Here is a 72,089-nt window from a genome sequence, read left to right as displayed (position 1 = left end):
TAATTTGTATGTCTACTGCAAGAATAAATGAATTTCCTAAAAATTTATTTCATTTCAAAAGAAGATATATTTTTTTCTTCACACAGGTACACACCAGCAAAAAATGCAACAACAAGGTAAGTCTTTTGATTAATAATTGATAATTAATTGATAATTTTGATACATTAAAAGTTAAAAGAAATATTTGTTAAGTAGTAATCAATAAACCTCTAGTATTACTCATCTACATTTTATATGAGTAAAAAAATAATATAGATGGATCTGCTGCACTCTTTCTCAATTTCAATTGATTTCTGTTGATATTATGTATATTAGTAGAATTTAATTTACTTTTTTCTTTGAATTACCTATTTAGGCTGTTTGAAAGTCGGGTGCCGATCACGCAGCGCCTCTAGCGGGCCGCCAAAACATGCGGAAAGTAACTGGCGTCAACACTTTACGTACAGCGCATACACAGTCGCTTCTCCTAAAATTCTATCCTCCTAGCCGCTTACTATGGAAATCAAATGCTTTAGGACAGATAGTTTTGAGGCCGGCCGCAGCTCTTATCTGATTGGTTCTCCTTCTTAGCTCAGTCCACATCATAGATCAACCTGCACGTGCGTTTTGCATTTTGCAGTGTGCATAAATTTTAAATTTCAGTCGTTGTCGTTAACAAGTTCGATACTTGGTTAACTAGTGGATTGTGGATACTCCGATTAATTTTATTTGTAATTAAATAATAATGACCATGGAAGTAGGCCCATCTGATACTCAGGTAATCTCCACTGTTCGAAATACAAGTGACATTGTTAAAGCAAAGCGAACGTCCATGTCCAGATCTAAGTTTAACATTAATTCAAAGAGAAAAACAAAAAACAGGGCGTCCAGTCTCAATTGGTATACAAAATATGATTGGCTTGTGGAGAATCGGTTTGGTGGAAAACTGGATATGCAAATTTGAAAAATTTGTCGCATCGACTTATCGACGTCAAACAAAAGGGAAACAACGACTAAAGAATGAACTAGACCGATTTCGTCATTTAGAATAATAGAACAACAATAGTGTGACTATTACAAATTGACACTGTAGGAACAACCGTTCCCACAAAATCATCTGATCGACCTAAGCGCATTCATAAATAATAATTTATGAATGCACTTAGGTCGATCAGATGTTTATAATTTATAATCTCTGTACAAATGTAAATACGTCCTATCGTCTACCTGCCCTATGCTCCTTTCTCTCGCAGTTTCTAGAATTTTCTAAACTCTTTCTTCACCGGCTTCCACCTCTCCACGACCGAACCTATCTGTCGAACATTCAAACACCCTTATTAAGTAGCATTCACAATGAGATAATTTGTACACATAATTTCAACACAAAATTAAAGCGTTGCGGTAACCAAATTTGAACATTCGCAATACGTGAAATTTGTAGCCAAAATTAACACGTATTGGGCAGTCCCGTCATTTTTGAGCATGCGCAATGCAATAAAAACAACGTCTGTTGACGAGCTGTCGAACGTCATCGTGTTTTCTCAAATTGCGAAGTGTGGTAGATAGATCTAATAAAAGTAAATTCATTTTCTAACAACATTGCAAAAAAATGTCAAAAACCACGAACTAAAAAAAAAAAAGAATCAAATAGGAGCTCAGTTTGGTATTTCTGGTGAGTTATTTCAACTATTAATTAAATACATTTTTAACGTATTAATTTTGTTAACAGGTGATGACGCACAACAGCTATTCAAAAGTATGCGTGAAAAATATTTTCGCATTAAAAAAACATGGCAAAACTGGAAAAAAGTGGTGCCAGAGCAAAGTACGTACAAAAGTGGCCCTTATTTGACGTTCTCCGATTTTTAGAAGAAGTCTCACGGCCCAGAAAAACTATTTCGTATGTGCTGTCAGTAAACCAACAAAGTGAAGAAGGTAGCCAGGAAGTGAGCCAGGAGATGACTGCTTCACAATGGCTGCAAATTGAAATTGACGATTCAATTTCAGACCAGGAATGGTCAGATGCCGGCCTGGTGTCACCATCTACTACAACTAACATAGGTTCTCCTTCACCTACATTTGTGGCACTACCAATGCCTCAAACATCATCAGCCCGAGACGAAGAATTGCCAGACGTTGGTGTTGTGTCACCAATTTCTGTGACCACTGAAGGTTCAGGTCCCTCGACAAGTTCTTCGTTATCATCTTCACAGGTGGGACGTCCACATTCACAAAAACTACTACCGTCTTCAAGACTATCAGTTAAAAAAAGGAAAGTCGACGACAGAGTGTGTAACTCTTTGGAAAACATTAGTAGGTTGTTGTCTGAACCAGAGAAGGGGACTATGCGACCTGACATAGACGCTTTTTGCCGATTTGTGGCAACGGAAATGGAGAAGCTTCCTGAAGCCGTTTTCCAGGATTTTAAGGACAATGTGCCACTTAATAATTCACGCTAAACAGCATTATGTATCCTCGAATTTTAAAGCTAAAATTTGTCTTTTTTCAATGGCAAGCAAAATAGACATTTGAATATCACGCCAGAATAAACCCTTGTCACGTGGTAACATCTTGACTTCAATGCTTATTAACGCTCGAATGCGAAATGCTCCATCCAGTAGTTATAAGATCTATGATTTCACTATGTCCAGGTACTTTGCTATGCGCCGAATTAATTTTATTCTAGTTCTTTTAACATTTATTAGCCGTAAGCCGTAATGCCATCCCAGTACCGGCAGAAATTTAGAACTGCGTGGACAAAATTACCCCAGTATGCCAATTGGCTACTACCGGTCGATGGGGATCCAACAAGAGCATGGTGCATATATTGTAAAAATGGTTTAAATGCAAAATTAACGGTCATCAACAATCATTTGAAAATTGGGAAATATGCCAAAGCAGCAGCTCCGTTTGCTCAATCATTTCGCCAAACAAAGCTGGATTTCAAAAAAGCCTCTTGAAAAACAGCATTTGCAGAAGGTAAATTGGCAAGGTATGTTGCAGTCCATTCTGCCATTCTATCCATTGACCATCTGGGAACACTATGTAAGAACACTTTTGATGATGCAGAGGCAGCGCGAGGACTTAAAATTCATCGTACTAAATGTAGTAATATAATCAAATGTGTCTTCGATCCTCATTATCAGAACAATATACTCCGGAGCGACCGGACCTTGGAATTTTACATCGCGACCGTTACGTCTGTTGTATATGACTATCGTGTAATCCGTCAAAAACGCTTGAAACCGTCGAATTTCGTCATCGGTAGCACCGCTCGTTAAATCCACGCCCGTTCTCTGGTACCTTTTGGATTACGAAATTACAGAGCCGCACAGTGGGACGAATAACGTAAAAACCGCGACATGGGTCAAAATTTTAAGCATTCACCATGGCTTTGCAATGCATTTAACTTGGTTGGAGATCACTATAAAAACAATGTTTAAGTGTCAAATATACGTAGTTCTTCCGTTAGAAAAAATCGGTAGCCAAAACTACGTCAAAATTGGCTGTTTTGAGTATCATGTTGGTACAAAATGTACAGCTTTCTTTTTGTGGATTATTTCTTCCAGTGTTGGAGTAAATTATGTGTGATAAAAAAATGTAAAAAAAAATATTGGAACACTTAGTAGCCGGTATGCTGCTTTATTCCAAAAAAAAATGTACTAGAAAAAAGCTCCAGAGTTCTCCAAAAAACGGGATTCACAGGTCTTACCATTAATATGTATTGAGAGAAATACAGTCCACTCAGTCCCATTTCGTCTGTTCTTCATGTTTGAAGAAGTCGCTTCGAGCGTCAGAGATTAGTTAGGTATTAAAAACCATGATAAAAACGATGGTTTAAACATCTAGTTAAATTCCGTTCTTGGCCGTGAAAAGTTCTATTATCGTTCCTACGAATACCTACCTACTTACAATGATCAAAACGAACCGCGAGTTGTTCTTAATCTTAGAAAGTCCCACTGAACCAAAGAACCCGTAAATTTTGAGGAATGAAACTGCTGAACTTTATGTTGAGCACTATGGGTGGTATTACATGCCTCCCTACTGTACATAAAGTGCTGATACATGGGGAAAAAATATTAGAACATTTCATCCTTCCGATTGGGAAATTCTCCGAGAAGGTCCAACAAGCTCTAAACAAAGTTTTCCGTCATTCCAGAGAGTTCATAGCAAGAAAAATGTCACGAACAGCAACGAACGAGGATATTCGGAATAATCTTATTAGCTCTGATCCTAGAATTTCAACCCTGAGGTCACACCTCAGTCCGTTTCAAAATTCAATGGCCAACGTTTTGTTCCCTGAAGCCCAAATATCGTTGCTTATTGCTAATACCCCTACGGAAGATGAACCTGACCCATAGTATTTGGACGTTTGGGAATCATTTGAAAACATGGAAACACAAGATCCAGTGATGGACTATTTTGAAGATAATGAATTCCTAGAAGATGCGAATAATACTCATATGGTGGATGTTGTCTGAAGAGGGAATTATATTTTGTATTCATTGTTGCTAATTATTTGTATTAGGTATGTATGTCAGTGTTTACCTGTTAATTAAATTCGAAGTTACATACATTGTTAAATATAGTTTTAATTTAAATAATTGTTTCTTATTTGTATCTAAAAAAGCATTATTTCATATTACGATAATAAATCGTTCAAAGATGGTATTTTATGGATTTAAACTTCTTCCCCATAACTTCCATCTCCATACTAACTATACCAATAATACATGCTTTAGTCAACCGATGGAATGTCAAGTGAAGAACGTATGTGTGCTTTAGGCATCGGACGGAATATTAAAATTAGCGTCTGCGTGTTGTAGATGTCTGTTGGTGGCTATAGAAAACTTAATCTGTTGTAGAGTTAGGGGGTAATTTCAAGTTGGATTTGCGAAATCGCAAGTGCCGTTGCTATAGTAATTTCGATGACAGTTGTTGTGATTCGCGATATGATTCGTCCTCGCGACTGCTGTCACTGCATCTTCCATGGCAACGAGGACTTGCGAAATTGTAAATCCAACTTGAAACTGGCCCGTTAGGAGGGCAAATTCGAGAGCGAAGTTCCCGTCAGGATGGACGTGTTAGATATTAGCGAATGTATGTTGGGCTGCCTACCCACCAATGCCTTGCCGCCACCTGTCAGCTGCTGAAGAGACATTCATGCAGAGATCGTCGCGGCTACCTGGTCGAGTTGGACTACAAGTTATTCATCAGTTCTGATTCTATTTTATATTGTAAAACAATCTTTACATTATCGACAAATAAACTAATAATACATTCTGCAGAAATGCTTTTCAGAAACTCAGCTATTAAACAGATGTACGAAGATTTGCGAGCACGATTTGAAATATATACATATTAATATACAGGTTAAACCAAGATGTGCTCGAAAACTTCTTTTCAGCAATACGGGCTCAGGGAGGAGTACATGATCATCCCGACCCATTAGAGTTGAAATATAGGCTACGGAATTCTATTGTAGGTTGAAATGAAGGGTATCTTTCAGAAAATGGGAACACTGAAAAAGACAATACACCAGCTCATCCAGTAAAGAATATTGCGAAGCGACTTCTTACTGAAACATGTTTTTCTCCATTAGCAGGGCCGGCAGAACCCACTGTACAAGACGAGGTCAATGAAGAAATAGAAGACCTCAAATACGATGCGTTAGAACATCTTGCAGATTATATTTGTCATAAGTTAAATCTTCAAGAGTATACAACAAATGCCAGTGAAAGATTCACTTAGACCGACCACTTGTCCGACGGTGGACTTATAAAAACCTTTGCAAGAACTTTTAGCGCATACTAATGAGCCAGAACAAATTTTTAATTTTGCGAATGGAGAAACACTCAAAATTACCAACAATTATATAACACAGTTGTTGCAAAAATCTACGATGATCTAATGTAGCGAGAATATAAAAATAGTATATTAAAATACAAGTTGCAGAAGACATTTATTCAAGCATAAATGTGAAAGTTCGAAACGAGCCGCAAAGCGGCAAGTTGAGGAACAAATGAGTGCTTAAAGGACCTTCTGTAACGAGTGTTTTATACTATTTTTCCTATTTTCCCACTTTGTACTATTTATATCGATTAAAAAATAAAAATTTTAAATCTGTGGAATTTTACCGTGGTTGGTGACATTTCTGTGGAATATAATTTTAGGCGGCTGTAAACAAAATTAAAACGTCATTATTGTGTTTGATTGTCACGTATAATGCTGAACTATGAATAGTGAAGAAAGTTTATCAGTAACGCCACCAAAAATTAGGCAAATTGCACAAAAAACGTTAGAAAATTTACTGCCGGATAAGTCGAAATCCCAGTATGAAAAATAATTTGAGAACAAAAATAAAACAACAAATAAGGTTACTAATACTGAAAAGGTTTGTTGTTATAAAATTGGGTTGTACTCAAATGAAGTGTGCTCTTATATTGATTAGGATGCAGCATGGAACCGTATTGTGCAGGGACACAACTCAGCAACGTTACAAGCTCGTATTGTGGACCAACTGAGGACCAAATATGACAATCTTAAGACGAAGACTCGAAAGATGTTTGCAGAGCAACGTAACTATAAAAAGGGAACTGATGGTGACAGTTCTTGCCAAGATAAATTTGATCCAGTTATTGAATGTATACTAAAAATTATTAATTCAAAAACTGTAAAAAGGTTTGATGGTGTAATGGACGGTGATAATGTGAAATACCTACATCCCATCATTGACTAGTAAGGCCCGTTATTTCAATCGCTTGTGAACCTCTAGTTTTGAAAACTACTAGTTAATTCTAACCACAAGTTAACTAGTGGTTAAAAAACAAATCGCGATTTCAATGAAAATGTTACTACTGTTAGTTTAGTTACCATGAGTTTAATAAAAGTTGGAAAGGCAACGCTGTAATTTCTACATCAGGATTGTCACAAAAGACATCAAATAATCAAACACCCAACTTTGCACGAACAGAGGAGCAATTTATTAGTTAGTTTAATCGAAAAAACGAACGTAACTGAAATAAGTGAAGCGGGGCTGTCCTATGGCGTGGCAAGAAATAGAAGCGGAATTTAATTCTAGGAATACATCAACAAATTTTCGTAGTTTTGAAATTTTAAAACAAAAATATAACAACTTAAAAAATGGATGAAAGCCAAGTTTTCACACAATGAAAAAGAAAAACTGGTGGAGGTAAAGCAGAATTTCAGGAAATTTCTGAGGTTGATAATACTGTCAAAGGACTATTGGGAGAAGTGATTTCTAGCTCAACACAGCTTTTTGATAGTGAAAATGAGGAGCTGATAGTAATGTATTTAGTTATCTTTTAAAGCTGTGATAATAATAAGGTCGACCCCCGCAGAATCAAGTACTTGGTCTGCCGACGAAACAGCTGAATTATTAATTAAGAAAATCATTAATTTAAAGAAAATGAACGTCAGAACCCGCATACCTCTCCGTAGGATGTCTTATAACGGTGTTCTTCTATTAAATTTTCTACTGTTCGCTTCAATATGCGAAAACGCTGAAAAAACGCTTTTCCTCCCATTTTTCAAAATGGTTTAAACTTTCCCCAACCACTTTTCTTTTCCTCAGAGGTAGTTCCTCATCGTCACTGAAGGCATTTACTTCGTAGACGTTCATTTCTTAAATTAAATATGACATCTGTCGTAGTATAATTGAAAACTTGTCGTAGTATAATTGAAAACTATCAGTTAACTCATACTACATGTGCTGGTAAAGTTAACTATGAGTAAACTTCAGGTTTGAATATAACCATCAATTGAAATAAGGAACTTTGCATTTAACTATAGGTTAACTGTTAACCATAAGTTAACTATGAATTGAAATAACGGGCCTAAGCGTCATTGTTTTATTTATTTTTAGGTTGATGATTTAACTGATGTGGAGAATGGCGACGTAAATATGCTTGCTGACAATGCCTGTGTACAACTGCCAGATCTACCTGAACTATGTCTTGAGACTGTGCCAGTATGTTGTACTTGCAATAATAATTATGCCTAATTCAGAGTTGTAGATAACGTTGGGGGAAACAAATTTAATGCGTGACGTGACAAATACTCCAGAAATAATACCCATTGCAAACACAAAAATAATTAATAACCTTTAACTAAACAAAATTGTATTACCAATTTTTACTCACAGGATAATGAGAATTTGCAGTCGTGGGGTACTTACAAGGCCCTGAAATTAAAGCAGCCTATTTCGAAAAGGTTGAGGCCACAGATATCTTATAATAATCCCTGGGTTGAAAAGAAGGTTGTTTACTATGCAGCTCGATAACGTTGGGGTGAACAAGAAGATAAAAGGCAAGAGGAGATCCATACCAAAAAAAAAAAAAAAAACACATTAGATTTGCACCATTTGTTAATAGCAGGTAGATACTGCATCGGCAATTCGGTATTTTCTTTAGACTTGTTGTTGACTTAACACATATTTTTAACCATTACATTAATGCATTATTATTATCTTTAAGATGTGTTAATTGCATTTGGAAAATACTTAACATTGAAAGAGAAACCAGTTTTTGACGAACAGTCTGGGCGACTTCTTACAGCACTCGTCCGCTATTGAAACAACGTAAGTTTTATAGTAACTCACATATAATTTTAATAATATATTTTTTCAAACGCCAACACCTGACACTGTTTCTATGGTGCATTTGAAGTCGATCTATCATTTGGCAATAAAATTTGGTGATTTCTATAAAATACATCATCAGTGACAACATGTATGCTAATGGAATTATAACCATAATTATTATTACTCAGGGAGTGAGATAACTACGAACTTCATTTTTAAACTATCTATAAAACACTTGTCTTAATAACTATCAATTTTTACATTTTTAACATTTCCACACCAACACAGCAACATCTTTAGATGAATTAGGTCCAAAACGACATTTTGACAACTTTCAAGACACTGCTGAATTCATTGAAATTATATGCACGTGGTGAGATGTGGTAAATGTAAAAACCATGTGGAAAGACAAGAGACTCCGTAATGAGCTCGCAGAACCAATCACAAAAACATCAGAGCATATCGTAAACTAAATATTTAAGCGAATTTTTAGAATGAATAAAAATATGGCGAAAATTTAACAACTCTTCATCTACACTGACAGCCGAAATACCGTGGACACTTGAAACTACAACAGATGGATTAATTAAACTAGTCCATTATTGTTTAAGTGAAAAAGACATGACATTCTTCCTTTGGGAAGAAGGTCCAGACAGATACACTGGAAGAACGATTTGGCAAATACCGGCAAATAGCAGGATCTCAATATAATATTTCAATCAGACAAGTGTTTGAATCTGAAAATAAATTACGAATGCAAAGTGTCACTCCACTTGTCTTAAAATCGGAAACTTCCAGCGAGTTTGAAGTAGCACCAATACCTGAAGATCATTGGAATAACGAATTTTTGCCGTCAAACGCAGTTGATATTGTAGGAAATGTAATTGTCTTGACGGGAGTAAATTTTATATTTCCGTTAAAGTGTCCACTTTTTAGGGATTGTTGATTCAAGCAAAGTTTAAATAGTGAATTTCTGCAGATGTAGGCAACCAACACTGTCTTTCTGGCGGGAAGCTTTTAATGGGGGGAGGGAATCCAGTATTGAGAAATTAGGTGTATTTTAAAGCATTGGCCTCAAAAGTTGAGGAAATATGCGAATTAGGTGATCGTTGCTGTCGCCACAAAACGTCTAGCTGCAGGCAATGAATAATTAAATTATGGTTACTGTTAGTGAAAATGTAACTATGAATTCACTATGAGAATAACCAGTAAATGGTTTTGTGTTTTGTGTGTGTATGTTTGTTTTTTGGCAAAACTGTCTAACTTGCTTCAACAGCTATAATTACTGTTGATCCCAGATAGGACAGAAGTTAGACGAGTTCAGAAATATTCAGCACCAATCACTGAAAAAAAAATAAATAAATAGTCCTTATATTATTAACCAAGGTTGTGACGACAATCATTCTAGACCGAGCGCAAATGAGAACCTGAGACGCGTAGCGTCGAGGGCTCTAGAGTGCGAGGTCTATGAATTGGCATCACAAATGTGGTCAATATACTATTTTTTCCATTAGTAGCCCATTTGAGCTTTGCGAATTTTCAAAATGTTTTTTCTGAAGTGCATCAATAAAACGTGTACTCACGTCATTTTAGTAAGCCTTGGAATTTTTAACTTTTTGACAGTCCAAAACTTTTGTTTTAATTTCCTCCATATTTCCCGTTTTTAATAATTTTTTGTGTGAAAAATGTTGTAAAGTGAACCATCATGTACCCCTCCTGATATAAAAGAGTCGGCACTCATTCCGTCGTACTTACGCGATCGCGACAATTTTGGCTGAAAAAGGTATCGACGTTTTATCGTTAAAGCGGCACAGGGAATGGAAATCATCCAGTGGAGAGCAGAGGATACATCGACGGCTCGATCTCAGATAAAAAAAAATCGCCGAAATGGTCCAATCTACGACAAATCAAGTCAAACCAAATTGTAACCATGAGGCAGTTTCACTCCCGTCAACTTAATTTTCACTCCCATCAACTTCATCAACTTACTATCACTAATTTATCCTCAGTTACACCAAGAATAATCAATCCAGGATTTGGAAATCATTCCAGGGCATAATTTAAAAGCAAAATTTCCAAAAATGATCGTTTTCAGGTTTTATCTCATTTTTTCTGACAGTTGTGGACAGTTGTCATATTAGGTGGCCAACTTCACGTGTACATTATTGACCAAGGTTCACAATTGTCCAAATTACAGACAAGTCGACAGTTAGCCATTGTGATGCTACTAGCGAAAAAAAGATCATTAGAAGCACATTATCGTATTGTACCTCTCTCAAGTGGATTCCATGTATAAGTAATATTCATTCTTATTGTATGGGGGCAAGTTGTCGTGAATTGCGATTCTCAGTTTATTGCCCATATTGTATAACTAATGCGAATCCACTTTAAACAATGTTAATTCTTTCAGGGCGGGGGGTTAAGTTAGTGCCTCTGGCGGGAACCTGTTAAACCCCTCTCCACCCGTAAGGGTGGGAGCCAGAGCCACCACCACCTTGGAACACAGGGTAGCATGATTCATTAAGAACTCAGGCATTCAATCATCATAACTCAATCAGTCAACATTCACTCTGTGGACCGAACGGTCATATTCTATTCTTATTCTGGACCTATTCATATCAAGAACACACTTGTTATTTGTTAATAAAACTTACAAAACGACTGTCCACTGTTCTAATTCATAATTATCAAACTTAACAATACCTATAGCTAAGAAAGGTACACAGCAAGTAGGAGGAATTACGTCTAGCGAAAGAGGAGTTCCTGTCACCGTCTGTGTAGCGGTAAATCCTATTGGAAATGCCGTACCCCCAAAATTCATATTTCCGAGAAAAGAATATACAGAATCTTTTATACGAGGTGCTGCAAAAGGATTGGGGTGGATGACTGATGATACATTTTATGATTTTATGGAACGCTTTGTAGCACACGTTCATCCCTCAAATCATCCTCTATTACTATTATTAGATAATCATGTCTCATCTCGCTATTAAACTAATCAACTATGCTAAGACTAATGGGGTGGTAATGCTTTCATTTCCACCCCATTGCTCCCATCGTTTGCAATCACTCGATGCGAATATCTATGGTCCATTTAAAAAGTCAACGACCACGTACGACGTTCCATCGTTGGTTAAAGGAGCATTACCACTGACAGCAAAACGGTAACAGGCCGGTTTCATAATTGAGTCTTTAAATTAAATTTAAATAAAGGAGAGTTAACTATAAAATAAACTTTAAAATAACAATTAAAGTACATGCGTTTCATAACATGATCGTTCGGACTTTTAACTAAACTTGCATTACTTCGAATAGTTCCGTTAGCCACAGCCAACTTTTAAATATTTTGAGGTTATATTCAGTGTGTTCCGTATTCGTGCGCAAGCAACAACGTGAACAGGTGAAAGTAAACAAAATAAAAAAATTATGGAGACCCCCAGAAAAAGATCTTCAAACTTTTCAAAGGAGGAAGAACTTCTTCTGAAAGAAATTTACCAATATCGGGGGGTATTAGAAAATAAAACAACAAACAACGTGACCGCATCAGAGAAAGTAAGTAACAGTTTTGCAGTAAATCGAAGTTTGATAATTTAAAAACGAGAGAAGGAAATGGGCTGCTACTCAGAAGTCATATGCGAAAAGAACTGGTGGAGGCACACCATTGGACTCCCCGAAGGATTCTGTTTTAGAGGCAGTATTGGCCATTATTAGTATAAAAACAGTGGTTGATTGGTGTTTTGCCAGGGCTCAAGAGTTCCTCCTTGGACGTAGGTCCTCAACATAGGCGTCGTGACGATTCCCGGCCACACGCTCCTGCTCCCGCGTTGCCAGCTCAGGCACCATTTAATCCTATCTCACTTCCTCCGCCCAACACTTCGGGAAACGCCAGGAGGACACGTTGGTGAGGCAAACGATTCCCGGCCACACGCTCCTGCTCCCGCGTTGCCAGCTCAGGCACCATTTAATCCTTTCTCACTTCCTCCGCCCAACACTTCGGGAAACGCCAGGAGGACACGTTGGTGAGGCAAACGTGTCTTGCAAAAATTTCCGAGTCCTCAAATAATTTCCCGCTAATCAAATTTGTTCCCGAAGGGTACACTTCGCTCGAAATCGCTAATGCCCCATCTATTCTAGGCTCCAGAAACCGAGGTGTTGTGGTGTCGTTTTCGCCCCCACTGGCAGCCCGCAAACTGAAAAGACGCTATGGTCGTGGGTATGTTGGGATCTGCCGTATGGACTGGGGCAGGCAAGCCAGAGGGCTAGGCCCAAATCAGGACGAATTTCTGGGACCACTTTTTCTTGCAAAACTCCAAGGGAAAAATCTATGGTGGAAGAATCGCTTCTATCGCCTGTTGAAAATCCATCAAAACGCTCTCATCTTTTTCCACCCGTCCGACGGCTGCCCCAAGCTACCACTTCCAGAAGTCTTAATCGACGATGTAATCCAAACTTTCCACGAGCAATATGGACATTTTGGCATTTCCAAGGTTCTCTCTCTCATCCGTCGCTATTTTTTTTCCCCGAAAATGCGAGCTCGAATTGAGAGGATTGTTAAATCTTGTGACCTCTGCCAAAGATCCAAATTTCCGAATAGAGCACTCTCCGGGGAAATGCACTCTGTGATTGCCGAGAAACCTGGCGACCTTGTCACCGTCGACTATTACGGACCCCTTCCGCAAAGTCGTTCTAGGGTCGCCTACGTTTTCGTGGACATTGATGCTTTCTCCAAATTTGTCAAGCTCTACCCGCTCCGCCGTGCTCAGGCGAAAATTTCTGCCAAAAAAATCATCGATGATTTCCATCGAACACTTCCTGTCAGAGTTGTCCTTAGTGACCATGGGACCCAGTTCCAGTCCAAACATTGGCAAGAAATACTCAAAGAGTGGGGTATACAACTCATATTCATGTCACACACAGTGGTTGGAACAATCGCTTTAGTTCGCATAACTGTAAACCGACCCTCTGACCCATGATTTTGACAGGCCATTTTCTCGTTTTGGTTCCGTTTTGGCAACTTTTACTGATGTGATTCAGTGGTGGTTATTTTTCAAGATGTCACGCAAATATTTCATTATCTGTTTAGTGGGTGTGTTTTGGACTGTTCTTCAGACGAGCTTTCACTTGGTTTTCGTCGTCTTTTCCTACTACCTGGCAATCTGCGAGAAACGCGCCACAGACGAAAACACCATATTTTTTTACCTCACTTATTTATACAATAGTGGTTGCTCCAAACCCGAGCTAATAAAAGACAATGGCAACGCTTCAATATCAGCTGGTTACCTGTTTAAATTTGTAAATAAATTTTACTTTGAGAGCGAAACTTCAACTACTCTTGAAGAGGTAGTGGAAGCATTGCTGAAAAATCTTGACGTTTTCCCAACTAGTGCACAGTTTTCTTCACGGACCACCGTATTCTTGTTGTGTTTTATTATCCTCGATGGAGCTTGGCTCGTGTCTGCAGTTTCTCTTTTAATGGGCACGTGTTTCGGCATAAAGGAGTCTCTGTCTTTGTGTTTTTATTTGCCATGGTTGATATTGACCATTTGTGTGTCAATATTTGACGCTACGGCCACTGTGTTTTTTACCTTCGACATTTTCGCAACCACGACCTTCTCAGACTGGTTAAAGTTTGTTGGTATCACCCAAGATCCGCCTCAACTCTCACATTTCTCAACCCTCCCTCTATCCATCACCGCCGCGCCATCGCTAACCCTCGGCTCAGTAAGCGCGCGCTTCATCGTCATCTGGATCACCAACTGGATCTGCGTTTTCTTCGTCGCCCGGGCCACAGTTTTCGCCTACCGAGAAAGCTACAAGAACGAAACCCTTAACCAACCTCGCGCTTTGACCGAATCGCCCAGTCGTCGAGCCCGGGTCGACGATCCTGATACCTCAGCAGCTCGAATAAGAAACTGGCAGATTTTCTACGGTTCTGTGGACGCAGCGAGTATCCGCAGCGGGAAATCTGTGGAATCAGAAAAACATAGAGGCTCGAATAGTAAAGAAGACGTAGAAGGGCAGAACGAGGTCGGTTCTCCCACTACTAATAATTTTTATTACGCGTATCCGGACGTGGCGAAGAATGTGGTGGAGATTGGGGCGTGTTTAGAGGAGTTGAGGGGGCAGTTGCCGTGGTCGTACACTCAACCTCAAGAGAAAAAAGAGGCTGGGGAAAAGAGGATTGAGCTTGACACACGGACGAAGAGGCACTTTAGGGTTAAGTCAGATTCGTCGGGTTCTGGGATGGAACTTTGAGGTCATGTGCTGGCTAGTGATTTATTTAACTCATATGAATGTACCTAGATGTATTTTTTTATACTTTTTTTATACCTGTAAATAAAGGCATTCTCTCCTCCATCCGCCATCGGCAGTCTAATCCCACAAAGCGTGTCATGAAAGAACTCAGCCGTCTGTTCCGTGCCTATTGTCATGACTCTCATACAAACTGGTACTCAATCCTTCCAAATATTGAGCTGCTTTTCAACGTGACACCTCATCTCAGTACTGGCTTCTCGCCATATGAGATCATTTCCGGCAAAAATCCTCCAAACGCCTTGACAAATCTCATCGAGCCTCTTCTTCCAGCCGTCGCAGCAAAACCTCTACAACAAATTCACAGCGAGGCACTTTCAAACCTCCGTCGTGCCGCAAACCAACGAAAGAATTCCAAGAGAAATCTGCGACGTATTCCAAGTGTGCGACTTTGTCCTGTTAAGGGAAAATCCTATCTCGGATGCTGCCAGCAAAATTTACGCCAAATTTTGTCTCCTATATTCTGGCCCGTACCTTCTCTAGGACAAACCCCATCCAAACGTCTATACCCTCAAAGACCCCGTCTCGAACTTCATCAGGGGCAACCACAACATCACCAATTTAAAACTGTATTCTTATCGCCATTGATACTGCGTTTGTTCTGTTCACAGGTACACTTGGAATCGGGGGACGTGTCCGGAAGAAAGAAGAAAAAAATTCGATTGTCCTTTTAGGTTAGCGTTTCCAGTCGCTACGCGAAGCTTCGCTCTGAAAACGCTGGGGGACGACTGTAAGGATCCAATTCGAATTTTTAAATTTCAAACGAATTCCGCGCGCACAGGAAACGGTTGGTAAGAGGAAGAAGTTGGCAACGAAAAACAACCAACAGAAGGGACATGCGCGGAAGGCGGGGGTGACATCATTCCTTGCGAAAGCGCGGCACTTCCTTTTGACCACTTCGAGCAACAGATTGTATTTTTAACTGTAGTATTCTGTGCCTTTGCTGTTGTTTTTTCGATTTTCCAGTGTCGACTTTGTTCCACTGGAAAGCCTAGCAGCCCCCTTGAGCCACCGGGTGTTCTAGTCTTCCCATCGTTTTCACGACAGGAGGGTTTTGTGTTCCTTTTGGCGGTAAGCCGTGACGAAATCTTCGAAGCTTTGGAGAGGTATGTCTTGACCACATGGTTTTTACTGGGTACTGTTCGCGACGTGTTTTCAAGTTTCCCGACGGCGTTTCTGACGTATGGGGGCTCACACGCTTTGGGAAACACATGGAAGATTCGGGCGAGCTCGTGACTAGGGTTGCCAGACGTCCGGTTTTGACCCGAACAGTACGGGTTTACTTCGTTAATGTCCGATGTCCGGGCGAACAACAAAAATGTTCGGGTATTATCGCGAGTCGACGATGCTAACCTCTTCTACAAAACCACCATTACTCCCAAGTAAAACCCACAAAAACGTGAAAATATGGATGCCAGTACCAGCAGTAATAAGTGTGACCATACCAATAACAGTTATAGTGATAGTGAGCTACTATCAACACCACCAAAGAAACAATCCAGACGTGAGTGCCGCTTTAATCAAGATTGGCTATCTAAATATCAATGGCTAAGCAAAGTTGACGACACCACCGGCCGATGTAAACTTTGTAGTGTCACGTTCACTATAAAATATGACGGTGAAAAAGCGGTCAAAACTCACTTGGCAACTAAAGCCCATCAAAACAAAAACAACTGCGCGAATACGAAGAAACTTATTGACATTTTTTTACAAAAAAGGACACGGAAGAGAGTTTAAAAGTAGCCGCAGTTGAGGTTACAAGTGTTTACCACACAATTATTCATCAGCAAAGTTATAATAGTAGTGATTCTTCCATGAAACTAAACCAACTGGATTTTACTGATTCGAAAATAGCCAGTAAATTGGCTTGCGGTCGTACCAAAGCAGTGATAGATATTAGAAACGGGCGACCCTGTAGGTTCGGCATGACAACAAACAAGAACATATGAACAATTATAAAAAAAGTAATGAGCTGTCGTTTTTTTGTATTCTGTATTTTTGCGTTGTATTTCCTAAAGTTCATTAAAGCTTCTACGAGCACGTACCTCTTTATTCGTAATAGGTGATGGGCCCAGACATGCCCGTAAAACAATTGGTTTTGTAAAAAGCAAGAATCTTAGTGCGCGGTGTGATAAACTCATCTCGTGGTGAAAGTCGTGTGTCGACAGTAGATCATCGCAATGAGTAACAATTTCGCCAGAATAGATAGTCTCTCTCGAGAAAACTAAATGCAAATGCAAGCACTCTTGGTCAAGAACGACGAATGGTCGTATGTCAACGGGGAGTACAAGAACCCGGATTTAGTAGAAGGAGATCCGAACTCCGCGAAGGCCGTGGCAGAATGGGTGAAAATGGACAGCAAGGCAAGATCAGACATAATATTGTGCATAGCACCAACCGAGTTAAAACAAATTAAGAACTGCACAACGTCACGGGAGTTATGGGTAAACTTAGAAAACATATATCAGAGTAAAGGAAACAAATCGCTACGCGGCCCAAAAACTAGTTCACAATTTGAACGTAATCTCTGAAGAGTGTAACATGAAAATGTTACAATATGGAAATAGAGGTTGCATAGTTTACCGGAGCCTATAAAGTTGCGGGTTGCAGCGCGCTAGGTGGGGAAGAGAGATTTGGGTTTCGCGATAAGGGTTTTTCGAGAACCTTGGTTTCTTTCTCTTGCCGTGACGCAAGTGATCAGGGTGTTTGGTGCAAGCCTCCGGTAAAATATTTCTCGTAAGGGTATTAATACCTTGTTTATACATACAACGTAGGTTCCCATTTGTTAGACGATCACAGCCAAGGCCAAATTTTGAATTTTTGAATTTTTCGCGGGCCTTTCAAACTTTTTCAAGGTCAATTTAAACGCGGGAAGTTTGGGTTATCACAGAATTTGGTGCCGTGACCAGGATACAATGTTTGCATACTGCGTTAGAGGAGTGCATTTAATGTTGCATAAATACTCATGTGTTTTGATTTAGAAAAGGCTAAGTGACCAACGGAAGCATAATGGCCGAAAGACGGGACCGCAGCAGTGACAACCGTGACGACCGCGACTTCCAAGTCACGGATGTGTGGACAGACCACACGCAAGTCACGACCTCCAATAGAAACCGAAGAAGCCCTAGCGGTGAACGGGAGCGATCCTTCGAAGGACGCTCGCGGAGCCCCAGCTGGGAACGCGGCAAACGCCGAGCCCGGCGCGAAAGGACCCCGAACGAACGACGCCACCGGTCCCAAGACCGGAGCCGACAGGCGCTGGCGGCTATACGCTTTGGACCTTCAGCGGCAATTGGCGGCGGCATCCGTGCCCCGCCCTTCCTTTTCAGGGACGCAGAAAAAGACGATCGAGTTCCTACGGGAATTCGAGGAGTACTGCACCGAGGCGCACAAGCCCTCCTCCAGCAAGCTGGGAGAGGTGCTAAAGTGCATCAAGAGAGACGCTAAAACATGGACGATGGCCAACCGGGACAGATGAAGCAGCTACGAGGACTACCACGATGACTTCGTAGAGTTCTATCGGCCCACACACCAACGCAGGGTCGTGGGTGAAGAGGTCCGGCTAGAACACTTTGACCCCCACCGAGACGGACTCATGGTGGACTACTTCATCAAGAAGTACGGGCTCCTGAAGTCGCTGATGCTACCTGACAGCGAGCTCGACACGTTAGACAACATCATGAGGGTGTTCCCAGACGACGTCCGGAGCTCATAGAGCTCCATCCCACGGCGAGAAAGGTGTTTTGCCAGGGCTCAAGAGTTCCTCCTTGGACCTAGGTCCGGACGAGAGCAGAGGGACTCTGGCAGGGGATCGTCCCACCGAAGGCGTGAGCGCCAGTCACCTCGACGCAGGCGTCGCACATAGGGGTATATCGCCAATTTAGCTGGCCAAAAGTCACTTTTGTCAAACATCTTTTAGTATAAAATAAACAACGTGTGCTATTGGCCCGATAGTTGCTACATATTAGGCAAACTGTTCCCCGGCCCCGCCCTATTACCCACGCCTGTAACAACCAGTTAAAACCTGACACTCATGCACTGCGAAAACGTCATTTATCGCTATTAATTGTGATCGTTAAGTTCGAGATCAAATACCATTTACTGGGTGTTTGTTACAGTGTAAACAATTATGGATCCTGAAAATACAGGTAAGATCGCATATTTTCCACGTAATTTTATACTATTTTTTGTAGAATGAGATTTATAAATAGCGTATTGAACTTACCTATCAAGTTGGTTAAATTTTGTTTATATTTTTAAATTCTGTAAGAGATTAGTCATACTTCAGGGTGCTTCCCGGTCATATGTTTTGTTTAGAGCCATTTAGTAAACCTCTTGTAATGTGATAGTAAGAAAATCAGCTGCTATTTTTTGCTCTTTTTCGATATATGTATGTACATTTTAATGGAGGTTGTCCTCAGAACCGAATTGAGCAACTTTAAAAGTTTTCAGTTTTAACACAATTCTCATTTCGTTTTAGGCATGCCAGGTTGTTCAAACTACAGAGTAATATCTAGACAAAGATTATACGATAAAATGCAAGAGCAGAAGTTACCGAATTTTGAAGCAAAAATCAATTATTTGGAAAACGAACTTTTAACCAATGAAGATTATAATCAAGACCAAATAAAAGAGTTGAAACATAAAATTTCTTATCTAAAAAGTGAATTTAGAAGATGGTCAAAAGCCAATAGACAACAAGACAAATTCTTGAAAGATAATGCTGATTGGCTGCAAGGAACATTCAAAATACCTAAATCTTCCCATAAACCTATTGGCCGGCCATTCAAATCTTTCAGTGAGTCATCTGAGCAAAGTAAGAGGAGAAAAACTGAGGACTACGAAAAAGCGTAAAGAAAGAGGTTTTGGTTCATTCTACAAAGATGAGTTTGCAAAGCTCTGGTAATAGAGATGCATCACGAGTTCTCACTGAATTAGTTAAGTCTCCAGCGTGCTACTAAATACAAAAAAGCTTATTCAACATCTTTGCAAGTCAACACAGTACAGCTGACACCTCTTCTCTCGTTATCAATGTTTGTGGAAGCCGATTTTTCCAGAAAACAATACGAAATAATAAGAAGTTCAAATAAGAAATATTATCCTTGCTAGAGTATATTGCAAAAAGAGAAAAGTAAATATTATCCGGAAAAAGAATCATATCATGTAACTGAAACTTGCGCCGAAATTAAACTACAGTATTTACTGAATAATACTGTTACTCGACTTTTGACATATTTGCAAGACATTTTAACTGACTTGACACAAAATGAACGTGATACATTAGAGCTAATAAGTAAATGGGGTTGCGATGGATCGCAGCAATCGCAGTTCAAACAAAAAATGCAAAACGATGCCACGGATTCCAACATTTTTCAAAGTTGCATGGTTCCTCTTCAGGTAGTGTGCGGCAAAAATACAAAAAAAATTATTTGGCAAAATCCGACCCCATCGTCACCACGATACTGTCGTCCGATCAGGATCAGATTTGTAAAAGAATCAACGGATACCACAAACGATGAAATTAGCTACATTCGAAATCAGATCGATTCTTTGGAAAACAATTTATTTACGAGAGAAGGCCTGTCTGCAAGCGTGAAACATTCCATGGCATTTACAATGGTAGATGGAAAAGTATGCAATGCTGCCACACAAACAAAGTCTACCATGAGATGTTATATCTGTGGAGCAACATCAAAGCTTTTTAACGACCTTACCATTAAAAAGGATGTGAATGATGAAGCCTTGTCATTTGGTTTATCCATTTTGCATGCGAGAATCAGATTATTCGAGAGTATATTACACCTGTCTTACAAACTACCGGCAATTAAGGTCCGAAGCTGACAAAACCGTTGTTATGGGAAGAAAGGCCGAAACACAAAAAGTATTCAGAGAAACAACAGGCTTAATAGTAGATGTACCTAAAGCGGGCTTTGGTAACACAAACGACGGAAATACCAGTAGACGATTTTTTGCCGATCCACAAAAGGCAAGTGAAATAACTGGCGTTGACTTCAATCTAATTTATAGGCTCAAAATTATTTTAGAAGTCATTTCAAGCGGACACAAGGTTAATTTAAAAATGTTCGAAAATTATTGTTTAGAAACTGCAAGACATTATGTTGCTTTATATCCATGGCATCCCATGACCCCAACCATGCACAAAATTCTTGTGCATGGTGCAATAGTTATGGAAAAAGCGTTATTACCTATTGGAATGTTGTCCGAAGAGGCCGCAGAAGCCCGAAATAAACATTTCAGGATGTACCGAAATAGCTTTGCAAGAAAATTTTCAAGGGTGGAATGCAATGTTGACGTCTTGAATAGACTTTTGTTAAGTTCCGATCCGTTAATAACTAGTTTAAGACCAAAACCGCCAAAATTCTCAAAACCTTTTTCAAAGGAAGCTGTCGAAATGTTGATTCCGGCTGATATAGACGAAAATGTTGATCATTCTGAATCTGAAGACTTAGTAGAAGAAGCAGATGAGTCAGAAGACGAACCTTGGTATTCAACGTCCAGTTGAATGGGTTATTTTAATTTAGTTTCAAAAATATTTAATTTTTCTTGCAAATAAAAAAAAGTATGTGTACACAGTTGTTTCTTTTTTATAATAAACTGTTAGAAATAACTTATCTTAATAGAAAATATTATAAGAAACGTTAAAATTAAATAATAACGAGATAACTAATTTTGGCCAGCCAGATTGGCGTCGTGACGATTCCCGGTCACACGCTCCTGCCCCCGCATTGTCAGCTCAGGCACCATTTAATCCTTTCTCACTTCCTACACCCAACACTTCGGGAAACGCCAGGAAGACACGTTGGTGAGGCAAACGTGTCTTGCAAAAATTTCCGAGTCCTCAAATAATTTCCCGCTAATCAAATTTGTTCCCGAAGGGTACACTTCGCTCGAAATCGCTAATGCTCCATCTATTCTAGGCTCCAGAAACCGAGGTGTTGTGGTGACGTTTTCGCCCCGACTGGCAGCCCGCAAACTGAAGAGATGCTATGGTCGTGGGTATGTTGGGATCTGCCGTATGGGCTGGGGCAGACAAGCCAGAGGGCTAGGCCGAAATCAGGACGAGTTTCTGGGACCACTCTTTCTTGCAAAACTCCAACGGAAAAATCTATGGTGGAAGAATCGCTTCTATCGCCTGTTGAAAATCCATCAAAACACTCTCATCTTTATCCAGCCGTCCGACGGCTGCCCCAAGCTACCACCCAGTGATTTTGTGTAAAATGGGATTTAAATGGCGTAGAACTCAGAATAATCGCACAATTCTCATCGAAAAAACTATATCAGAGCGTTGCGAATAGCATATTTACAGAACATTTTAATAATTTCGGGTCTAAATAGACCCATTGTATACCTGGATGAAACATACCTGCAGAGCTGTCATACTTCTTCCAAGAATTGGACAGACGACTCGGCAAAAGGATTATTTGCAAATTCATCCAAGGGACGGCGTTTAATTATGGTGCAGTAAGCGGAGCCATGGGATTTATACCAAATGCATTACTAATATTTAAATCAGGGACGGGTTCATTCGGAATCATTCGGAAATGAACGGGAACAACTATGGAAAGAAAAATTGCTTCCCAATTTATCGCCCAACTCAGTGGTGGTTACGGACAACGCAACATATCACAAGTTCAAAGAAAATCTTGCCCCTAAATCCAACTCTAAAAAGGCGGATATGGGTTAGTGGTTGACCGATAAGAAATTACCATTTCAGCCAACCATGTTGAAGCCTCAACCATAAAGTCGTATAAAAAACGCTATGTTACATATAAATTTGATAAAATACAATCAAACCATGGACAGACGGTAGTACCTCTGCCCCCATAGCATCCAGGTCTCAATCCTATTGAGATGATATGGGCAACAATTAAAATAATGTAGGCAGAAAAAATGTGACATTTAAATTGGACGACGTTCAAAAACTTGCACATCATGAATTTGCAAGTATCACTACTGACGAGTGATAAAAGCGGCGTAAACATGTAATAGAATTAGAAAACCAGTACCTTGAAAACTTAATTTTCATTGATACGCAGAGTAAAGTTAATGCCTTTATTAATTTGGAAGATAGCAGCGATAGTGGCCATAGTGACCTGTACTACGATAGTAATTAAACACTTTCAGCACTTGTAGGTTACACTAATTATATTTGTATATTTTATGAATCAATAATGAATATTATACGGATTCTACAATTTCAGTTTGCTATTCCCAATAAACACAAAACACAAACAGATATAAAATCTCTCAACTTTTTCTTTCGATGTTCTTAATTACTACTATAGCAATCCGTTGATGGCACTTAAGTCTGCAATTAGTTTTTTTGTCAACGTATTTAATTTCACGAATACTGAAGAACTGCATTGTGTAACTAAAAGTATCACGCCACTGGATCTACCCTTCAACAGCGCCCTTGTGACGCCATCTACGCACTTGTGCCGCTCGCCATCACATTCTGAGTCTGCTGTATTTAACACTTGTACTTGAAAATGCAACTATAACGATTAATGACTGATACAGACTTCAAACAAATAGTCGGGCTTCTGCAGAAACAAAAAAGGAATCTAGCTGAGACCTCTCAGCGTGACGACCAATACAAAAATGACGAAGGATGAGGTAGACAGTCAAAATTTGTCGCAGCTTTGAGGATCCACATCCAAAGACTAACCATAACTTGGTATCACTTTTGAATTACATTGTTATAGTTGCTTGTGGTGCAATAAATGTTCATGATCCGTTGAGAATTTGCAGTAAACAGTCTGCATTGTTTGACGAAAACTTTTAAAAGAGATGAAAACCTTAAACAAATGGAACCGGACCAGATAATAATAACCTGGATGAACAGTATTTTCTATGTCAGCATAGGGTAATAAAACAAACAAGTTTAGGGACCAAGATACGTGAGGTTTTCGATGGTAGCTGCAAATACTCAAACGGTACAAGGTTAAACAACCACTTATTAGTGGGACCTAATTTACAAAACGATTTGCAGCTGACAGCATCAATTTCTACTATTAAGGTCCGTTAACTCGCCAATACTAAGTTAATGAATATTGCTGAAAAACTCAAAAGGTTACCAGCTAGCACTATTAATGAAAAAGTTGCCATCGTGCCAATAGCTACTACACTTGCCACACATGTAAAGCAAATTTACACAAAAATGTGAACTGCCTTTGTTGAAGATGCAACAAGAATTTTATGTAGAGGGTATTACAAAACTGGGGTATTACAAAACTGGCGTCACGGAAACAGCCTCCTTAGAATCCATTGCAGAAAAATTGGGTAAGTAAAAATATTCAATCAAAGAAACGTCCACGAAGAAGTTGTTTGGAACCTGAGGGTGAATGAATTCATAAACAATTTACCAAAGGATCCAGATTTCGCACCATTGCTGCGAAATTGACATGTTGTACATCACGAACCATTAATAATAAATAATCGATTGTACACCTTAAGCAACACTTGTGAGTTCGATTCATTAATACAGTTGTTAACTTGTGCATGTTGTAACAGCTCAGTATTTCGTAATTATATTGAAAATATGTACCAAAATAATTTCCTGCACTGTTGGTAAAAAAACTTGTAAAAATTGGAGTCAATTCCCGTACTTACAAGTTAAGAGCCAAAAAGTTGATAGAATCTGGATGTTTGTCTACTTTGCCTCAAAATATAATAAATGTTAATTGTGAAAATAAGTACTAGCATCCATATCTGATGTAACCATAAATTTTGTACTCGCAAGTGGATACTTGCTTAACTTGTAAAAGTCAAACTATTATTAATTTCACCTGCCTTTCGTTGCCTCTAAATAACAGTCAGGAGAGAAGGCTAACAAATTATGTGGCGAACGTATGGTAAAACGAAAGGGTACTTCATGTAAAATCTCAAATTTACAGAGAATTATAGATTTAAAAGGTCCATATTTATTGATTGAACCACTAATGTACGTACCCACATAAATAAACTGACGTCACGCCTACAGCATATTCCCAAACAAATTACTGGTAAAAATGAAAATTGTAAAAGAACAGCGATGAGAAAACTCACATGGAAACGCGTGACTTTAAACAGTTGATACTTTTTCGGTGAGATTTCTCATTTTGAGAGAGATTTGTATATTTGTGTTTGCATTTTAACGTGTGCTATTACTATTTTGGTTCGTGTTTTTTTTTTTAAATGAATGATTTTGTAAACGAAGATTAAGTATTCATTTAAGTATGTTAGGTACTCTATAAAAAGTAAACATTTAAGAAGAATGTATGTTCTACTTAAAATTTTTAGGTTCTTGCAGCTTTGCGTTTTTATGCTGGTGGTAGCTATCAGGCAGATATAATGCTTATATCGATATCTCCCACCATGTGTAAGCCGAAGTGTCCGAGAAGTTACAGCATTACAAGCATTGAATAGACCAGAGATTTTAAATGCAATCATTAAGTTTCCCAGAAACTTCCAAAAGCTTCAATTATACCTGGAAGATTTTCTTATAGATTTCATAACTTTTTATATACTGTACCCATACAGCCATTGTACCTCCCCCCGTCGTTATGTATAGTTATAGAGTGTAAGAAGTTTGGTAGAGCGATGCAATGGTTTATTGAAAGGATGATTCAGATGTTGTTTAAAATATCGAGTGTTACATTATATGCCAGAAGTAGCCGGAAAAATTATAAACGCTTGTGTGGATTTGCACAATTTGTGCATTGAAAATAACATTCCTCCGCCTGAAGATTTGGGAGAAATTAATATTCGTGATAGTACTGAAATCGTCTACACAACAATTCAGAAAATTTTAACACTTATTTTAGGATTATTTGACAACGATGTGCATGGGCCTCAAAAAGAACAAGACGAAACACGCGCAACATTTTTCCACAACTCTTCTGTCTTTTTTTTGTAAAAGTTGGGGAAAACCTCCCAGACGTCAAATCTGGATTACTTTTGACAAATTTGACCAAGATGTCTTTCTGTATTTCCGTTATTTTCATTGTATTCAATAATTAAAAGTTTTTGCGCTCAAACTTGTCAATTATTCTTTTCTCGATTGTTCGATACATTTTAATTCGCACGGCGTTGCCATATATTTTGGTGAAATAACTCATTGGGTGAGATTTATCATCTCACAGTTTGTAAAGAGTAGACACTTATTCAAATTAGTGAAATTAAACACGTGACTTTTGTCACCAGTCAGAAAACTCAGCGAAGCCAAGAGTAGGGTCCCAGAACTAATGGATAGTCAGTGGATCCAAAATTTTATTTCATGACAGACGCTACTATCTATTTTTTAATTAAAAAACCGCCAACGTCGCAATTTTTTGACACAATAATATCGGAAACAACATTACAATACTACGAGTGCCTATATAACAATAAAAATAACTTCCACCATGAGGAGGTGGAATTATAATTAAATGTTTTCCATCTAAGGCTCCACAACAATAGGGAAAATTCCACGACTGTTCAAAATTTCTTTAAATTTGAAACCAATCTTCTTCCGAGTTTGGAAAATGAAAATAATTTTGTTTCAGGATATGTCAGAAAACAATAGCGGTTCAACAACTCGTAAGGACCCGAGTAACATTAAAAAACGAAAAACGCAATCTCTTTGTCCGGATACAGTGTTAAATATGGCACATAAAACTCTCAATGAACCAGAAGAATTGGCTGTTTTCGGTCGCCATGTCGCGAATAAATTGCACAATATGCCAGAACCTCAAAAATAGTACATTAAAGTGCCTTAATATTTGCCTTATTATTCATTATGAACGAGTTATTTATACTATTTTTCCTTCCTAATTTGAGTTTTTTTTTAATCTGGGGAATTTTGTCGTGGTTAGTGATGGGTTGGTATGACACGAACCACAAAACATTTGAAGTTCGAATTTTCACAACAATTGTAATTCGAATAAATTTTTTGTTAAAATTTAGTTAAAATTGGTTAAAATGTCTTGTGAAGAAGTTAGTGAAGTCCTTACGCGTTCCGAAATGCGGGAAATTGTACAGAATAGTATACAAAATTTATTGTCAAATAAATCTCGTTCTCTGTACGAGAAGCAATTTAAAAAATTTCAAGTGTGGCGCAGAGAAAACAAAACCCAGACGATCTCCGAAAACGTTTTGCTGGCATACTTTGAAATGCAAAAAAGAGTACAAACCATCGACTTTATAGGCAATATAGTCTAAGGTCCTGTTTGAGTATTAATCAAATTATTGACATATCGAAATACATGAAACTGCAGACTTTTTAAAGCGGACATCTGATGGCTACGTGCCTAAAAAGTCAAAGATTCGAGAAGAGGAAGATATTAACAGATTTATGAAAGATGCCGATAATAACAAATATCTGGCAATGAAGGTAAATCGAATTTTTATGCATTTTGTAATATTATATGCACCACATCCATTTTTTTAGGTCATTTTGTTGATGAAGTTCAATGGGGCATGCAAGCCGGAAGAATTGACCAAATGTCCCTTGATGACATTGGATATAGGGCCGATTCCATAATTGTGAAAAAACTGTTTGCGGTAAAAACTATAATCAAAATATTACAACCACCAACCTAGAACATAGCCACAACCTGGAACATCTGCAACAAAAGAGACACGACCTGGATCTTCTACTTTGAATGAGCCACAACCTGGAACATCTACCACAAAAGAAACACGACCTGCTTACCCTCTAATAACTCAGGAAGCCGTTCGACCATTTCCTAAAGCTTTACCTCGAAAACTTACTGGGAAGCAAAGTAAAGGTAAAACCACGATTATAACTGAAACCCCTGAAAACTGCATGGTAGAGTCTGGGCAGTGCTTATGTTACACAATCTCGCATAGGCAGAAATGGCACTTACACATTTCTTATACGTTCAAACCATGCTCAGTTATGTTCAGTGTGACGAAATGAGTAAGCATAAAAAATGTCTCTATTACTTGTTTTCTCTATTCCAAAAGGTGGAATAATTTTATATGTTTTTTCCCTTGGGTGGCTAGTTGCTCTGTGCCTTGTTTCCTATTTTTTTCTCCTACAGACTTCCACAGTCCATTCCCCCTCATCCGTGGCATTTTCGGAGGTTCTGGTGTCCCTTAGGAACACGAAGAACTGGAAACATCGCATGTATGGGTTTTTGTTGAGGATAATAGAAACCAATCTTTTCTTGGCATACAAATACGTTAAAGTAGACACTAAAATAAGTCGCATAGATTTCACAGAAAAACTGGAATGACAGACCACAATTTCAACAAAATCGTATTGTAATAGGGCAAAACAGTGGTAAGAAAACTCCTGACACCAATCATAACTTAGTGGCACTCAGTACGTCATCTGAGAGACAGAGGGTTCAACGCAAATGCGTTATTTGTTCAAGAGTACACAAAATTCAAAAGAAGGCAAGTTATTATTGTAAACAATGCGAACAGAAGGTAGTTTTATGTGCACCAGACCGTAACTGCTTTGCTTACCACGTGGTAAAAAAACAAGAGAATTGGTGTGTTGTAACCAATAAAGATGACCTGCTTATTTAATCTGTATTTTTTTACTGAATTAAAATACTTTTTTAGTTATTTTTTTCATCAGCAGTAAATTTCTTTCTAATACTGAAGTTAAAAAAATTATTATTATATCTCGCCCATGGTACTGCCGGAAGCAATTTACGCACTATCGGCAGGACCTACCTGTTTATATTTTAGATGCTTCCGGCAGGACCAAGACTTACTTATTATGACCAAAAACCTGCGGGAAGGGTATTCTGGCAGGACAAGTAGCTGGACGTTCTATCATTAAACAAAACAAGCAAACTGAGTCATAGAAATAAAGAAAACTCTCCTATGAGCCCTTCTCTCAGCTTAGAAATACGAATAGCAGCAAAAAAAATATTACAGCGATATAGGAGTAAATGTAAAACCGGCAACAAAAGGGAAAACGATTCAGTGCAAAAAATTGCGGCACAAGTAGACCTCATAGAGTATTTTGAAGAGGCTGTTCGCCTGCAGTTAAAGAAAAAGTTGCAAGTAAAATTATATTACAAACTCTTACGAAAAATAATTCTGAAACCATGTCTGCAATATCAACATCATTAAATAGCTCTACACCTGAAGACTATGTGCCACCATCATATATGATCACATCAGAAAGAGACGACTATGAAATGCATGATGCTCTAGTGCACCAGATGCACCACCATATTAATTAAATTGACGAATTTGGGGAAGAATTTTCTGTTAATTTCAATTAGAACCGCGTTTGGCTTGTTTGTCGAAAACTGTAAAACCCCCGGGCATCCAGGATCATATCTATGCATCGACGAGCTAAAGGAGGATCCACGGCCTGAAAAATATCAAGGAAAGACGGTTGTTATTGATCTTAGTCAACATTTATCAAGTGGCCACGGTATTACACGATAATTTTTTTTACAAGTATTGGCTTGGTTGATGAACTTTTGAATCGAGGACTAACACTTTGTGGCACAATGAGAAAAAACAAAAAGCAGTAAAATCGAGTGACTTTTGCTTTACTCAGAAACATAGTTTGGTTTATGTCCCAGCAAAGAATAGAGCTGTTATCTTGCTGTCTACAGAACATAATGACTCCAGAATTAATCCAGAGCCACCTGACCAAAAACCGGTGATAAAAAAGCATTACATTGCGACAAAAGGGGACGTTGACACAGTAGATAAGCAAGCAAAAGAATACACCACTAAAAGAAAAACACCGCGCTGGCCAGTGGCAATATTTTATAATATCTTGGATATTGCCGACACCAACTCTTTTTGTGCTTGGACACTGCAGCAACCCAAGCGGAAAAAAACACATAAAGACAGAAGAAGAAGAACATTTCTCTCGAATTTGGGGAAGGAATTGCTGCTTCCTCAAGTAAAGCGAAGAAACGAAAACATACATGGTTTACACATGCACTTGCATTCGTAATTATATCAACATTATTTTACCCAACGGCAACGTGGAGAATAGAATTGAAAACGAACCTGAAAATTTAGTACAACCTTAAAAAAAATGGTACTATATTTGCCCTCGAAACAGAGAAAGAAAAGTTCGTCAAAGATGTGACAACTGTGGCAAACTTATGTGTCCAGAACATTCAAAAATTGTTACAAAAAAGATAAATAATTGTAATATCTTAACTTTTTAATAAACTGTTATAATAGATTTTTGAATAAAATGTTTTATTTACAATAATTTATTAAAGAATTGTATAGTGAATTACAAGATTTGTTGCTACCACCCAGTGTATTCGCACAAATAGATGTTCTGAATTGTATTTGTACAAAAACGAAATATTATCATTATACCCGAACACTGCAATTGCCCTAAAACTTTTACTGACTGTCCCAGTTTCAGCCGCCTCAACAGAGCAAAGTTTTTCTAAATAAAAATAATAAAAAATTACCTTCCGTCAACAATGACACAAGATGCCGAAGAAATAAATACAAATTAATATTTCATAATTACATATTTATGTATATTTTTTTACTTTGTAAAAATAAAACCAATTTTAACTGTTTCATTTGCTTTATAATACCTTGTAACAAAGTTCGGTTCAACTGCTCCTTTTGGCACGCCCACACATCTGGCACCCCAGCCAGCTGTCTGTTTTCACCCGACAACACGAATGATAACCCCTGCGCCCTCTCGCGCATCCCTGCATTGCGCACCCCGCTAGTTGCCTGTTTTCATCTCGGCGACAAGAACAATACTCATAGCGTCCTCTAGCGCATCCACGCATCAGACATCCCCCCAGGCAGTACCATTTACCCTCAGGCATTACCTGAATTCACCCCAAGGCAGCGCTGTCGGCTAACACCCTCGCACCACGTTCGCCCATCTACCCAATAAAGAAGCTCTTTGAATTATCTGAAAACAACAAGAAGTACATGCTAGAGTAATCTAAAGCTCGATAGCATTTTGTTCATCCCAGCATCGCCTTGCATCCAGCTTCTTGGACGGGTTAAGCATCCAGTGGCGCATCCAGAGGGGTCCCACCGGATCGACGAGTCGCGTTAGTTTAGTGTCGGTGTGCAAAAGACTTTTCGTGTTCAAGGACTATTTTCGTGTTTTCGTGCTGAAGGAATACTTTCGTGTTTAAGGACTTTTCTTGTGTTTAAGGACTATTTTCATGTGCAACGACTTTTGTGTTTACGGATTATCTGTGTGCAATAACTTGTTAACCCCTGAGATATTGTCTATACATTGTTATTAATAAAAGAGTTTCGGCTCACTGAACCAGCTACAGTGGCGTCCCGAACGTGAGGCTCGAATTAACTTGTGTACATCAGAATCGTTCGCGAAGTGTCTTATCGGTCGACGAGTAACCGCGAATACGCCCGTTATCACACACAGGTAAGAAAGGATTAAGAAGAAGTCCTCGACACACCATGGCCGTCCAATTCTCACCAGAGCAATTTGACGCATTTATGGCCAGACTACCGACAGCAGCAGCACCCGTGCTAAACATAGCACCAACAAACCATCGACGTAGCATCACCGCGTGTCCCGCACACTACGACGGAACTCGCAACAGGGACAAAGTGGAAAAATTTGTCACCTCAGCCACCATATTTCGCACAGTTGAGGGGATCAACAACGAAGACACCTTGGAAGATCTTCCCCTCCTACTCACGGGAACGGCCCACACCTGGTTGAAAAGTGTCAAACACCAAATTAAAACATGGGATGAAGCCATGAACCGACTTCAGGAGGCTTTCGCTCCACAGAAAGCTGCCTACAAGATCTACTTGGAGATCTCCGAAAAGAAGCAGGTCGCAAACATGCCCAGAGACCTTTTCATCACTAGAAAACGGAGTCTGCTCTCACAAATCGAGCAACCCCTCGAAAAAGCTGTGCAGTTGGACATGGTGTTTGGCCTACTACCCGCCGAAATCCGTGACAAAATCTCCCGGAACAGTATCACTACGTTCGAAGAACTCTTGATCGGTGCCCGCAAGGACAAAGAGGACCTTGCTGAAAAAACTCATGCCACCCTGCACCACCGAATGGACCAAAGAAACTGCGCTGCAAATTTTGCCGTGCTGTTGGACTCAGCATAGCCGAATGTCAAAATAAAAAAAGAAGCTGTCCGCCCCAGGTCGCCCCTGCCAATAGAACGACTCCTGCAGCCAACAGTTCATCGACACTCCGATGCTATGGCTGCCAAAGGCCAGGGTTCAAGCGACGAAATTGCCCTACTTGCAATCCAAGCACCAGTGCTGACCGCCCAGTCGGATTCTGAGCTTAAACCTGTTGGAACCACCCACGCCACCCCCACGCCCTGCTGTGTCCATCTGCGCAAAAGGAATGTGGGTAACAGCATTCCTTGACTCCGGGTCTCGAGTCAGCGTCGCCAGTCCAGGACTCCGCGATCATCTGCGCGCTTCCGCTGCAACTTTTACCAAAGTTTCACTAACCATCGTGCTGGCCGATGGTCATCCGCAGCAACAGGAGGTCCTAACGACCAAAGTAAACATCCAGCTGCAAAACAAAACCGTCTCAACCCAGTTCGTGTGTTTGCCTAATGCTCCAGACGCGCGAACCTTTCTGGGCATTGACTTTAGTGAGGATGCCGCCATAGTGATCCACTTCGCCGCCCACCAATGGCATTTTTTCGAAAAACCGGAAGAAAGCTTCCAGTTCGTTCAAAAGGACATGCATCGAAGACCCGACTGCGCGCGGGTCACCACTCCCACGACGCCACGCCATGACATTCGCCATCCCCAAATCCCAGGAGGACGAGAACATACTTCCGCGCTTAATGCGGTGGTCCACGCTCCGACAGTGCCGACACCTGTCGACGACTCTCACGCACCTATGGAAGTAGAGGAAGCACACGCGCCAGCCCTCACACCAGAAGAACCCAGCGCCTATGGACCGCCTCCGACTGTTCCCGTACAACGAGGCCACTGGAAGATCTACCAAGCTCCAGGGGGAGCCGAGTATATGATGCGAGACGCCCAGGACACTCTCTTCCAGCAGGCCTTCGGCGAATTTGACGTCTGGAAGAGCCTCTGTCTCTTCAATCAATCCCCGAGACGCGTCGACATCGCTTCAATAAACGTGCTAAGAGCTCACGAAGCCGCCCAAGACCGCCGCAAGAATTACGCCGACTCCAAACGTCGCCCAGGTCCGGTGTACCAGCCCGGCGACTTAGTGCTAGTTGATCGCCACATCCTAAGTAAAAGAGCCCAAGGACTTACATCTTACCAGAGGGAACGCCCACGAAAGAAGCCCAATGTCCATAGGCGAGGACGCTTCTATGGTCCTGACGGGGAGTATGTAACAAACTTCGGTTCAACTGCTCCTTTTGGCAAGCCCACACATCTGGCACCCCAGCCAGCTGTCTGTTTTCACCCGACAACATCAATGATAACCCCTGCGCCCTCTCGCGCATCCCTGCATTGCGCACCCCGCTAGTTGACTGTTGCGACAAGAACAATACTCATAGCGCACTCTAGCGGACCCACACATCAGACATCCCCCCAAGCAGTACCATTTACCCTCAGGCACTACCTGAATTCACCCAAAGGCTAACACCCTCGCACCACTTTCGCCCATGGAGGAGTAAATAAACAACACTACACTTTATAAAAAATTAAAATTGGGAAACTTAAAATTACCGGACTCGTTAAATAATAGCGATAAAGTATTACCGTATGTATTTGTTGCCGATGACGCCTTCTCTTTAGGAACTAATTTGCTCACACCATTTCGAATTACGGTGAGAGTACATTGCCCCACAATGGACAGATACAAATGGAATGATCTTTAGTTAAGATCATATACTCAGATAGGGTACCTACCTTAAAGTAGCTGTCAGACGTTCATGAGGAGAAATTGCGTTACGCATATTAGTATCCCTTTTTAATTAATGGCGTAACTGCATTTAATAATTCTAGCTAGCTGTCTTCATCCATTCGAAGATAATTACGCCAATCATCTGGATATACGCGTAATTCTTCAAGTAGATTAACATATGAATATTGATTTCTTTTAAGAAACCACTCCTTAAACCACTGTCTTCGATTATTATATCTATTTTTTCGTTTTTGAATTTCCACTACACAAACTGCAGCTGCTGCTAATAACAAATCTTCGCAGTTCATCACCTTTACTTGAGCAGAAGCTAAATAATACTGCAGGGTTGGATCGTGAGTGGCCGCTCTACATTTGCGACAAAGTTGTACAATTTTGTTGTACGATTCAGGCCCAGTTTTTCAATCGTAAGTAAAAGTGTAGGTAAAGTTAACCAGCAATCTTCAGTTAAGTGTAGGTTAAAGACGCAAAGCGTTTTTCAACTGGAAAATAACCACAGGTTTCGTAACCCTTAGGTAGGCTTTAGTAGTGTGAGGTTGGTAGTATTGATAAACGAATATTTTCCATACTTGCAGACATTTTTTATGTAGAACTGTCTCTATTCGATAGAGATGGGCAAAATCATTCCACGCGTGGAGCGCTACAACCGCTACCGCTACAAGAAATTAGCGCTCCAAGTAACTAGTTACTTTGGAACGTATTCATCACAAGTGGCGTATGAGTACGACGCTTCCACTTGTCCGCTACATTGCAACTTGGAACAAATATTCCAATCGCAAGTACCAATATGTAGCGAACGGACATTCTGGACACAATAAATATTGACAACAACAATTAGGACGGGCACTCTACTTTTATTTTAATAAAAAAATAATAAAATAAACAAAACTATAGTGAACCAAGAGTTATAAGGTTATATGGCCATCATAAAATCATCCCATTGTGTCGAAGTTAAGTTGTTTACAATAGAAAAGGTTTTAGGGTCGTAAATAACGTGTCCACTGCAGCTCGACCGGCTCTGGTGGGTTCGTTCAGGGGCGGCTTTCACTAAATATGAAAATCCACCACTCCACTATTTCTTTACTACCTGCAGCCGCTGAGGGTTCCGAAATAATCACTCGCTTTGAAAGCCGGCCCTGTTAAATAGGAGCACGAAATGTTTAGAAGATGATTTATTGCCAACCGGTAAGCTTAGTGCGAACCACACAAAGGGGGTATTTATTTGCGGGCAACTACTTTTATGATGGCCATATAACCTTATAGGTCTTGGTTCACTATACAAATATTTTTATAGTCTTGTTTTCGCAACTTTCTGTATTAATTCCCAATCTTGGAAGCTTTTCTACTAGACTGAGATTTTACGAATTTTTTCGGTTCCTATTGAAATACATGTATTCAATTAAAACTTATTTATAAACTATTTTATACCTAAGCTTTTATATCTTTTCTGATAATGAGTCATTTATATCGACCGTCGCATTCTTACAAAAAATTATCGAAGATGCAGCGTCTTTGATACCGCCCTCAAACAAAATGCAACAATTGCTGAGTTTGCCGATTGCTTTATGATAAAACCGATTTGCTTTGTACTTCATTCTCTTAAAAGAAAATATCACATTTCATAACTTATCGTAAAAAAAAATGGTAAAAATACTATATCTCTACTCTACCCATTATTTCTGCGTCAGTTTCAATTTTGAATTTGGACTTGAACTGTTATAGCCATGTCGCCTAAAGTATCTTTCCTATGGAATTTCTTTGATCCAAAGCCTGATTTTAAAGCGTGCTGTAAATTGTGTAAACAAGTGTTAACATATAAATCTACAACAAATAATTTAAAAAAACACATGATGAGAAGATATCCAACAATTAATTTAGAAGAAGAGAGAGTTGACACTGTGAAGAGTGGTAATTCATTAGACCAACCCTCAACATCAGCAACCACTTCTAAAGAAGATTTGGTAACAATTGCAACACTGACGTCATCGACGACTACTTCTAAGGAGGATGAGATTACGAATCCGACTTTATCGCCAATATCGTCAACTAGAGCACCCGAAAATAAAAAAACAACACCAAGAGCGAAGCAAGCGACAATGGGTAGTTTTCTTCGGAAAAAAATGGGCTCTGCTGCCTGCAAAAAAATCAACGATTCTCTAATGCTGCTGTTCACCAAGGACATGCAACCGTTTAGTATGTTAGAGGATTTTGGATTTCGACAATATACCGCCGCTTTAAATCCCTCGTACAAATTACCCTCACGGAAGACAGTAACAAAGTCAATTTTACCAACAAAATTCGTAGTAACGACCCATCTCTACTATTCGACAAACATAACCTTACTTTAGTGTTTTTGTTTACTTATTGCTGTGGACGTGAGGTGAAAAGGTAAGTACTTATCTTGTAATTTAAACTTTCTTGTATAACATAAAGTAATAATTTAGTGAAGAACAAAAAGAAATGGATAAGATTGAAAACGGTATTAAGAAAAACAGTAATTTCACATATGATGAAGAACAAATACTGGTTTCTCTCGTGGATAAGTACAAAAACATTGTAGAATATAAGAAAAGTGGGAGCATGATGTGGAAGCAAAAAGATGCCTGGAAAAATATTGAAAAGGAATTTGCATGCACCAGTGGAAAATTTCGAAGCTCGAAAAATTTAAAGGAGAAGTATCTCAATTTGAAGAAACGTACAAAGAAAAAATTGTCGTTATTAGAAAAGTACTCACACCTACTCACTACCAGATACAAAGTTCCGGCGATAAAAACTGCTAGTCTAAACATACGACTCATCGATGACACATCGTCAATAGACACCTACGCGTCTTGCGGCATCTGAACAAGCAGCCGTACGTGAAATTGTTAAAAATCTTCTTGACAACGACATAATTCGGAAAGGCGCTTCACCGTATGCTAGTCCAGTGCTTTTGGTCCGGAAGAAGGATGGAACATTTTGCATGTGAGTGGATTTTCGTGAATTAAACTCGCATACTGTAAAAGATCGCTACCCCTTGCCGTTAATCGACGATCAGTTCGACCGATTGGGGAAGGGAAAATTTTTCACGTCACTAGACATGGCGTCGGGGTTCCACCAGATTCCGATAAGCGAGGACTCGATCGAGAAAACGGCTTTTGTCACACCTGAGGGCCACTATGACTACTAGAGGTGGTCAAAGTATCGATACGCCATCGATACTACCGATAGTTTAAAAGAAATTGGCAGATCGAAAACTATCGTTTCGTTGTTTCTCTTTGTTTTTTTCTAAAGGATACTTTTTTTAATAATATTAGTTGATACATTATATCCTTTAACCACTTCCATGTCACTAATTTCCCCTTGCGTTGAGGTTAGATTAGGAGGCAATAAGAAAAGACTGTGTAATGAAAATTATTAAGGTAAATGTATGCCACATGCATTACAATTATTAAACAATTAATAGTTTAAGCATGGTACGGAAAGGTTCATTTGTTTAGAAGTATTTTCAAAAAGACGAACGTGCATTAAATGTAAACACGTATACAAAACAAGTGGGAACACGTCAAACTTATTAGATCATTTAAAGAGGTCTCATAAAAGAGTTTGCGGTAGAGGATTTAACGTTATACTTATACGGCCATTTTGCGCTTATAACTAATGTAAGGTGGCGTTTAAAAAAATCATGTGCGGGGAGAAAGTTTATATTAACCCTCCGAGAACGTCAGTCACTTTACAATCAGACTGATTTCAACCTAAGCAATACACCTGACGAAAAATGTATCTATTTCGTTTTTCAAAACGTCACATGAAGCGCTAAGATTGCCCAACAAATTTGAAACGGATTTCAACACATTGTTGATGTAAATCTTGATCCAAGCAATCGAGCAATATACAGGGATTTTATAAATTATTCTAAATGAAATTCTTCGCTGAAATTATGCCTGACTATGACAGTTCTCACTTGTCATTAATGACATTTGTAACCTGTCATTTAAAGTCGTTTTTATTGTTTTTCCGGTGATCGTTTATTAATGAGGCGATTAATGCATGATTTATGTACGATAATCGTCATTAATAAGGGTTATTAAGACATGATTTTAGGCAACCAGATATACACGTCCTTACGTGAATGTCACATTTCTGAATGTCAAAAATTTCCCAAATCAAAATGGGAAATTGTATAGAAATGGATTCTTTAACTCTTCCGGAACTAGAAAACGCAAATGTGGGGTCACTAAATTTACTTCGAGAAAGAAGCAAAATGCTTTACCAAAAAACCTACGATGAGTCTGTTGCTTGGTGCGCCGGAAAACTGGTTGTTAGGTATTCGGAATCCGTATTACTTGCATCCTTCTCCGATATTTCCCAAAAAGGCTCATCAATAGCACGCTTGTGGCCAAAGTATTCTATGTTCGATCCACTTTATGCATCCGTCATGATTTGGACATATCCAACTGTTTATTCATAAAAAAAATTCACTTGTATGTTTGGTTGCATAACTCATATTTTGAATTTTCAGTATTTTTTTTTAAATTACGATCACCGGAAAAGTATTATAACTAACTCGACTGTTAACGCGCGAGGAACGAGCGCGTAAAAATATCTCGATTATTAATCGCCTTTACTAACAAACTTGTTCGTTAAATAACTATTAACGTTTGTCAAGTGTGAATTACAAATTCTCGTTTATCGAAGCTCAAAACAACAAAACAGTCGTTTTCAAAACTCTTGGTCGTTGCGTACGAAAAATTTTGTTTTGGTGCCAGGAAGCGAACACCGTGAAAATGATTTATTGTGTTGAACAAGGCATTTTCATTGTTATGTCTTGTTAACGCAATGGAAAAGTTTGTGTATTCTGTAACCGCTTGTAAGCAAGAATATATGGCCAAATACCGTGATTTAATAATTCAAGAAACATCGTTAAAGGCTCACATTAAAGATGTAATCAACAGACTTGTTCGAACTGGCAGTGTCAACAAAGAGACATCTTCGGGAAGACGTTGAGTATCTAAGGAAGTTGTTGATGATTTGAGACAACTTGAGCAGAATCCGCAAACATCTTTGACAAAATTTCCTCTGCAGTCAGGAGTTTCTGTTGCAACATGAAATTAAACAATGCGCCTTGAACAAAATGGTGAACACTTTCAACATTTACTGTGATGTTTAACCGCAATAAGTTTGTTTCTTTTTATTGTAATGAATTAGTTTTATCTTTTAAAAAGATATGAAACATTTAAGCAACCAATTATACAGATGCGCCTGGTCTTTGTCATGCGTCCTTGGGCATTTAGTACGATTCAAATCGAAGAGGCGGCACGTTTACATGACCTACTGCGACCCTATATAAACCTATCCAATAACATGGAGTTTTAGGGACCGAAGGTCTATGTCTTTTACTGCGAAGATTCTCATACCCAAATCGTTTGAAATTATCAACTGTGTGTAATTACTCAAGTGCAACTCCTACTAGTAAATGCTTTGTGGAAGGTGAAAATATTCTAGAGGCCGAGCATTTAATTTTATGTGGCACAACGCACAGAATGAATGAGTAATGGGACCTTAAAGCTTTCTGTCTGCAAAGTAGGGGCATAAAAAAAGAGCCGTATGAAATAACATGGGTCATAAAAGTAGGACAGCACGTAGAAATTGAAAATTGTATTTGCACGTGATAGTTCGATGAAAATCGGAACGGTTCCGACACATACATGGAGGGAAAAAAAGAGGAAGAAAAACTTAAGAAGTAATTCTATGGAAATTAGAATTGTACCTAAAAAGATAAAATTATTCACAGGTATGTCGCAGATACCCCCCTTGAAGTCCTTGCACTGCGACGATGAGCCAGCCTCGGTTGGGAAAAATGGAAACGAGCTCTAGAGTTGTTTCTGGCGGCATCAACTGTTTCTACACCAGAAGCAAAGAGAGCAACGCTTTTACATATGGGTGGGTTATCCCTACAAGAGATTTATTACAACATCCCAGGCGCACACGTGCAAACAGTGAAAAGTGCGGAATAGAATTCTAACTCTGGGGGACGACGTCACGCTTGACAAAATTATTTCTGAAGCGAATGCCTTGGAGACTGTTCATCGGCAACTTAATAGTTTCTTACCGCTGGGACTTAACAAGGATTTGTCAGTAAATCGGGTAGAAACAATTGCAGGCAAGAAATTTAGGTCTGGCCCGTGTTCTCGATGTGGAGGAGGTCATGCCAGCGACACTACGTTCTGCCTCTGCCCCGCATCATTTGCGCGCCCAACATGCGTAACTGCGTAACGTCACCTTCCCTCAACGCTTTATTAATTATGTTAGGTTCTTAGCCTTAGGTTAGCAACTTTTCTGTACCCCAAACAACGTTAGAAAGTGTAAAAAATTCAAGGAAGGCCATTCACAGCAAATTAAAAAACAGTTAGGCCCAAAAGCAACAGTCTTCACAGGATGTGAAAAAGAGCAATTTGTTGAATTTTTTAAGACAATGGAAGGACCTGAAATACCATCCCCGTCACGTTCTGCAAACCTTCCCTCAACAGAGTCAGCACCTCGTACATGATCCAATGATAACAGAAGGCCTAAAATCCGGATTTAACACATCTAACACGGACGAAGTTCAATCGATTCATGGAGATTTCCTTGCACCTATTTTCTCCGCAAATCAACGTACGCCAGTTCAACTATCCAATGCTGGTTCCCCCAACAAGATTATTCACAATTATTTGAATATTTGACCAATATAATGAAACCTCCAACTTCGACGAGTTGGGGTTGCGTCATCGTCGAGCACATCGGCACACACTAGAGGTGTCTGATAACAATCGCACGGGTACGTGTCCATTAGAGAGCAACTCTCACGAGAGTTCTGATTTTTATTTTATACCATCTTTAGTCTTAAGTTGTCATTTCAAATTTCAGAGGCCAATTACTGCAATTAACTCAGTTATTATCAAAAAAATACACATAAAACAGACTTATCGGAGATCGAAATCGTTTTCGTACTACGAAACGCGTTCGTATTGTGAGTCGCTCACAAACTCAGAAAAACCAGGTAAAAACGCTGGCTTGACGGGCTGATTTTGAAATTATTTCTAGCGAGCGCCCTCTCAAGTCCACCCAGAAAGTCGCGTGTGGTAAACCCACTAGAGTCAACAAATAAGAAAATCCGTAAACTTGAGGAAAAGGAATCGAGTCTGACGAAAGCGCTTGAAAATGTACATCACTATAATTCGCGCACCTTGGTATACCGCACGTCACCTGACTGGATCCCCGATCAAAAACTATCGCTAAATGGCTTGAAAAAATTGACCAGATGGCCGAGATAAATAAGTGGAGTGAAAAGGTTACTATAAAAAATATACAGAACCGACTCACTGGCGTCGCGACGAAGACATGGTATGATTACTTAACGTCATACAATTACACACCATGATTTCGCACACTTGTTGAGAGAAATGCTCAACAGAAAAAAAGGACATGAATCTTGGGCGAAATATTATTTTGATAAACTTGGACTGACGAGGGCTTACGAGATCAGCGAACGGAACGTCGTGTCGTGCCGAATTGACGGCATTGATGATGACGTTATCCAAAGGGGTGCCGCGCGGGCCACTATCAGTCGCCCAAAGAATTATATGCGGAGTTTTTGACGACCTTTCCTTCTGCCATCAAACCAGATAAGCCACACAACACCAAACTACGTTTAGGTACAAGGCCTAAATCTATTCGGTGGGGAGAATCTAGAAAGAGGGGCTCTCCATATGATGCTAAGGGTCAATATGGTAAGCCAGAATACAAGAGGAGGTGCTCAGAAATGGGGTATGTGGCAAATAAATGTTCAAAACCTAGAAAACAATGTGCAAACTGCAAACTTTTGGGACACATGGTCCTGGAGTGTAAGAAGACACTCACTAATCAAGTAATTTTGTAGTTAATAATCAAAATGTAAGGGGTACACACGACTATTATTTTATTTACTGCGAGATAAATGGGCATCGGGTACGTGCGTATGTAAAACGTTGACGTCATTTATATGGATATGAGTAAAGCGTTCGACAAAGTTGATCACCGTATTCTCATACATTGTTTAGATAAGTTCGGTTTTAGTCCTAATTTATTAAAATTATTTGACTCTATGTTACGTGGTAGGCATCAGTTTGTGGAATATTGTGATTTTCGATCTTGTCTGTACGCCGCTTCATCTGGTGTTACACAGGGATCTAATCTAGGTCCTTTACTTTTTAATATATTCATTAATGGAATTTTCGACGTCTTAGATCCTTCTTGCAAAGCCTACTTATATGCCGACGATCTAAAGATTGCAAAGATTATTAACACGCCCGAAGACTGCTTTATTCTACAAAATACTTTAAACAGAATCGTTGCCTGGTGTGTACAAAATAGACTTATGGTAAATAAAATAAAATGCTACACAATCAGTTTCTATCATAAGCTTAGCACAATATTATTTCATTACTCCATCGACAATCTAGTACTTAACAGATACACTGAAATACGCGACCTAGGTATAACACTCGACTCATCACTTTCTTTTATTCCGCATGTTTCCAATATCTGCAATGAAGCCATGAAATTACTGGGTTTTATTGTTCGCAACACTAAAAGTTTTACAAATGCAGATAGTTTGATCTGCCTTTACCAATCTTTGGTTCGGAGTAAATCAGAGTACTGTTCGAAAGTTTGGAATCCTTGTTATGCCGTTCATATCGATAAACTTGAACGTGTTCAAAGGCGATTTTGTAAATATCTCTATTTCGTTAAATTTGGTTCTTACCCAACTCAAGGATTTCCGCAATTTGATCTTTTGCGCATGACCAAGCTTACATCTCTCGTCAGTAAGCGTAACTTCAAAGATGTCTTATTTATCTATAAATTGTTCCATGGTTTTGTTGATTGCATGTCATTATTGTCACAGTTAAATATAAATGTACCTCGCATATCTTCACGACATTGTATCACTTTTCGTTGTCATAACTTTAAGAGCAATATTTATAAAAATTCAAGACAACTGCCAGTTCGACTTAACGACGTTTGACTGTAATAGTTATACGCGAACTAAATGACCGTTGTTATTGTGTTAATAAATCAAGCGTTTTTATAGTGGCATTGTTCAGTTTACAGCCTGTTTCGTTGGTTGTGGCAGTTTTTTTTTTTAGTTCTCAGTTTGATAACCCGTTGTTTAACTTTTTAAGTGAACACGTGCTAAATCTTGTGGTGCTAAAACTTCTGTGAAAACTTTATTAATTATAGCTATTATTGTTTTTTAAATTAAGTGTTCATTTCATACTATATACGGAGTGGTAACTTTATTTTATAATATTATACTGAGTTATTTTTTTTTTAATTATAGTAGTTATTCGTGAATATGGAATATTTAAGTTATTTAGAGGTATTTGTATATTTAGAAGCGACGCCGGCTTCACGAAATGTTTCTGAGGGCCAAGAAGTATTAAATGACAACCATATAATTCGAATTGGATTAAAAAGTAAGCAGCCAAACAAAGTGATGATATATGCACTTTGTTTACAAAGTAGTAGCCCACGAAATTGAAGGAAGTGTGGAAATTCAAGGGGATGTTGCAACAGTGACAGGATTTAACTGTAGTTGCAAAGCTGGCCTTTCCCAGGACTGCAAACTTGTAGCAGCTGTATTGTTACATTGCACAAGGTTGTATTGCGTTCTAAATTACCTACATGCATATCAAGCACAAGCACTTTTATTTTTGTTTTTTTTCTGCTGTTGTTTTTCTTTTGCAGATCAAATATCATGAACTTCGAACTTTTTTTTTGTACAGTGTTACTGGAAAAAGGAAAAAGTAAACATCCTAAAAGCAGTATGAACCAGCACCAATTACTCAAACCTCCAACATATTTAAAACTGCGTCAGAATGGTGCGATAAAAGCAACAAATGTATATTGGATGTACCGCCCTCACATGGGAAAAGAATCATCATATTACACGCGGGATCCGAAAATGGCTGGGTAGGTGATGCGCTGTTCTTATCTGCTATAAATATGAAACAGGCAATCGTCGATTACCACGAAAATATGACTGCCGATATACATATTTGGAAATTGGTTAAAAAAACAAACTTTTACCAAAATTGTCACCAAATTCATTGATTGTATTAGATAACGCTTCATACCATTCAGCACAGAAGCGAAAAATCCCAAATACTTCTTCAAATAAAGACGAAATAAAAAACTTTCTAATGGAAAATGATTTGTACTACGAAGAATCTTACACAAAAAACCTTGAGGTATTAAAAACCAAAGATCATAATAAAAGATTCAAATTTGACTGCATAGCTGAAGAACAAGGGCACAGGATATTACGACTACCTCTATATCATTGTGTTTTTAACCCGACAGAGTTAATTTAGTCGGAACTAAAAGCTCACATAAGGCGAAACAATACTGCACCGAAATTGTCTGCAAATACAATAAATATTATGAAGGAAGAGGTTTTCAAAATAACACCGGCTACTTGGTCTCTTGAGCTCTTATTGGATTTATTTCTCATAGCTTTTTTTTTTCAAATATAAGTTTTTTAAATCCGTCACTCTTCCCGCTCCGCAGTGCACCAATTCGTATGAACGAACGCCTCCCGCCAGTTTTCAAAACACAATGTTGGGTCCCACTTTTCTAGACGATCACAGCCAAGACCAAATTTCAAATTTTAGCGGGCCTTTTCAAATTTTGTTCAATGCCAAATAAAATGCGGGAGGTTTGGGTTATTACAGAATTGGTGCCGCGTGCCCAGCATGCAATGTCGACGCACTGCCCTGGAAGAGTGTATTTTGTGTTGCATGTGTACTTATTTATATTTTGTTTTCACAGCCAGCTAGAAGTGTACTTGTGTGAAGAAAATGGTCGGAAAGAAGAGACAGGTAATTAATACCAGTGGCGACAACTCAGCGAAGACCAGCGAAGCCAAAGACGACGCGTAGGAGGCGGCCTGACGTCGAGCGACCATCCAGCTCTCGACGAAGGGTCCAGAGGACCGTGGACCCCGTCCACGAGGAACCAACAACGAGCCGGGACGAGCAACTGCAGGCCGTGTCCCGTCCGGAGCAGATGGACTGGAAAAGCATTGCACTCCACTTGCTGGGGCAGAGTCGGCAACCGGAGAAGACTCCAGCACCGGCACCAGCTGCACCGCTGCCTCGTCCGTTTTATTCAGGGGGGACCCTTGAAAACCCCAACAAATTTTTGGAAGATTTCGAGGCGTTTTACCTGAGGACACGGAGGAGAAGTTCTAGCAAACTCGAGGAAGTCCGTCTGTGTTTCAGGTAAGGCGCAGAGTCCTGGTACGATATCAATAAGTCCGACTGGGACACCTTTGAGGACTTTCGGGTGGAGTTCTTGGGGAACTTCTGGACGACTACGCACCGGGAGGACCGGTACAAGGAGATCACGTCGGACCACTTTGACCCAAGCCAGGACGTTAGCATGGTCGACTTCTTCTTGGGACGGCTGAGTATCGCGCGGTCACTGATACTACCGCGAGAGGAGTCAAATATAATGTCAGACCTAATGAGACTTTTTCCAGGCGAGATCCAAAGGGCTTGGAACGCTGTTCCCCGCACAATGAGAACTAAAGCAACCCAACAATTCTTAATTGACATGCAGGCCACGAGAGATCTCGAGCCCTGTGGAAGATCGGTCATCCGACCAAAGCGTGCACCGGGAGCTCCGGCGTCTCAACGCCGCGAGGCCCGGGACACCCAATTTCCTGCCCCCACTGTTTCGCCTTTGATGGCATTCAACCCTTTTTCTATTCCCCCACCAAACGTTTCGGGAAATGCCGACCGGACATGTTAGTGAGGCAAGCATGTCCGTCCACCAGCTCCAAGCCCTCGAATTTTCCATTAATTAAATTCGTACCCGCAGGGTACATTCCGCCCGAGCCCATTAACACCCAATCTTGGGGTCGTGGTGGCACCTTCTGCCCCTCTCTCTCTCTTCGGAGATTGAAGGGAAGGTATCCTCGTGGGTTTTCTCAGGTCTGTCGGATGGGGTGGAAAAGGCTTTTGGGAGGCCTAGGTTCCAATCAGGAAGGGATTTCAACACCACTCTGTGTGAAATTTCACCCCGTAATCTCCATCCTGGAGCGCACGAAAATTGTGGGGGATGTTTTCGAGCATAGCATCTCCACGCTTCAGCAACGCCCTTCAAATCCCCCACCAGATTTCGGAAGCTGCTCTCTTCTGCCCCACATTTCCATCTCAATTTTTGGTAGGGAACTTCTGGCTATGCTCGATTCGGGAAGCGAGGTGACTTGCATGAACGAGGAGGAATTTTCCGCACTTTCGAGTGGGCGCAGAATCGCGTTTCTTCCACCTTCATCCGAGGCGCCACGGGTCATCAAAGCCACCGGATCAAAACGCAGGCATGGTTGCAATTTTCAATTGGTAGCAATTTTCTCTCTTCTGCTGTGTTTTTAGTTGTGAAGAACCTAGTTCGGCCAGTAATTCTGGGAATGGATTGGTTGAATAGCGCCAATGCTTCCCTGCATTTTCAAAGTGGCCAACTTCGGATCCATTCGGGCGGCCCCCACAGAACTTCCCGTTTCATGTGGATTCCGCCATGTCCGATTCAGAACCCACTGTGAACGTTTGCCACAGCTTCACCACAACGAATTCCGGTCCCCCGAATTTAGGCCGAACCATCACCCCATTTTTTGTTCTTGAAGAAAAGGTCCGCTCCATCGCTTCTTTGGACCCCTCACAACAACGCCTTCTCCTGACAATGTTTTCACGACACCAGACCGTTTTTAATGAACTTCCCGGTCGCAGCGATAAATACGTGCACGTCATCCAAATGCACGACACCACCCCTTTTGTCAGGAAAGCGTATCCAATCGCCTTCAGCCTGCGACCCGAAGTTGAAAAGGTCATCAATCAGATGCTTGAGTTGGGGGTAATCAAACGCGAGGCATCACCGTTCGCGAGCCCCATGACTGTTGTTCGTAAGAAAGATGGTTCTGTGAGAATTTGTTTGGATGCCCGTTGGGCAAATAAGCAGATGGTAACAGATTGCGAAGCGCCCCGCCCTCCTGAAGATCTTCTCCAGTCATTCCAGTCCATCAGGTTCATGTCCACGATTGACTTGAGAGCTTCGTATTGGCAAATCCCGCTGTGTCCCGAGAGTACCCAGTACACCGCCTTTCTTTTCAACGGTCAATCGTACACTTGTCAAGTTTTGCCCTTCGGCCTTAAAACAGCCGTAGGTTCCTTCAGCCGTGCCATGGACATCATTCTGGGCCCCGAAGTTCGCCAGTTCACTGTCAATTATATTGACGATCTGTTGATTGTTTCCGATTCCTTCGACCAACACTTGCTTCATCTTGACATGGTTTTAACCCGACTGCGTGACGCCAAGTTGACCATCAACCAGTGGCGGCTGGTGTATAGGAGCACGTGAGCACGTGAACCCCCAGTACCAAAAACTCATAAAATTTTAGAAAAATTAATTGAAATATTTTTATTTATAAACAATAACATAAAAACTCATTATGGTGGTTATTCTGTTTTCCAGCTTTAAAAAATCCGGCAGCGGTAAGTCATTTTCTTGGTTTTTACCCTAGCCGGAGCACGTAGTGGATTGTGCGATCGAATTCAGCAATTTGCAGACGGACGCGGAAGACAAGAGGTGCGGGAATGTTAAGAACTGTAAAGGACTCAAGGCGTGCGACATTTGGTCACGTGGTATTTCCTTGCATTTCAGTGCAATAGCACTTGGGAAAACAAAGAAATGTATGATCAAATTTCATAGTCAGCGTCCTGTCGTTGTGTTTATCGTCCCACTGAAATTGTCCTAGTGGAAATTGGCCAGTTGGAAATTGTTAAAAATGGAAAGCAGTTCTCGTAATATAGACAATGACAATTACAACGTCGAGTACTTAAAAAAAGTCGTGTGGTCAAATTTAACCTTAGAGAACAAAATTGCCATTAAAACAAAAGGCCGACCAACACCACAAATTGAAATAACCCAAGTGACTAAAACTAGTTCTCGCGTTTTTAAACGAGTGTTTAAAAATGACATTTACGATAAAACTGAGTGGATTTGCGGGTGTAATGTGAAAAATCGTTTATTCTGTTTTCCTTGCTTAATTTTTGAGCGAAATCATACTAAAGCAGATCAGGGTTGGGTAAAAAACGGAATAGCAGATTTGTCACATCTATCACAAAAAATTAAAAAACATGAACATTCGGAACTACATCTCAGATGTAAATTGGAATTGAAATTATTGGGTAAACACGATATTCGACAGCAACTGGACAGTGCGTATAGAAAAAACATTGAAAATCACAACGCTCAAGTAAAAAAAAATCGATACGTTTTATCCAAAATTATTGACTGCATAAAATTTTGTGGAGCATTTGAACTGGCACTTCGCGGGCACAACGAAACGGAAGATTCATTAAATCCTGATGTCTTCAAAGGACTAGTCAATTTTAGCAGCGAACTGGATCAAGTTCTGAAAGACCACCTTCAAACTGCCAGTTTTTAAAGGGACTTCCAAAACCATCCAGAATGAGTTATTGCAGTGCATGTTTGAAGTTCTTCAAGAGCACATTAAAGCGAAATCTGTTCGGCTAACTTTGTCTCTGTTATTTCTGATGAAACCACCGACGTGTCATCAATGTTCCAGATGATGGTAGTATTTAGGTATTTACTGCCGGATGGTAGCCCAGTGGAACGTTTCTGGACGTTTATTAGTCCGGAAAATCAAGTTGCATCAAGTTTAGCTAACAATCTAAAAACAATATTAGAACAAGTGATAGACAAAAAAGAAAAACTGATTTCTCAGAGCTACGATGGAGCTAGTGTAATGAGTGGTCGTTATTCCGGAGTTCAACATTTGATTAGAATGGATTATGAACACGCGTATTACGTTCATTGTTACGCTCACCAATTAAACTTAATTTTAGCGCAATCTACAAGTCAAATTCAGCCAGTACGAATATTCTTTTCTAATTTAAGTGACATTACAAATTTTTTTCACATCATCCACAGCGGGTGACGGACTTAGATGATATTGTTAAACAAAGAGTTCCACGCGCTTGAAATACAAGATTGAACTTTAAAAGTAAGAGTGTTAACACCGTGTATAAAAACAGAGATCTTCTGATAGAATGTATGGAAAAACTGGCTACAATTTCTAAACAAACTAATACAATAAACCAAGCTACAGCGATATCAAGAATGTTACAAGACTCCACTTTTATTTTTTGGTTAGCAGTTTTTCACAAAATAATGCCACAGCGAACATATTATACAACCAGTTACAAAAGACCAAAACTGATTCAGTCGAAATTCAGCGAGCAATCCAAGTCTTTGAAGAATGTATACAAAAAGAAAGAAGTAACATTGATAACATTGAAATTGTGGAAGATTCTGTACCAAAACAAAGACGTCCAAATGAAGATTATCTTGCTACACGAAGAGCAGCTGCCAAAGTTTGTGATATAATAATTACTCAAGTGGGAGATAGATTTAAGTTTACCAATCATTTGATTGCATCTAAATTATTAATGTCAGAAAACTTTCTGCACTTTACCAAAAACTTTCCTTTGGCCTATCTCGAATCTACCATTGAATCATCCATTTTTAAACAAAGCTAGCTTGCAAACTGAATTAAAAATTATATATGACCGGCCTGATTTTAGAAGTATGTCTGGTGCTTTAGTTTTCCTCAAATTTATTATTGAAAATTCTCTTCAAGACGTTTTTACACAGACATACATTTTGTTACAAATTTTAATAACAATGCCGATGACCACAGCAGAAGCCGAGAGATGTTTCTCGACGTTAAAGCGCATCAAAACTTTTCTACGAAGTAGGTACCTTCAATCTGTACAACTTCGAGGTTTAGATAAAAATTTGGAAAATGTGAACATTACGGCACCCGAGCCACCGGCGATATGCTCAACTGAAACAAATGACAACAAGCGTCACAAAAATGTTTCTGCGACCGACACTAAAAACAAAGAAGAAATAAGTTGTACCAGCAAAGTGCAAGATACAGTTCAGCATAATAAAATGGAGAGTATTCTAACACAGTCATTCGAAGAAAACTTATTCTGGCCGAAAACTCCAGAAAGGAAAAACAAAAGAAATGTGGAACGAATGCCTTACGTTTTAACTTCAACTGGTTGGAAAAACTTAAAAGATAAGAAGGAACAAGAAAAGCAATCTAAAATAGAAGAAAAAAACAACAGGAAACGTGCTAGAGAACTTAAAAAAGCACTTAAAGATGATGTTCAAAACAAGAAGAAAAACAAACTAGAAACAAAAGTAAAAAAAACAAGTGCAAAAACTAAACAACCGCGAAAAAAACAGAACATTGAAACAAATATTTCTGACAGGCAAGAAAAAATCATCGTAGAAACAAAAACAATCAACGAAGAGAAGAAGTTTGAAAAACCCAAAGTTAACATCATATCATGCGTTTCAATTCCGCAGCAAATTAATCTTGTCGAAATATCTCCAGTTGAGCGATGCAAAAAGCACCTGTTTTTAGAGTCAAAAACCTCAATTTTGAAACGATTAAATTCTGGGATGTGTTTCGTATGTGCTGATAAAATCAGCGTTTATAGAGATGGTGTCAAATGTAAAACTTGTACGAGAACGTTTCATGTAAACTGCTTAAAGAAAAAAGATCCAGGTCTAGATTTAATGTTGGACTATTTGTGTAACACTTGTTTAAATAAAAAGCAATAAATTATTCGTATTATTTTTCCAAATTACGTAATTAGTGATTTTATGTGTGCCTACAGTGTCATTATTTCTGATATGTTTTCAAAATACGGTGCCAATAACTGTAGTAATCTGGCCAATAACCGTACATATTCAAAGATTTATGTTCACAAATAAAAATAGTGTGAATTGCTCAAAGTATGACAAAACGGCTATATGCGTTTCAAAGAAGCAAGTTTCAGCTACTTGTTAATACCTATAAGTTCTAAGAAATTTGTTCGTATTAAAAAATATGGCTAATAATTCACCCACAAATCCTTAAAGGGCCAATAACTGTACCGCTTACCCTATTTGTATTACACAAAAACCCAAAAATTCACGATGTAGCTTGGACAACAAGGTATCCGGCAATACATAATCGCAAAACATTAAATCAATGGCTTATTTTTAGAATGGAACCAAAGTTAAAAGAGCCCTTATTGGTGCCAATAACTAGGTAGTTTACCCTATATTATTTGCAACTAAAGCCTTTAATGGCCAATCATACCTTGTACTTACCCTGTTGTGGAGAATCCGTTTTTCAATCGCCAAATTTTGTTTACGAACTGAATCACTTACCTTTGTCCAACGATCCATCCCTTTATTTCGAACGCCTACCTCTTCGACTTCGATGAGGCATTGAATTAAACTACGCATTGTTTTTGCGGCTAGAACTAGGAACTGTCACAAAACAACGAACTGTTTTAAAAATACAACCCGAACAAACACACAAAATACGAACAATTCACTACAGTCAAAAATTTATCACATTAAAATAATGGTAGATAATCGAAAAATATATATTGCCACCGTCTTGGCCCAAACTTTACCGACAAACACTTGCACACATTTTCTGCCATGCCAGTTCGTAACTGTTTTAATGGACGCCACGCGAAAACGAAACTACTACGACGCACCACATGGTTTTCAAATGCGCGCAAGCGCAATGGCACATACCGTACGATCGAGAACCTTTTGAGTTACAGTTGGCCACAATAAACTTCAAACGATTAGCATCATTAATCTGGAAGTTAAATTGTCTCACATATCTAAGACTACTATATTTCTAATGCAGAGATCGCATAGAGTGGTTGTTCACATTCAAAAAGTGAGAGACATAAGTGAGGGAAGTTTCTGCTTTCTGTCTCTATGACAACCAATTGTTTTGCACATGAACTGTTGATGTGATGTCGTCCCACTGTATAGTACGGTTACCGAAGCTCTGGAGTTGTAAAAGTGCGTGATCTTCACGTAATTTTTCAGAGCTGCAATACTACTGGTCAAGGGATGTTTGCCGAGAACCTGCACTCGGTCGGATTAGTTAGTCATCACGCGAGGGGCACGTGATCATTATAGAGCTTGGGTAACCGTACTATAGCTCACGAGTACACGAAAATTGTATTTCAAATTCATTGAAAACGAAAAAATCTGACGGCAAAATAGACAATGCACAAAAGTGGTTACATCAGTCGATAATGTGCAGCTGGTTTCAAAAAAAGCGGGGAAAATGACAGTGACATGAACGTCATATTCCCATTGCTTTTCATTGATCTATGAGAACCTGACTTGCTCATCTTTTCCCGTTTTTTGTGAAACCAGTTGTCCATAACGTTTAAACTGATTTGATAAGTGTTGATTTCAGAATCTTTTGATATCCATAATATACATTTTCCTCAGACGTTATCCGTGATTAGTTGAATAAAATACATATAATCTGAAAAATTTAATGATGATCAGTTTAAATTTAGTGTCAATAATAATTTACACAAAATTTCATACTTCAATTTTGTGCAAACGTTGGGCAGCTGTTAAAGGTTTTTTAATAAATAGATTTTTTTGTTCTAGAAAGCTTTTTGTTTGTTTTTACAAACATTTAACAGTTTTAATTTAATAGCCAGTTAAAATATACTTTTCTGCGTAAATTAGCAGGTATTTGTTATTTTGAGAGAGTCAAGATTTCTTTAAAAATCTAAAAAAAAATTAAAATTGCAGTAGTGCCATCTTTTGGTTTAAATTTGAACGCTTCAACATGCCGTCATAACCTTAAAATTTTGAATACAAATTAGAACGAACAATTTTGTTGATACATACGTTTTATGGTACGGTAAAGAAATTTATAAAAAATAAGTTTATTTGATTAATGTGTATAATGTTCTAAAATTTCAAAATTTCTGCTCTTCCTAACAAAATCTAACATCAGTCGCATCAGACATCTGAAAGACGTAATTAAAAAAATATTTGAAATAAAAAAAACACGTCTCATGTTTTAATACAAAAGAAGTATGTGTTTTAAAACAATTAAACAAACCATTTTTATTCACTAAGATCTCTAGCACCTGTGCTTCAAAGCAATCAAAGCGCAAAACAAGACCGAGTTAGTATTGAAATCACTTGCTTCATTTACTTTGTAGATTATTCTGATTTGGTCAAAAGTTTCCGGTTATTAATACCGAATAAATCAACGTAATTATTTAAAAGTTCAAACACAACAGTCCAAAAAGAAGAGATAAGTGATAAGAAATAAGAAATACAAATTTTCCGCACGTACAAATGGGTGTAACAACGCTTAATACTGAAATAGGGAAAAGAAATACAAGAAAACATATTTATTTTCTTATCGCTTATTCTTTATTTCGTATTTCTTGCATTGTGTTTGGGCATTTAGTCCGATAAATAAGATGTACACGTATGTCAGCACTATTCTAGTGCTAAGTAGTATAAACGGTAAACGTTATTAAAACTTATTGCATATCGTCAACTACATATAAAGCGGATCCAGACTGTCGACGCACACTAATGTGGTCTGTATCTCAGTCTGATTTGCGTAAGGAATAAACACGCTTAAAATTATGTAATGTCATTATTAAACCAACACTGTCAACTAGACGATATGTGCCATATAGCTTACTGTAAGTAAAAAAGTTTTCGGTCACTCGATATTTGTATCCAAATATCTGAAACATGAACGATCTGAAACTACATAGGTACTGGGATTTGAAATAAAAAAAAAATAACCAAAAATGGAAGAAAATTATTTTATTCGAGCAATAACAGTAATTATATTGAAGGTTTAGCAATCACAGAATGTTGAATGGATTTGATTTATTTATTAAATCATTATTTATCTATACTTGTCGAATCTATGTGACTGTATGATAGTGCTTGTAGTTTGATTATAAGCTACTAATAAGATATGAATTTATTTTATCGATTATTCTGATCACAGTTTATGTAATTTCCAGAAAATCCGTATAAAAAATATAATAATTCATGTTATACTGATTATCCCTCTAAAGCGTTCATAGCATCACCACAAAAAATTTTAAACGAATAGTTGATGTGACGGTATTATTCAAAATTTTTTCAGATCTTAGTAGATATCTAAAGGTTTTAAAAATTGCTAAATAAAAAAACATGAATGCTTTTTAAATATTTTTTTAAATTAGTTTTATAAACAGAATATTTTTATCAAAATGATTTATTTACTTAACCCAAAAACTCACACATTTCATGCTTTAACAACTGCTGTGATTTTTCTTTATCTAGCTGCACCCATATTTTATCAACCTTACTATATCTTATCACCCCTTTTATAAAATTACAAGGATATAATTGTTTTTAAATGAGTAGTTAGTTTTTATAAAACAGATGGTAACACCACGATAAGGAATTATTGTGTAAACGACTTTTCTACAGTGTGTAACACATACATCATTTATCATGTTTACAATATATTTCTATGTATGTTTAATGTATGTGATAAATTATACAGAATCTGCAAAAATTCTTGGTGCTGTGTTTACACCCTCATATAGTCATCAACTGGCATTCCAACCCATATGGAAAGAACTTGCTTTAAGAGGTCATGAAGTTACCGTGTTAACAACAAACCCTGTACACGATCGTTCATTAAAAAATCTAAAAGAAATTGACTTAAGTATGTCATATGACGTGATGAAGTCCTACCAAGCTGACAATTTATTGTCGGTAACAAACGAAAGTATCGTCATACGGTACAGAAAATATATGGATGCGTTACACGAAGTAGCAGATAGACAACTATCTCACCCACAAGTGCAAGATCTGATTGTGAACAAGAGAAATCATTTTGATTTATTGATGGTAGAAGCTATTTATCCTACTCAAATGGCTCTCTCATGGTGGTTTCAAATTCCTTTCATAGGGATGATATCGCTAGATGCCCCATCTAGAATTCACGCAGCTGTTGGTAATCCAGTACATCCAGTTTTGTATCCCGACTACGACCTTCCATTTGACAAAAACTTAACGTTTTGGGAACGACTTATTAGTACGATATTTCAGTGCTTCATGATGTGGTACACGGAGTACAGACTCCATCCAAGAGAAGAAGCAACAATCAGAAAGCATTTTGGAAACAACACACCGTCGATTAACGAAATACAAAAGAATATGAGCATGTTATTTATTAACGTTAATCCTATATTTCATAACATCAGACCGATGGTACCAGCCACTGTGCAAATAGGTGGAGGTTTACATTTAAATGATCCCAAACCTCTTCCTGAAGATATTCAAGAATTCTTAGATAGCTCTCACAATGGATTCATATATTTTAGTTTAGGCACGAATGTTAAAAGTGCTGCACTTCAAAATGATACAAAGGAGACTTTAATAGAAACTCTGTCTGAGTTGCCATTTAACGTGTTATGGAAATTTGAGGATAAAAATATAATAACTAAATCCAATGTAAAGGTGACACCATGGGTACCACAGACGGCTGTTTTAGGTAATATATTTAATTTATAGAAAACAAAACGATCATATTACTTTTAGCGCAGAGAAATATTAAGTTATTTATCACGCAATGTGGCTTACAATCAATGGAAGAGGCGATTATGTACAACGTGCCCATGATAGGGTTGCCTTTTTATGGCGATCAAGGTAACAACGCTAAAGTTCTAGAAAGAAAAGGACTTGGTATTACTTTGGATCCCAAACATTTAAAAAACGATGAGCTTATAGCTGCTATTCAGACAGTTACCTCAGATCCGATGTAAGAATATAGCCGTTTTTTCTTCTTAAGCTCGACTAAATCTGTTACAGGTATAAACAAAATCTTAAGGAAACGGCCCAGTTATACAAAGACGAGGCAATGTCGGGCTTAGAAAAAGCAGTTTGGTGGACTGAATATGTAATACGCCATAAAGGAGCAAAGCATTTAAAATCTCCGGCTGTCGATGTACCTTTATATCAATACCTTCTTCTTGATGTTATTGGTTTCACTGTTGGTGTTATCCTTTTTGCTGGGTACCTCATCAAATTTTCTTTTACGTTACTTTTTGGACTTCTTAAATTTATTTACACAAGTATTTTTACGACAAAAAGTAAAACGAAAAAAGATTAAAACTATACGTTTTTGAAAAATCTTTTAATCAATAAAAATTATTTTGTCGATATAAATTGAATTTTTTTGTTCAGTCTACTCGTGATGTAAGTTGGATAATACAGATTTAGAATCACTTTAGCTTCTTTTATCATGTATTCAACATTTCGTAGAAAAGCCCTGAAAATTTCACACTTGTATTATACGAATTATCATTTACACTGGCTTACTTGAGATTTGTGCAGTTTTTGTGCTGTCCATTCTGCAGGCAATGAAGGATGGCAAGTGCAGCTTCGTAAAGTTTTGTCCCAATACCTCTAGAGTTATTGCCGCGACGAGCTTTCTCATTCTCTAACCACAGATGAAAATATTTAAACATATTTTCGGCGTCTCCTACAAAAAATTAACAAAGTCGTCTCAAACAATCTGTTTGCAGTTGCATACCGTGGTCAACATAGAAACTGTACAACCTATAATAGACTTCCTCAAAATCCTTATGATGTTTATACAAGATTTTTTCCCGGATTTTCAAACTTTTTATTAAAAGTTCCAGTTGGTTGGTGGAATCAGCTGCAACGAAAATTTCAAACTGACATCAACCCTGCATGAACTACACTCACTTTCCAAATATTTTTGAGCTTCATTGTTAATCTTCCTGAAAGGTTTCAAATCATACTTTTCACCACAATTAATGCAGAAACTTAGGCCGGTGTTATTAATTTCAGGAACCATTCCCTTACACTTTGGACACAAGTAGCTATCAAGCATGTCCTTGAAACGAATTGTCACATATGTCATTACTACTACTAAGAATTACTTACCAACTCGTGTGCTGGATCAGAACAAATGACGCATTTACATTCAAAATGGTAGAGTTTTCTACACGCATATTGTCGTTGTTCCCTGACCATACCCCTATAATCTATTCCGTAACAGTTGAAAATTTCTTCATTTTGAGGAATATCCTCTAATGCTTTAACAACTATAGTATCACAGATGAAACTAAAACAATTTATTGTATAAACTGTAACACATATACAAAAACTTATGTCCATAAAGATAATATCAATGTAATTTTGAACTCTAAAAGGTTCATTAATATTTACATTCTATTATCCGTATGTATTTTCGGTAAAATAATTACTTACTAATTCGTTACATTTGGCCTGCATGAATGATTCATAATGCTAACAGAAGGAAATATTCCACAAGCTATAGTTATAAGAACATCTGGAAACAATAAATCCGACGAAGAACAACTCCAATGTTCTATGGTACTTGAATTGCACGCAAGTTGAGCGATGTGTTTGGTTATAAGGCCACCAATATATTTGATCAAACTATCTAAATCTTTCTTAGGACAGTTTGACTGTTTCAAAAACCACGTGAAAAAATCCGTATACTTTTCCAAATACGAAATAACGATAGCAGCCATAACAATATAGGGTGCTACATTCTTATTCTTATAAATGTTAGACAATAGTCGGTTAAAATAACGATAGTTGTCTTCCTTGTCCCCAAAGCATTTCACGTCATCCTCAAAACTGCATTCCAAAGTGCGAAATCCCGATAAAGTACCTTGCAACATTGCTTTAAACGCGGGGAAAGCAATACCTAAGTCAAACCAAATATTAGCTTGCATTCCATAGCATTCCCAACGATGGCAGTTTTTCCATGATAAATCCCGGCAGTTTTCGTCGCAGTATACGCAAATTGTGCAATATTTACAAGGAACGCTACTTATTATATCTTTTAAACAATTGTAGCATTTAAACGAATAGAATTCTTTGTTTTCTTTGAAAACGGGTGCAAAAATAAATGCTTTTTCTACAAAAAGTATATCTCCTCTTCGTATGTTGGTGCTAGCAATGATATGCCGGCCACTATCTTTGTTATACCTAAAAATGAAGCAAGTTCCAAAAACAAGTCACACTAGTGTGCTGATAAATATACCTCATCTTTACTTTATTGGATGCATAAGTTAAACAATTGTTTTCTCCATCTGGAAATTCTGGAATTTCTGGAATATTATCTTGATAATTTTCCAAGTTGCTTGGACTGCTTTCTAGCTTTTCAATATGATTCAACCTCATTGTGAATTTTTCTACAAAAATGAATGAACCAAATGAATAAAGTCCTAGCAAGGTAAATAAAAAAATCAAGTTTTTTGACGTGACTTAACTAAACAGGAGCACCGGGGATAATTTCGTAACTGTTGACAGCACCAAAATACTATTATACAATTACTTGTTTAGAAAACAAAACTCCACATAACGGGTGATCAAAAAGTTTTCAGACTAGAGTTGCCAATGTAAATATTTGTCATGTCTTTGATTAAACTGTAAAAGTCATGCATAACCTTTTTTTATTGACATGAAAGGTTATGTATGACTTTTACAATTTAATCAAAGACATGACAAATATTTCCATGGCTAACTCTAATCTGAAAACTTTTTGATCACCCTTTATCTACAACATGTATTTATTTTGATACTGAAAAAACGCCAACTGTAAAAACACCCTGCTTCTAAAATTCACTCAGCATTGATATGGTTAAAAATGGGATAAATATGTAAACATGTTAACATTAAAGTGGCAGAGAAAACAGAAAAAGTAATTCGCATTTTTACAAATATCTGTAACAATTATGTTTGATTTATAAAAAACCTAATTTGCTTATGCAGCTTGCATTGACATTTGATGGCCTTGAGTTATAGAAACACAACAATAATCCACCAATGCCTGTAAATAGACAAAACAAAAGACCTTGGAGATAACAGGTAATTGCTTAAAAAACTTCTAACTCTTACTCATCGTAAAAAATGTTTTTATAAACTTGCAGTTGTTAACATTAATACTAATCACATGATAATTAGCCAGCCTTTCATGCTAGTTTCTTAAAACGAATTACTTAATAAACAATCAATATCATACCTTTGTCTGGAATATTTTCAGACTCCAGAAAATTGAACACTTCTGATATGCATTTATTTAATGATTCTCTCTCATTCAATTCAAAGTAACACTCAGCTTTCCTGATGTAAATTTTAGGTTTCAAATCGGTTGGATAATTGGTTTTAAAACATAATTCAATATCTTTTAAACAATTATGAAACTCTTTCATTTCAAATGAAACTGCTGATCGATTAGCTAAAGCCAGTCCGTATTCTTTACTATAAGGTGTGGCATAGCACAAACTTTTTGTGTAAAACTCCAGACTCTTCACCAAATCCTTCTTAGCATAAAATGCATTGCCTTCTCTTCGATGCAACGTTGACACAGCATTGTTTTTTACAACTTTCTTTTTGAACTGGTTTTCTAGCCATAACTTTATGGGAGTCCTAAAAATAATGAGGTTTAATGTTATTTTTCCGTTGAGTAATTGTTAAACCACATACAAATCTGTATCGTAAAATTTCGCAAACACTTCAAATACGTTGCCGTCGATCTTCTTAAATATTTCTGTGTAATTTGCAACTAGGCAATCCATTTTTTGGTTAGCAGGTTATCTTATTTGTACACACCTGGCACACCTAAATGTATAAATACGCGTAATGTTCGAATATTATCATAAAATTCACTCCTGTTTAACAGGAATATACTTTGTAAACACTAATCTCTTATTTAGGTTAAACGGCAGAAGCAGATCACATTTTTAACTCATCTTTAACACCCATCTCGCCACTTCGTCGTACAAAAGAACTACCCGTTGAGGACATGTGAACTATCTAGAGTGAGATAGCCTGCCACAGAATATCAAAATAGAAAATAACGAGAGCTATGAGCCAAATTAGACACAAATGTTATTATTTTGTTTTAAAGATGATTATACGTATATTTGTGTTTTGTATATGTAAATAATGACTTGTTTTACCTATACGGGCATTACCTGTTAATAAATAGGTGATATCTGATATATCTAAGTTTGTAATGAGAGACAAATGATATTTTTGTTTCCTTTCTGTATCCCACGGTGATTCTATCCCAAGCAATCGTCTTTAGCCAGAAAGTTGTAAGGATCCAATTCGAATTTTTAAATTTCAAATGAATTTCGCGCGCGCAAGAAACAGTTGGTAAGAAGAAGAAAAGGAGGTTGGCAATCAACCACACCAAGAAAGAGAGGCATGCGCAAATGTTAGGGTGGTTTTGTCTCGTGTAAAATCGGGCACTTCCTTTTGATCGCTTGGAGAGAACAGACCACTTCTTTTCGAGCGCTTCGAGCAACAGGTTGTACTTTTAATTGTGAATTATTCTGTGCCTTTTGCTGTTGTGTTTTGTTTTTCCAGTGTTGATCTGTTCCATTGGAAAACGTGGCAGCCCCCGTTGAGCCATTGGGTGTTCCTGATTTCTCATCGTTCTTACGACGAGGTTTTTGCGTTCCTTTTGGCGGTAAGCCGTGTCGAAATCTTCGCATCTTTGGAGAGGTATGTTTTGAACACCTGTTTCGCGGCGAGTTTCAAGCCCCGACGATGCTTCTGACCTCGTGACACTTCGACGCGTGCGCTTTTTTTTCCACTAATCTCGTTTTTTTATCTTTCATTTAAAATCCATCGCAGTAGGGCTTTACAGGAAGTGATTTCTAGTTCGGGCCATGCTTTATTTAGCTATATTTGTGAAATCTGTATTTTGGATGGCGGCAAACGAGTTGTTATTTTCACCGTTCTTTGTTCAGGCAGCAGCCATTTTGAGGCGTCCATTTTCTTTCTTTTAAACGAGCACATGTTTTAACTGAATCTATTGAACAAATTAACAAACATTGTGGGTCATGGGGGGACGTGCCTTCTATTCCTTTTATTTAGCCCATCGTTTATACAACGCCACAGGATTCATCGTATTTTTGCATCGCATATTTTCGACGCCTATTATTTGGAATGACGAATTCGTCCAACGCCATTTTGCAACTGCAGCTTGTCTGCCATGTTTGTTTATGTGTTTTGTTTGGGGAAATGTATGTGTAATAATGGCTCACAATGCAGCTAAATAATTTCACGTTTGAATTTTAACCAATAACTTGACTGGACACTAATTAATATTAATCACATGTAAATCTGTTAACTTTACAATCTTTCACCTCATGCAATTTGTCTTTGTCTCACAATTTTAGCTACAGTAATTTTCTTTGCTGTATAATTTGAATTGAACGTAAATTTCCATGCTCTACAGTTTTGACCTAACATGATATTTTGTTTGCACAAGTTTATTTCACACCAGATCTTTGTTTTATAAATCTTTGCTAAGTTTTGATCATGTAAGTGTTTTGTTGATGAATGTTTCTCTCATATAAATTATCGGATGTCCAAATTTGATCTCAATTAAGAATTATTTGTTGTTGAATTTCCGTAAGAGTGTGTGGCGAATTTAAATGTTGTTGATTGCTCTTTGTTGAAACTTTAACATTTGTTCGGTTGTAATGTCATATTAGGGTTATAGAGTTTGAACATTTAAATAGAATTGAAGGTAAATAACACAATAACACGTAGTGTCGGCGATGGGCGCAGTTCCTAGTTGCGGTAGCGGAATGTGTCGCGCTCTCTGCACATATGTGCAGGCTTTGAACTAGATTTCAGTGGGAACGGTCTTGACGACGAGGTAGTAGTTGACCAGACTTCACCGCTAGTTTTAGGCCGAAACGGCCTGCTTGGACGGCATGCTCGTCATGGAGGGGTGCTGTCTGGCAGGCTTGGTGTAGATAGAATCACCGTCGCGGGGGAAACCAGCCCAGACCGGGAGCTCCAAACTTCGCTCACGCTACGACGCCCCCTCTGGGTATTTTGCTGTGCTCATAAATGAAATTGTTATATTTTGTTCTATGTTTGTTCGATCGCCACACTCTCATAATGATTCGGTTTCTGCCATCCAATTTACATATGTGTAGGTCTTGTGTTTGTTCGGTTTTCATATGTGTAGGTCTGTCAATTCGCGAGTGTTTTTCTTTCACATATCTTAAGGGTTTTGAAATGTAATAAAATGTCGTCCGGGAATAAAACCAAGGGGGTTTTTGCGCTGAGGGGTAAATCTTCGCAGCGTATTTCCCCCTGTGAGGGTGGTGCCGTTTCCCCCCCTCCAAAACAATTTCTGTTAATTATTTCTTGCGCTCTCGACAGTGTATGCACTTGTATGAAAGAACTTCTTCCCGCCATTTTTCAAAAGCAAAAAAAAAAAAACACAACGTAGGTTCTCATTTGTTAGACGATCACAGCCAAGGCCAAACTTTGAATTTTTAAATTTTTCGCGGGCCTTTCAAACTGTTTCAAGGTCAAAATTTTAAGGCGGGAAGTTTGGGTTATCACAAAGTTTTAGTGCGTTTACGACTTTGACTTCATAGCTTCATAATAAGCATTTTACACATTTTTAGTCGATCCTCAAAATTCAATAAATGCAAGCAATAACATGTTACATTACACAGATGGTTAGACCAAATATCATATTGAACTATTTTTTTGTTTACTCTTACAACAGGAGAGACCCAGACAAGCAGTTCTAGTGCAATCCACTGTGACACACTAGAGCTTATTTGAAATCAGAAGTACACAGCAATAAAAGAGCGCAGATACCAGTATTTGAAACACTATTTAGTGCGCATGAGCACTACTTTCACAGAATCAGCGGCGTCGAGAACGAACTTCCTTTACTTTTTGGACCTGTTTTGTACATTCTGGTGCTAACGCGTGCAACGTGCAAACCCCAACAACAACACTAATGGTCCGCCACTGACTCGTCCATACTATTCGCCCATCTTGGCGCTTTGCGCCATGGAAAAATAACTCTCATTGCGCATTCATCCCTCCCACTCGGTGTACTTCTGATTTCAGATAAACTCTAGCTATGTACAGTTCCATCACTTGAACAGCATCTAATAAAATTTTATTGGTATTTCAAAGTTAACCATGAAGGTTGGACCCACAATACCATAAATCACAAATTCAATGCAACCATGGATGTTTCTAGCCCACTATACACTGGCGGCACGCTCCTTTTATTGGCGTCATTATCCCCCTGCATTGTCCAACAATCCCTCAAAGTAACGGTTGTAAAATTTTACTAGGTCCTAATGTAGTGTAGGAACTGTACATAGATACGTGATCAAGATATTCAAATATCTTGTAGGTACTTCATTCAAATGTTTTTACTTTTACCCTCCGAAAATTTGTCACTGGTTAACGTAACATATAAGTAAAGCTGTGTTGTAGGAGAAAAATTAGTTCAAATTTCATCAAGACCCTCTTTTATTTTTACAGTTTTTAAATATTTCCAATTTTATACATCTTGTTAATCTGTTCATGTCAATAATTTGGCACATCAAACCATTCGTAAATTTTATCTTTAGTTTTGTCGAATTCATACTCCTTGCATTTTTTTCTTCTAGAATTATAAATGTAGTTCAGTAGAAGCATAACTAGAGCAAAATACTTACGGGATATAGGAGTATTTCTTACATGATACAATTGGATAGTCTAGACTATAGCACTGAGTTCCCAAGGCAGTAAAGTATAAATGTCCAACTTGCGTTGAAATTTGACTGTCTACCGACTTTAAGCACTTATGAAACTCTTCGTCACATTCGCAGTTTAATCTGTATCAATAACATGAGTTTTTTTAATGATGAAAACAAATAGCTACAATATATGTATACGAATCCGGAGTATTGTTATTTAGTTTTTCTTATTATTTTAAAAATTGTAATAATTTCACTCAACTCTTTTTAAACTTTACCTTGTGAAAAACGATGGATTGGTGAGGTTGTGCTTAGTTTGATAGCCTTCAATTATATCAGGACATAAATCATGATTTCGGCAACACTTGTCTGTGTCCCTAAATTCACCAAAATCATTTTCATCGTCTGCTATGTTTCCAGCTCCACACCACTTGGTACCTTATGGAAAAAAGTAAGGTAGAAGTCAAATTTACAAAGTTTTGACTACAAAATGTTACCGGGAAAAATCAGAAACCAATTAGGCATCCGTACTTGACCGGATCGACTTAACTCTTCATCTTCGATACTGTCAAAGTCAATGTTATTATCCCATACGATCTGAAATAATTCTGCACATTGCTGGTTCGCAAAGAAAAATAGAATTACAAGAAAATAAATCATGTTGTACCAAGTTTAATGGAAACTGCCACTGCTTAAGCTATAGTTTTTTTATATATATATTTTTGGAGATTATTTTGCATAATTTAATGTATCTTGTACTTTTGATTTGCTCAATCAGTTGATTACGACACATTGTGTAGAGAATGCATATCTGGATAGGTAGCTAATTTCAATAGATAATAAAACTATCTACATGTTTAAGTTTGAAACTGAATGTTTAATTTTATTTTGTTTTGATTTAAGGCAAGTTTCGTGTACCTTTGTTTTAAATTTACTTCAGTGATTATCTAATTACTCATGGTTTATTTATTGTTAAGTACTAAGTGTTTACATAAAATATTCTTTATCTTCCAATTGGATTATTAAATAGCTACATACATTATTAATGAAACAGTTTTCGTTGCATGTTGTTATCCATGTTGTGGATAAATAACAGCGAATGGCGTCAGTAATTATGATAATTATATCTCCTATTATTTATGATTATTATTTTTACTTCCGAAGCGTAAGCTGAGAATAAAGTATTGAGTCTATCCGACGAATGGCTACTTTCATGTTTTCTCGACGTTTCATGACTTTTAGCGGCTTTTGTCAGTGAGGAAACACGCTCAGTCTAGTTAAAAGTCAGTAATATATTTTTTTGGATGTAGATGAAAGAGTGATACCTACACGTAAAATGAATGATAGTTGATTTGTATAATCCAACTAGAGTAAAATATTCGAATAGAAAATCTACTTTGGATCAGTTATAAATATTAGGTGACTGGAATATTTTGTACTCAATATAACTGAGTAGTTCCCAAAATGTAGAGTAACATATATTTAGAGGTTTTTTTGTTGTGTCCAATTATGACTGATTGTAGTATAGTTAATAAGCTACAATATTGCAGAATCGGAAGTAATTTTCCTTATTGGTTATCTGCTTTTGAACAAACGTACCTATTTATCATAACAAAAATTTTACATTCAATTTATCTTCAGATTTGGACTTTGATTTAACGTTCACACATATCGAGGCTAGGGCGACCCGTGCGCTAGTTAAATCAAAAGAGTTTATGTCCACAAAATCTGAATCCAATTCAAGTCTGTACACATAGATATATATCTGAAGAAACATATATTTCCTAAGAAGAGTAAAACTAAATTTAAACAGCATAGGTACCTCTAAATCTATTTAACACCAAAATAATGTATATCACACACAGAGACGCACCCACACCAGAAGACATTTTAACTGGTTAAGACAAAAACAGTTGTTACGGAAAATTTTTGAAAGATTTAGACGAAGATTATGTCATTGACTAAGTTGAAAAACTCCAGTTTATATACAGAAACACGTTTTGGTTTGTCATTTAAATCAACTAATTAATACAAAAGGTTACAGAAAATGTATCATTAGGCAGAGGTCCAACAGTAAGAAACGACTATTGTGGATTTCGTGAAGAACAAGTTTTAATATCATCCTGATTAAACTGGCTTTCACAAAAAAAAAATAAAAACGCGTTGAAATCGGGACATTCGTTTGAGAATTACAGTACCATAGACAAAGGCTTCAAAGTTATCATACTACCTTTATATCACTTTGTACAGATTTGAATACCTACGTCGCTTTTAAATTATAAAATAAAGCAATACAATTACAAAATGTTTAAAAGTAATACTAATACTATACGTTTGTACTTGGTCCAAAAACGAAAACAATGCTTGGACGAGTTGCAAAATCTGCATCGCCTCTAAGATTGATTCAAGCAAAACCACTACTAAAATACAGGAAGAATAATCACGTCACAAATGACGCCAGTTAAACCCGGGCAGAAAAGGTCTGCCTTTCCCAAGTGACGAAGAAAAATAAAAGTATAAATCGAGAGTACAAAAAGAATTTTGGGACAACGAAGAATCGAAGCATTGTTTTCACTTGTACTTTTGCAGTAAGTGCAGGAGGTTTCACTAAGTATATCATCCGATTGGAAGATCCAGTAGACTTGTTTTCGAAAAATTGGCATGATATTCCAGTTTATTTCTGTGCTAACGATCTTGGTATGTAGTCACAGCTTTGGTATCCTTGTCGACTCCATCGTTATGAACTGTAAAGTGAAGATCGTTTTAAACTATCAGTCTAAGGTTTCTCTAAGGTGTAAATTATGTTCTACATTATCGGTAATGATATAAAACGCGTTTATTTACAATTTATGCAAACAAACTTCTTTTTCAATTTCTATTTATACTCGTATATGTCGTATGGGCTGACACAATATTTTATATTACTTTTAATAACTCGTTATTAATTATTTACACTACTAGTGGAAAAGTTTAGTTATATTTTTTCAACAGTTGAACGAGTGGGTTAAAAATATATGCAGCTTCATTCCGTACTAAATTAATTAATGTAACTGGTACACCGTGAGGGAGCTTAAATTAGAAAACACAGAAATCTCCTGCGTGAAAATTCTGTTTTAAAAATAAAATCAATCTGGAAGTTTTACCTTGTCGACTTTCGATTTTTCTTCATTGTTTTGTGGATGGGCAGACCTTTTCTGCCCGAGTTTGGCTGAAATTATTTTTGACGTGCCATTCTTCCTGTTGTTGCTGGTTTCAGCTGAACAAACGGTAAACCTAATGCAGATTTCGAAAGCTCGTCAGAGCAATATTTTTATGTGTGGGTACTTTTGTTGGGGCAAGTACAGACAATTTTACATTCGTTGTGGAAAATCCGGTTGACTTATTTTCAAAAGCGGTTGGCAAAATTTACAGTTCATTTCGGCTTTTTTTAGCGATCTTCTATGCTTTTCTTGTCGACCCCCTCGTTACAAACTGTAAAAGTTAAGATATTTTTTGTAAAAACCTACACGCACAACGATAATAATAGGAATGGATTAACAAATCGCAGGTCTATAGTTACTTAAAAAAAATTAGTGGAGATGCTCAGGCAAATTTTGTTCAACCATTTACAAGATATTCTTAAAATACATCTTTAATTTCAGAACAATCAGTCCAGAAGTTCGGACATTATCTGTCTAATTAAATCGTTTACGGAAGACAGATTGGCTGAAACAAACGATCTACTTTTTCATATTGTGGAAGGTGTGGAAGGTATTTTTATGTTGAAGGTGATATTATCTAGAAATTTAGGCTAAAACTGCAAAAATTAATTACTTTGAACTAGATACTTGTCTATTTATCATAACATCAACAATTTGGATTAAACACGCAATTTTCAGAGAGATAAAACCGATTCCACTAGCAAGACTTTTTAGTTCCGTTTTTCCCCAAGGCAAAAGTGATAACTGTTTCTCGTCCAATCTGAGGAAGTTTTTTCGTTTTCTGTAATCAACTTTTGATAAAATTACAAAAAACAGAGTTCTCTTCACATGATAGCTTAGTATCAGCCGACACCAATTTATAGTGATATAATACTTATAATAGGTATAATAATTTGCAAATAGACAGTTTTCCAAATTATGTAAGATCATATAATATATGGCACCACTAAAAACAAAAATGGGCAACAGCCATATAATTTTAGAGAATTTGGAAAACTATACAAGCAATGATAATCCAAGTTAATAATCGTCACTTACCTACGGACATGACTTTAAAATAACAATAAAACAATTGTTCACACAAATAACAATTAAAACACAATTTATCACGACGAATACAACTTATCATCCACTCTGTCTGAAATTTAATTAAATTGTTACAAAAACTTAAATTTAAAATCTTGAATTACTATTGGTTGACCGCGGTACGCGCCTGCTCTGTTTAACTAATAGTCTAACATGTAATATTGATTGCATATGTAGATCATCTGAGTAAATATTTTTGAAAGAAAACAGTTGACTGTTGCTGGGTTCAACTTATTTTTACATACAACGTGTCCATAAATGATTCTGGTATTCAAGGATGGATCTGGCATTTCTTTTCTTAATTAGATTGACGTCTTACTAACATACTCTTAAATATGACTAATCATGTAGTTGGATGATTGGGGATGACCATGTCAATTACAACCGGCTCATCAAGAGTGGCACAATTTTTTGAATTTCAGTGTCGCCCTGATCATGTAGATATTGTGGTGACCGAATTTAAATCAAAATTTTCGCGCTGAAATTAATAAACAGCGGCGCGAAATCACATTTGAATAATTTGAATTTTAAAGAGAAAAAATTCAACCACAAAAAAGAAATCGTTAAACATAGGCAACCAGGTGCACGGTAACGCTCGCTAGATAGTTGGACAATTAGTAGCGCTAGGGGATTTTAGTTGGAGGGTTGGTGGTTAGACAGAGGGCGACATGCCGGAGCGTCAGTCTGAATGTGTTTTTGTGAATGTAAACACGTGGTAAGAGCTAGTTTAAATTAGTTGGTTTGGTCGTTAATAAAAGTGAGGAGGCCTTTGTTTAACGACAATCAATCGTAACTTCTATAATGACACAGTTTACCCCAAACCGCGCGGCTAATTCTTGCGGAAAAAAGTGCGGGCTTTCGTCCAACGTGGAACACGTGCTGGAAATTTGTTTATTGTTTGTAAATTCACCAATCAAGTTAGTTTTTCTTAATCGTTAGCTAGTACAAACACAATTTAACAATCAGGATTATTTAAATAAACCACTTGCTAGAAAATTTCATGAAATTCACTTAGTCAGGAAAACACCTTTGTTGTTTAATTACGAATAGGTTTCTGGATGCACATACGTAAGTGTTACATTATAACACTTCTTAATTCTTCACACAAGATTGCTAATAGTTCATTTACGGCAGTTAAACAAAATTCATTATACTGCGAACTGGCGGGGGGTTAAAATAATTTCTTCCCTTAGGCGGTTATCGTCGTTATCATGATTACATCACTGAGGCATGTCCTTGTAACGCTAAAGATTGATTACATCATCGAAGCTTGCTCTCACAACGCTACAGATTGATTACTTCATCGAGGCATGTCCTCGCGACGCTAGGGATTAATAACACCATCGAGGTATTCCCTCGCAACGATAAAAACATTACATCACCGAGACGCTTTTTCCTCGCAACGATGATTGGATATTTTTGTGTCTGTTTATCATGTGTTTTGTTGGGGTAACCAGTTCGCGGTATTCTAAACTCTCAAAGTAAATTGTTTTTTTGAAGTAACCAATCACTTGGATCATGATATAATTTAACATAATCTAAACTCTTTGTTTGAATCGTTGATAAAATGTGGCAAGTATTAATCTCATGTCAATTTTGTTAACTTTGCAATTTTTCACCTCATACAATATTTCTCTATCTCACAATTTTAACTTCAGTAATTTTCTTTGTTGTATAACTTTAATTGAACGTAAATTCCATGCTCTGCAGTTTTAACCTCACATAATATTTTTATTTGCACAAGCTTATTTCACACCAGATCTTTTGTTTCACCGTAAAATTATTTGATGTCCAATTTTAATCTCACATAAGAATTAGTTGTTGTTTAAAATTTCACAAAATTGTATGGAGAATTTAAATATTGTCTATTGTTCTTTTGAAACTTTAACACTTGTTCAGTTGTTGTTAATAGCAGAGTTAAAGGAAATTGAACATTTAAAAATGGAATCGAGGTTAAATTACACCGAAACACGTAGCAGAAGCGTAGGGCGCGGCTCCTCGTGGCGGCTAGCGGGATTTATCGCGCCATCTGCACAAGGGTTGCAGGCTTTGAATAGATTCAGTGGGAACGGTCTGGGCGATGGTGTGTTGTCGGCTTGACTTCACCCCCAGTTTTCGACCGAAACGACCTGGTCAGGACGGCATGTTCGTAATGGAGAGATGCTGTGCGGTAGGCTTGCTGATAGATAGAATCACCGTCGCGGGGGAGACCAGCCCGAACCGGTAGCCCCAAACTCCGCTTGTGCTAAAACGCCCCAGGGGTACTTTTATTGTGCTCCTATTAACTGCCGTAACTTTAAAATCTGCCACCACACGCCCGTAATAACTTGTGTATTTGCATCCAGTTACTTTAATTCAGATTTTGCTTTGTTTTATTAAATTTGTGATATTCAAATATTTGCATTGATTCCAAACATTTGTATAGGATTTTGTGTTTGTTCATATTTTCAAGGTGTTTCATCTGAAATGTAATATGTCTGTGAATATACGATAGGGGGATTTGGGGCTGAGGAGTGAATGCGAGATGGCAACTCCGTGGCGCCTTCGCTCGCAGCTTCTTTCCTCCTAAAGAGGGGGCGCAATTTTTTGCCTCCTCCTAAAAATTGTATCTATTATTTCTTGCGCTCTCGACGCACGTAGTATATGCTCACTTGTATGAAAGAACGTCTTCCCGCCACTTTTCAAAGAAAAAAACACACAACGTAGGTTTCCATTTTGTTACACCATGGCCGACTAGTATAAAGATTATGGCCTGTCCAAGAGGTACATAGATAAAATAAAACCATAATATAGAACGCAAAGTCCCTAAGAAATTTTGGGTACAGAGCCACCTATCGGCGTGGTGACGGTGCAAAACCACGGCCTCCCAGGACTTTACATTTATTTTATTTTTTTTAATTTTTTCGCACTTTTACAGAAAAGAAAATGCTACGAATGTTACGGACCTCCCATTTTTATTAAAAATATGTTACAATATAATCAATTAATGTTAAATCAATGTAAATCGAGTTCACAAGTTTCCACTGTTTGCATCTAGTATTTGTATTTGATAGCTGTAGTTCTCCGTAACTCATGTGACTGTTATCAGAGATCAAGTATTGTACTTTCTTTGTTTTCAAGACATATAAATTGGTGATCAGTGTGAAGACATTCAGAATATAAATAATTAAAAGTTAATTACTGTCGGTGCTGTTTTTGGTACGCCTGATCTTTGCGATCATAACTTGTCGACTCGTTCCTGAATAAAAGTAGTATTGGTGAAGAAGCTGTCTTAATTACTAAATTTTCCCTACGCGAATAAAAGTAACGTGGTGAATAAAAGTGTCTTCTAACAAATTGGAAGAACCCTTTTGTTGTGACCGAGGTCTACAACATCTTTCTGGTGGCAGCGGTGGGATCGCTTGATTGGTTGTTCGCAATTAATCAGTCCCAAAAGAAAAAAAGGAAGACACCTGGTAGCTGACGAAAAGTTCACCTTGGCTCTTTATTCTCGAGAGAAAGAAAGGTCCGGTACTACAAGAGTCACCCTACAAGGAATGAAGATCACGGCATTCTTACTGTAAGAATATTTTTTCCATTTTTCTATTTCCTTTGGGCATCTGTTTTTTACGAAATAACTCCACTGACTTCATCATGGCAGAAATTGAATTACCGTTTGCTGAAGCACTTCGATTAGTTCCGGAATTTGACGGTCAAAATCTAGATTTGCATGCATTTTTAAATAAGTGTGATTTTGCGATAACCAGTGTTAAAGAAACTGTTAAACCTAGTCTTTTGAAAGGCATTATCACTAAGCTGTCAGGCAGGGCGTTAGATGTAATTAAATATCGGGAGATAACACAGTGGAATGAACTTAAGTTTATGCTAGAGGAAAGTTTTGGTGGGAAGAAAACTATTTCTTATTTACAAATGCAATTGAACTCGTGTGTGCAAAGTCGTAATGAGGATGTAAGGTCGTACAGTTTAAGATTAGAAGAATTACAGTACAAATTAATTAATGCAAGTTGTGAAAATAAGACTGAAGCTGAAAGCAAAACCATTTCTACATACATTAAATCCTTGGCTTTAAATATTTTTCTGGAAGGTTTAGATAACTCTATAAAAAATATTGTAAAAGCGCGAAATAATCAATCGTTAGCTGAGGCTCTCCAAAGTGCTATTGAGGAAGAACGAATTACTTTATTTAGACCTAACCCGCGGAATACTACTTCTAATAATAATTTTTCTAATTCTAACAGTAATAAAACGTGTCACTTTTGCAACAAAAATGGACACATAGCCAAAGATTGTCGTAAGAAAAATCAAGGTCATAATTCGAATAATAACTTTAGCTACTCCAGAAATTTTTCTCAAAATTTTCCTAATCGAAATAATAATTATGTTCCAAAATTTGAATCGCCCAGAAATAATATTTTAATTTGTAATTATTGTAAAAAGCCCGGACATCACATTAATGATTGCAGAAAACGAAAATATAATATGAACAAGCCACAAAGCCATGAAGGTACCTCTAATTCGCAAAATTTCCATAACAGACCGCA

General features: G+C 37.9%; 3 protein-coding genes across 3 annotated transcripts; 1 reads left to right on the top strand and 2 right to left on the bottom strand.

Annotated features, from left to right (window-relative positions):
• Positions 1 to 54,086: 54,086 nt before the first annotated feature.
• On the top strand, positions 54,087 to 55,904 carry LOC135135046 (UDP-glucosyltransferase 2-like). Its single transcript, XM_064063986.1, has 3 exons — positions 54,087 to 55,230; positions 55,278 to 55,497; positions 55,548 to 55,904. Exons 1-3 carry the CDS (start codon positions 54,183 to 54,185, stop codon positions 55,846 to 55,848), a joined length of 1,569 nt encoding a protein of 522 aa, XP_063920056.1. The 5' UTR covers positions 54,087 to 54,182; the 3' UTR covers positions 55,849 to 55,904.
• Positions 55,858 to 59,533, bottom strand: LOC135135045 (SET and MYND domain-containing protein 4-like). The gene is made up of 9 exons (XM_064063985.1): positions 59,226 to 59,533; positions 58,762 to 59,168; positions 57,781 to 57,931; positions 56,976 to 57,725; positions 56,649 to 56,829; positions 56,448 to 56,598; positions 56,272 to 56,397; positions 56,058 to 56,220; positions 55,858 to 56,007 (listed from the first exon to the last, which is right to left on the bottom strand). The coding sequence occupies exons 1-9, from the start codon at positions 59,315 to 59,317 to the stop codon at positions 55,887 to 55,889; spliced, it is 2,142 nt and encodes a 713-aa protein (XP_063920055.1). The 5' UTR covers positions 59,318 to 59,533; the 3' UTR covers positions 55,858 to 55,886.
• Positions 59,534 to 63,110: 3,577 nt separating this feature from the next.
• LOC135135587 (phospholipase A2-like) lies at positions 63,111 to 65,151 on the bottom strand. Its single transcript, XM_064064683.1, has 6 exons — positions 65,136 to 65,151; positions 64,887 to 65,092; positions 63,760 to 63,859; positions 63,541 to 63,700; positions 63,242 to 63,400; positions 63,111 to 63,189 (listed from the first exon to the last, which is right to left on the bottom strand). The coding sequence occupies exons 1-6, from the start codon at positions 65,149 to 65,151 to the stop codon at positions 63,111 to 63,113; spliced, it is 720 nt and encodes a 239-aa protein (XP_063920753.1).
• Positions 65,152 to 72,089: the final 6,938 nt, after the last annotated feature.

This window comes from Zophobas morio, unplaced genomic scaffold, assembly GCF_036711695.1.
Source record: "Zophobas morio isolate AGI-343-1 ecotype UQ-CSIRO unplaced genomic scaffold, CSIRO_AGI_Zmor_V1 ptg000024l, whole genome shotgun sequence".
In the NCBI taxonomy this organism is placed as follows: Eukaryota; Metazoa; Arthropoda; class Insecta; order Coleoptera; family Tenebrionidae; genus Zophobas; species Zophobas morio.
This window is presented reverse-complemented; position numbering and strand designations above follow the sequence as displayed.

Coding starts and splice junctions, on each gene's coding strand:
- LOC135135045 (XM_064063985.1), bottom strand. CDS start 59,317: ATGGATTGCCTAGTTGCAAATTACACAGAAATATTTAAGAAGATCGAC. Junction 57,726..57,780: donor TCCAATAAAGTAAAGATGAG/GTATATTTATCA, acceptor CTTCATTTTTAG/GTATAACAAAGATAGTGGCC. Junction 56,398..56,447: donor AGCTCAAAAATATTTGGAAA/GTGAGTGTAGTT, acceptor TTTTCGTTGCAG/CTGATTCCACCAACCAACTG.
- LOC135135587 (XM_064064683.1), bottom strand. Junction 63,701..63,759: donor TTGGTTTCTGATTTTTCCCG/GTAACATTTTGT, acceptor TTTTTCCATAAG/GTACCAAGTGGTGTGGAGCT. Junction 63,401..63,540: donor AATCCATCGTTTTTCACAAG/GTAAAGTTTAAA, acceptor TTATTGATACAG/ATTAAACTGCGAATGTGACG.
- LOC135135046 (XM_064063986.1), top strand. CDS start 54,183: ATGTTTACAATATATTTCTATGTATGTTTAATGTATGTGATAAATTAT. Junction 55,231..55,277: donor ACCACAGACGGCTGTTTTAG/GTAATATATTTA, acceptor TATTACTTTTAG/CGCAGAGAAATATTAAGTTA. Junction 55,498..55,547: donor ACAGTTACCTCAGATCCGAT/GTAAGAATATAG, acceptor AATCTGTTACAG/GTATAAACAAAATCTTAAGG.